The sequence below is a fragment of the Beta vulgaris genome, chromosome 5 (assembly GCF_026745355.1).
Source record: "Beta vulgaris subsp. vulgaris cultivar EL10 chromosome 5, EL10.2, whole genome shotgun sequence".
In the NCBI taxonomy this organism is placed as follows: domain Eukaryota; kingdom Viridiplantae; phylum Streptophyta; class Magnoliopsida; order Caryophyllales; family Amaranthaceae; genus Beta; species Beta vulgaris.
In genome coordinates, this window is record NC_079206.1 from 36182400 (window position 1) to 36254488 (window position 72089).

At 40.7% G+C, this 72089-nt stretch overlaps 2 protein-coding genes across 7 annotated transcripts; both read right to left on the reverse strand.

Annotated features, from left to right (window-relative positions):
* Nucleotides 1-3084: 3084 nt before the first annotated feature.
* LOC109134918 (uncharacterized) lies at nucleotides 3085-3795 on the reverse strand. The gene is made up of 3 exons (XM_019249332.2): nucleotides 3609-3795; nucleotides 3412-3494; nucleotides 3085-3330 (listed from the first exon to the last, which is right to left on the reverse strand). Exons 1-3 carry the CDS (start codon nucleotides 3793-3795, stop codon nucleotides 3085-3087), a joined length of 516 nt encoding a protein of 171 aa, XP_019104877.2.
* A 34848-nt stretch (nucleotides 3796-38643) lies between these two features.
* Nucleotides 38644-58741, reverse strand: LOC104893820 (serine/threonine-protein kinase ATG1c). Of its 6 annotated transcripts, none has more exons than XM_010679958.4 (13): nucleotides 58380-58741; nucleotides 55502-55619; nucleotides 55372-55430; nucleotides 54506-54570; nucleotides 47767-47860; nucleotides 47593-47673; nucleotides 47358-47466; nucleotides 41915-41987; nucleotides 41437-41810; nucleotides 40973-41337; nucleotides 40588-40879; nucleotides 39850-39920; nucleotides 38644-38948 (listed from the first exon to the last, which is right to left on the reverse strand). In XM_010679958.4, exons 1-13 carry the CDS (start codon nucleotides 58641-58643, stop codon nucleotides 38709-38711), a joined length of 2205 nt encoding a protein of 734 aa, XP_010678260.1. In that variant the 5' UTR covers nucleotides 58644-58741; the 3' UTR covers nucleotides 38644-38708. The 6 variants fall into 6 exon arrangements, with proteins under 6 accessions (XP_010678260.1, XP_010678262.1, XP_048500515.1 ...); XM_010679960.3 differs by having other exon boundaries at nucleotides 55502-55581; nucleotides 58069-58523; XM_048644558.1 differs by having other exon boundaries at nucleotides 58069-58523.
* Between the last annotated feature and the right edge of the window lie 13348 nt (nucleotides 58742-72089).

The following is a 72089-nucleotide window of genomic DNA, read 5'->3' on the forward strand; positions in this document are numbered from 1 at the left end:
AAAGTCAAGTATTCACATGCATATTGAGAGTAACCTCACAAAATCATCATCTAAGCAAAAAGGTGAGAGTATTTCGTTTTCCTCTGCTCTTCTACTTCCCAAGTGGCTTCTAATGACGAATGGTTAGCCCATAGGACTTTTACCATAGGGATTACTTTATTCATAAGTTGCTTTTCTCGTCGATTGAGAATTTTGATCCGTCTTTCTTCATTAGGTCGTTTCTAAGCTCTACGGGCTCGTGTCTAATCACATGATTAGAATATGGTATGTATTTCTCAGCATTGACACATGAAAGACATTGTGAGCCCTATCCAAACTTGTCGGTAGTGCTAAGCGGTAGGCTACTTCGTTGACTCGCTCCAAAATCTCATATGGGCCGATATATCTCGGACTTAGATTTCTAGACTTCCCAAATCTCATGACACCTTTAGTAGATGAGATTTTCAGAAAGACATGATCACCCACCATGAATTCTAGTGGTCTCCTTCGCCGATCTGCATAGCTCTTATGTCGGCTCTGAGCAGCCTTGATCCTGGCTTGAATCAATCATACTTTTTCTGTCGTTTCTTGTATCAAGTCAGACCTAATTATTCTAGCTTCGTCTATATCACTCCAGCAGAGGGGAGTTCTACACCGTCTTCCATAAAGTGCTTCATAGGGTGCCATCCCAATGCTAGCTTGACGGTTGTTGTTATAAGAAAATTCCACCAGTGGCAAATATTTTCCTTAGAAATCTAGTATACATGCTCTCAACATATCTTCGAGAGTCTGAATTGTTCGTTATGTCTGACCATCGATTGCTGGGTGAAAAGCGGTACTGAAATTAAGTCTGGTGCCAAGAGCTTTTTGCAATTCTTTCCAAAACTTCGCCTGGAATCGCGAGTCTCGATCAGATACAATTGAACTCGGAACTCCATGTAGTCTGACAATTGTGTTCATATACAACTCCGCTAGCTTATCCAAACTCCAATTATTCCTTTAAGCTAAGAAATGCGCAAATTTATTCAATCATCCACAATTACCCAAATAAAATTCATGCCTCTAGATGATGGTGGTAATCCCATAATAAAATCCATTGAAATCGAATCCCATTTCCAAGTGGGAACATCTGATGGTTGTAGCAATCCTGCAGGCCTCTGGTGCTCTATCTTTATTCTTTGACAAGTCAAACATCTTGAAACGAATTTTGCAACTTCTTGCTTCATGTTACTCCACTAGAATGTTTGCTTCAAATCCTTATATAACTTGTTTCCTCCAGGGTGTACCGAGAAAGGACTATTATGAGCCTCTTCTAGAATTTTTCTTTTTAACGACTCTTCCTTGGGAACACATAGCCTTCCTTGGAATCTCAAAGTACCATCTTCTTGAATCAAAAATCCTGGTGACTTTCCTTTCTTCATATCATCCTTTGTTTTTTCTAACTCCATATCTTCACTTTGTGCCTCCTTTATTTCTTCCAATAGTGCCAGCCTTAATTCCAATGCATTCAATCATGCATCTGTCTTTTTTTGAATGATCTCAACTTCCATCTTCCATAGATCCTTTTCGATAGCTTTGGGTAGGGTTAGGATAGCGTTTAAGTGAGGTTTTCGGCTTAAGGCGTCAGCTACAACATTAGCCTTTCCAGGGTGATATTGAATGTCGAGATCGTAATTTTGAGGAGTTCTAGCCACCTACATTGCCTCAAGTTTAGCTCTTTTTTTGTGAAAATATATTTGAGACTCTTTTGGTCGGTGAAGATCTTGCATGGAATACCATAGAGATACTGTCGCCATATTTTGATAGCAAACACCACAGCTGATAATTCAAGATCATGGGTTGGGTAGTTTTGTTCATGTAGTTTTAGTTGTCGGGAAGCATAGGCTATAAATTTATCATTTTGCATTAGGACGCACCCTAATCCATGCTTGGAGGCATCACTATACACCACAAATCCGTCTTTATCGGATGGGAGGGTGAGAACAGAGGCAGAGGTAAGACGTTTCTTCTATTCCTGAAAAGCTGCTTCACTTTCATCTTGTTGGTTTTTGGATTCGAATTTCAGTGAATTTTGTTGGAAGTTTTTGGATTCGAATTTCGTGGATTATGTATTCAATTTTCGGTGGTTTTTGGCTTTTGACGGTAGTTATTGGTGGTTGTGGTGGCGTTTCGGTGGTGGGGGTGTTTCGGTGGTGGCGGCAGTGTGTGGTGGTGGTGGCGGCAGTGTGTGGTGGTGGCGGCAATATGTGGTGGTGGTGGGGGCATTTCGGTGGTGGCGGCAGTGTGGTGGTGGTACTTGGTGGTGGTTAATTACACTAAACATTTGCCCTTACCCTAGTTAATCTTACCTTAAGAAATTTTGTCTAGGAGTCCGTGTCCATGGATTCGTTGCAAGCAATTTGATATGGAGGAAGTAGAATTTTTATGATTTGGGTAAAGCAATTTCGGAGAAGTCCTAGACAAATCTACGCTAGTAACCAGCTAAACCCATAAAACTTCGGATTTCTGTGACATTAGTGGGTCTAGGACACTTCATTATAGCCTTTATGTTTTGTGGGTCAACAGAGATTCCATTCTCTAAAATAATGTGCCCTAAGAAGGCAACTTCTTTCAACCGGAATTCACATTTCTTCAACTTCGCATAAACTTGTTCTCCCTTAATACCTCCAATACTTTTCTCAAGTGTTCTTCATGTTCACTCGAATTTCTTGAAAACACCAATATGTCATCAATGAACACTACTACGAACTTGTGGAGGTAGGGTTTGAGAACTCGATTCATCAGGTCCATAGAAACAGCAGGGGAATTGGTCAGCTCGAATGGCATTACTGTGAACTCATAATGACCATGTCAAGTTCTGAAGGCAATTTTTGGGATATCTTCGGGTTTGATTTGGAGTTGGTGGTATCTAGATCTCAAATCAATCTTCGAGAAAGTATTGGCACCTCAAAGCTGATCTAAAAGGTCAATAATGCGGGGTAGTGGATATTTATTTTTGATGGTGATCTTGCTTAACTCCCGATAATCCATGCATAATCTCAAGCTTCCATCTTTCTTTTTCACAAGTAACACTGGTGCACCGCAAGGTGATACGCTAGGTTGAATCTACCCTTTCTCAAGTAATTCATTTAGTTGCTTCTTTAATTCTTGCAACTCAGCTGGTGCCATTCTGTAAGGTGCCTTGGATATGGGAGCGGATCCTGGAATCAAGGCAATGCTAAAATCTATTTCTCTTTGTGGGGGAATGCCGACTACCTCTTCTAGGAATACGTTAGGATATTCGCAAGCTATGGGAATTTCAGACAAAGAAGGTTCAGGGGTCGTTAGGTCTACCATGTTGCAAAGGTATCCCTGACAACCAGTCATGAGAAGTTTGAAGGCTTTTAAGGTTAAGAAGATTTTGGGTTTGGTTTTTATTTTTCGAAAAGATACCTTACTTCCGTCTGGTTTACTAAGGGTTATTTCATGGTTAAGATAATTTATGTCGGCTTTGTGTTTGGATAACCAATTCATACCTAATATAACATATAAGTCGGTCAACTCGAACCGGACTAGGTCAACAAGAAATTAACATTTGTCGATGAGGATAGAACAATGCTTATATAGGACATTGCATAAAATTGATTCACCGTTTGGAAGAGCAACAGACATAGCAGAGAATTGAGAACATGGTCTAACTTTTAAACTTTTAGCAAATGATGCGAAGACAAATGAATGTGAAGCTCCAGAGTCAAAAAGAACATAAGCAGGTATAGAATTGACAGGAAAAGTACCAATTATGACGGTATCATCGGCTTCTGCTTCTTCTGTTCGCATCATGAATACTCGTGCAGCTTGGGGACCACAGGGAGGTTACGGTTTGTAGTGCCACCATTTCCACGGTCTTGACTTACTGGTTCGTTTCTCCCATTGGCTTGTCCTTGACGCCATTGAGGGCAATCTCGAACTATGTGATCTTTACTACCGCACTTGTAGCATTCCTTTGTACCGGCTCGACATTCCTTCTCCGTATGGTTCCACTATCCACACTTAAAGCATCTTCGAGTTTGATTCTGTTTCCGAAATTTCCACCTCGATTTCCAGTTTCTTGCCTCTTGAATGACCCATTGTTGGGTTGGTTTTGAAAATTCTTCTTTCTTTTCCCGTTCTAAAAGATCTCTTTCCGAAGTTTCCTTTTTCTTTCAACATTGGTAGCCCTATCATAGAGCTCTGGGAAGGATGTACTCATGTGTGCTGCAAGTTTCTCCTGAAGGTCAAGATTAGGGCCTTCTTCAAAGCGCTTCATCCTTTGTCGATCCGTTGACACTAATTCAGGAGCAAATCGAGCAAGCTCATTGAATTTCACAGCATACTCTAACACGGACATATTCTTTTGCTTGATATGGATGAACTCATATTCCATTTTGAGTTGCAGGCTTTGAGGGTAAAATTGATTTCTCATTGCTCCCTTCAGATTTTCCCATCCAAAAGCCGGGTGGGATTTGCATTCCCTTTGCAGTCTTCCACCAAAGGTCTGCTTGCCCTTTGAGATAGAACACCACGAAATTCACCTTCCATTTTTCAGGGCATTGAGTGGCGTCAATTAGTTTCTCCATATGATTAATCCGTTCTTCGAACTCGGTAGGATCCGACTTGCCATCATAGGTTGGATGTTTGTGAGCAGAAAATCGCTTAAACATGTTAGAGCATTTTTCTTGCTCTGATTTGGGCTTTTGTTGATTTCCTTGCAAGAGTTCCATCATTACAAGTCTGAATAAGTCCATTATGTTATCGTTAGCAACGTCTCCGGTGGCTTCTCCGAAAATGGGGTCACTTCGCAAAGCATCGAGACGTGACCTCATTTCTTCTAATGACACATCCGACACGTGATTTCCATTTCCTCCTTCAGCGTGATCACTCTCACTTGTTGCCCTTTTCTATCACATTTAACATTTCACATTCATATTACTTTTATCGCAATTAAGGCATAGGGCATTCAAAAGCAAAGAAAATTTTTCCTATTCTCGTTCCCAACGCTCATGCTCATGGTTATTCCAGTTTTTCTATTCATTCATCAACTTATGGAACTTAAATTATCTTACATAGCTCAACTATTTCTTTCCTATATTTAATAATATTATTGTCGTTATTATTTATTACGCCATTTCACCTAAACCATTTTAAAATCAAAGTTAATTTATGTAAAATCATTATGGTTCTACTTAAGGTTTCAGAAACCTTCGGCACTAATACCACTCTGTAACTCCCCGACCCTTAATATCAGTTTTAAGTTAATTGAGCCATCATTAGCAGCGGAACTTAGATGGTCAGTGCGCTACTACCGTATTTTCCATTCTAGAAAATACAAGGCAAACATTCGTTCATGACGCTAAACATATTATAATCATTAAAACACATAAGCATCTCAATTATACAAATATAAATAGCTAAGCATATATAATTACGTAGTTATAGTTAAACTAAGTTCATGTTCTAGTGATCATAAGTTTAGATTACATAACCAAAATAGTTTTTTCATAAATGTGAAGTAGTTGAGCATCTCACTTCTATGTCATCCCGTCACCTTCATTAGTACCTAAAATCAAAAGCAACATCGTGAGCCGAAGCTCAGTAACATACTACCCTAAAAACGTAAATTCATTTTAATTCGTTTTATTTGCAAATAGGGAGAATAGAATATAGTAAAACACATTAGAAATCATTAATGAAATAATAACAAGGTGAGCAATTTTAAGAAGCGTCTTGAAACTTCATAAGTTCCCATTATCTTTTCATCTTTTAGCTTGATAACTGGCGAGTATAGTCATGAAGGGACATCTCCCACCATGCGATGATCCTCAAGGAGCCCCGCTCCCTTCTTGGATACACCGCTCGCGAGTAGTAACATAACATGCGATACCGCTCAAGGAGCCCGACTCCCTTTTCGGGTGTACGTCGGGTGTGAAGGTAAGCGTAATATTATACTGCTAGAACCTCTTTCACTTTTATTTATCATGTTTTGTTTGTTTAGCATTCATCGGCATAAGCCATAGATCTTTCATGAATCATACTTGAGCATCAATAACTCATAAGATCGTCATTTACGAAACTCATTCGAAAACAATTTAAGTATCCCACAATCCATGTAAGAATCACATCGCAAAATCCTTAACATAATTATAAACATCATTTCACAAACACATTTCGAAGGGGATCGTGGGTGTTAGCAATAGATGTTACCTCGATTCCTGCTTAATAACCTTGAAAGCCGGGGGAGGCTGTAATATCCTTTCCGTTTAATCTAACCATAAAATGACGCAACAAAAGTATAAATATTTGGTTTATTTTAACAACTGGCCTTTAGTTATTAGTAATACTTTTATTATTGAATATCGTTGTTGACGCTATATGTATTCATTATTTAAGCTTACGTTACTTTAATTAATAGAATTTACTTGTCATATATTTATCCTATAGGTACTTTATTCAATTTAATGACTAAATTAGCTTCAACAAGTTCTAAAAATAAATAAAAATTTAAGTTCACTCTCACCACCGAAACACCCCCTACCACCACCGAAACGCCACCACCACCACCGAAACGCCGCCACAACCACCAATAACCAATGTCAAAAGCCAAAAACCACCGAAAATTGAATACATAATCCACGAAATTCAAATCCAAAAACCACCAACAAAATCCACTGAAATTCGAATCCAAAAACCAACAACAAAATCCGCCAAAATTCGAATCCAAAACCCATAGAAATTTGAATCCAAAACCCACCCAAATTCGAAGAGAGAGAAGAACGAATATGGAGAAAGAACGCCCTTGACCCAAAAATTGTTCTTATTTTACCTTGTAAGAGCGAAGGTGGAGAAAGAACGCCCTTGACCCAAAACCCACCCAAATTTGAAGAGAGAGAAGAACGAAGCTCTTACAATGAAGGTGCATTATTTTTGGGTGGAGAAACAACGAAGGAAGATGGGGGTTGATTTCGGATTTGAGGTGGATTTCGAGTGGATTTTGGTGGATTTTGGTTGCTTGTGGTGGATTTCGGTTGGTGGTGGAGGAGATCGAAGATAGGAGGTGATGATGGTGGTGGTGGGTGGAGGAGATCGAAGGTTATGATGATGCTGGTGGGGGACGCTAGCGAGATTTGTGATGGTGATGGTGGTTGTGGTGGTGGTGGTGGCGGCAGGAGGATGGAAATGGGAGAGGAGACATAAATGGTGGTGGGTGGTGGAGTGAAGGTGGTACTGAAAGGAGGGAGAGGTTATATTTAGGTTGATTAATTGTGATTATGTTTGTAATTAATTTGATTTGGGTAGTATAATATGTGTTTTAATTTTTTTTAATAAGGATATTTTGGTAATTTAAGGGGTAAAAATCATACCAAAAATGGAAAGAAAAAAATTATTGCAACTAATTTGAAACAACCATATCAGGAAACTGTTGCAAATAATTTAATACGGAGGAAGTATTATTTATTTACAATTTTCATATTACAAGAGTAATTTGACAATTTACTATCACCATACATAACCAAATTTTAGTTTCTTTTATTAATAGATCAGTCAGCAACTAAAAGTAAGGATTAATATGGTTTAAGTATATACTAAGAAAATTCATAGGGTTTTTCTATGTTATGCCCTCGTGTTTTTTCATTTTCTACATTGTACCCCATGTTTCTGGGATTTCTACACTGTGCCCATGTGTTATATATTTTTAATACACAATGCCATTGCCGTTAAGTGGCTGCTAATTGTCCCGTTAGTAAAAATAATAATGATTAATTAATTAAATTAAGTTGAGTAACTGTTAGGAAAAACGTGAGAGGGAAAGTTTCCCACCAAAAGAAACTAGGGTAAGTCTCCTTTTTATTAACTTCTATCCACTGCCCCATATGTTCATCTTCTTCCTCTTCTCTTTAAAGCTTCTCTCCATCATCAACAATGTCAACTACAAATTCTTCCTCAATTGCGGCCATGGAGCAAAAATTCGTCACTCCTAAGTGTAATTGCAACCCCCCAAAAAACGCGAGAATGCACATCTCTGGATCGCAACGCAATCCTGGTAGGGCATATTTCAAGTGCGATTTTTGCAATTTTTTTTGTGTGGTTGCACAGTGGACATAGGAATAGAAGAGGAGATGTTGCAGATGTGATGCATGGTGAAGATGGGAGTGGGGTGCATTCCAATGACATCACTTTGATCCAACTTAGGGAAGACATGGCTGCAGTGAAACAAAAATTGGGTGATTTAGGGCTTTATTTGAGGGATTTGGTGAAGATTGGATTATTTATGTATATCTTATTGGTAATTATCATCAAATTATGTTAAATTGTAGCTGATGGAAAGTAATATGGTTTGGTTTGGTTTTTTTTTTTTTTTTACTTTGTATGCAACTGATGCAATTTATGAATGAAAAAAGAAGAATTCTTGTGCTACTAATCTGTGTAATTCTTGTTTGCAAATTTAGTAATAGTCATTAATTGATGGCAACAACAATTGTTTGCACTTTTCATTACAACAAAAAATCCCTTCAGATAGAAGACAAAAATTTCAGTTTGTTTTTACAAACAACATGAACAAAACATCAGCATATGTTTGGCCTTGAAATAACATAAACACAAGAACAGCAGCACTACATATTCATTTGTGCATTCTATTACTTCAACATAGAAAACTTATCCATGATCTTCCTCCTTTTTGGACTCAAACTCTGAGTGAAATCAGTAGCATCACTTGTTGAAGGTTGAGAGCTGTTCTGGGGTTGAGATCTGATCTGAGGTTGAGAGCTTGACCCAGCAGCCTTGTGTTTTCTTGTGTTAGGTTGACTCATGGAATGTTGTCTTGTGTTAGGTTGACTCATTGACTGTTGACTCATGGACTGTTGTCTAGTGTTAGCAGCCCTATTTTGAGAACCATTAATCATCAGTTCAATCAAATTGGAGTCATGCTCCACAGGAATTCTCATTTGCCTTTTACCCTTATTTGCAGCCCTGGTTGGTTCCTCTCTTCCTTGTTGCTGAGCTAATTCCCTTGCAGTTGCACCACCTTTGCAGGTTTTGGAATTATGTCCAAATGCCTTGCATTTTTTGCACTGCACTGTTGCACTTCTCTTACCCTTTTTCTGCTCACCTTCTTCCCTTCTTCTATTTCTAGAAGGCCTACCTACTGATTTTTTCATGGTTGGTGGGATCAAGGTGGGCACATCCATAGCAGGCCACTGTTCAGGATCAGGAATTGGTGATATATTCCCATGATATGCTTATTTGTACCTAGCAACTGAAAACCACTCACTCACAAAGTCAATTGGGTCTTTTTGTGCATGTATTATGGCCTTAACTCCATGCTTACATGGGATTCCACTTAGCTGCCACTTACCACAAGCACACACTTTATTGGTGAGGGATACAGGTAACACTGCCCTACCCTGATGTATCTCATACTCCCCCCTCCCAGATGGATAAGCTTGACATGTTCTTGATTCCTTAGTCATCACTCTTAACCTCTCTCTAATATTAGGGCAGATTCCATCATCTTGCCACTGCTCACAAAGCTGTTGTCTTGTTGCATGCCTCACCATAGCTATCCTCCTCACACCTGTGCAAAGAACCAAAATGAGTATGTTTGCAATATAAAGCACTAGAATAAGATAAATCAAACTAATGTATACCTTCTAGTAGAGTTAGAACTGGATATGACCTATCAACTCCAATTGTGCTGTTGAAACTCTCAACAAAGTTGTTTGTATTTTCATCATTGCATAGTGACTCATCAAACTTGAATCTAGCCCATCTATCCAATGGTCCTATGTCTTTAAACCACTTCACAGCTCCAAGTCCTGCATATGCTTGCACTTTATTGATGGCATGCCTAAATGAGTAAGCTGAATATGCATTTGTCACTCCCCAAAACAGCTTATGCATGAGGATGCCTGGGTATTCAATCTTAAAATTCTTGCATAAATGCCTAGCACAGTACCTTCTTGGTTCCTTAGGCCACACAGAGTCCAATGATGGATCAATACCCTGGCAATACATACATAAAAAACAAACTTAAATGAATTTGTCTACATTAACACATCTGCTTATTACAAAGCATTGAAAAAAGGTAATGAAGTGCAAACCTTTTGCCTATCAGACATTATAGTCTAGTCAGTTCTTCCAGTTGCAGTAAGTATACCCTTGAGTTGTGCAAAGAACCATGACCAACTTGTCTTATTCTCTGAATCAACAACAGCAACAGCTACTGGAAATATTTCACAATTTCCATCTAAGCTGACTGCTGACAACAAAATACCTCCATAGTTGCCCTTCAGATAGCAACCATCAACTCCTACTAACCCTCTGCAGCCATTAATCAATCCCTTAAACTGTGCAGCAAAGCTTACAAAGATAGATTTGAATTGCAGTGGCCTCTCTGGTTGTTGTAGCCTAGCCCATGTGCAAAAGGCAACTGATTCAGGGTTCCTTTGTTTCAATATCTCACAATATTTGGGCAAATCTTTGTATGAATCATCATGGCCCCCTAGGATGAGTCTCATGGCTATATCCTTCATCTTGTACAGGGTTGAAGTAGCCATTCTTAACCCAAACCTATCCCATAGCAAGTCATTCATTGCCTTCCCTTTTATATCTGGGGTTGCCCTGATATCTTCTAGTAGTTTGTTTGTTGCCCATGCACAGTTACACATAGGGTTGTGCACAAGGTTAAGATCACATTGATGTTCCTTAGACACTTTTTTAATGGCCCAAGTGTAACCATCAGCAAGGCTACTAGCATGTATTCTCCATGAACATCTCTCATCAGCACACTCAGCTGTGTATCTATGAGAATCTGCCTTCCTAACAACTAATGCAAATCCCTCTTGTATGCAGTAGTCTCTAAGTACATCCTTGAAGTGGTTTTTATCCACAAATATAACCCATGGCCTGAGTTTAATGTTCCCTAATTCAGCATCATCAAACACTTCTCCATTCATATATAATCTAGTCATATACCCACCCTCCTGAGGACACCAATCATTGGACTTGAAGGGTTCCCAACCACCATCCACATAATTCTGATTTAGGAGACCAAGTACATCTTCCTCCTCACACTCAACAGAATTATCAGAATCACCACTCTCCTCCCCCTCAGGTTCATACTCACCCTCACTATTATTAGCACTCTCACTCAGACCATCACCTCCCTGAAAACCCCCTTCAGTGACACCTCTGCTCCTAAGTTGGGGAACCCTCACAATCACTTCTGACCCCCCTGTATTATGTATTATCCTTTGACTCTTTGGAACCCAAAGACCCTTGAGTGTTGCAGTTGATTTGGGCATCTTCTTACCATGGGGGAAGGAATTTGCCTTATTGGTTTTCCTGGGTGGTCTGGGCTCCCTAAAGGTCCCTATATGTGGGAGAGGTCCCTGGGTATTTTGAGTGCTTTGTGTAGTGTCCAAGGTTTCATCAGCATGTTGGGAAATACCAGGGGGGCTTTGATTGGTGAGGTCTGTTTCAAAGTCATGTTGGGAAATACCAGGGGGGCTTTCAGTGGTGGGTTGTGTTTGGTTATTTTGAGAGCTTTGAGTGGTGGGTTGTGAATTATCAAAGGGGGAATCAGTTGCACATCTAGAAACCTTGGGCTCCTCCTACAACCTTCTTGTGAGTTTCTTGATGAGATATGGGGTGGAGAATTAGGAATTTCTTCTAATAGTTTGGGAAGCCTTTTGGAAATGGTTTTTTTGGGTTCCATTTGAGGGGTGGGCTGTGCATTTGGTGGGGCAGTGGGTTTAGTTAATGGTCTCTTGAATGGTATCTTAGGCCTAGGAGCAGTAAAGGGCTTGAAGGGAGGCTTCAATGGTTTGGGTTCATTACTTGGGCCACCTATTGTGCTAGTCATTACATTGGGCTGGGTTGGTTTAATGATTTCTAATGAGACAATACTGGGCTGGGCTGGTTTTTTAGACTGTGATGTCAAACAGCTGGTGTCCCCAGTTTTCACACTCTATGCTAAGGTCCAAATGTAGTTGGCCTTGTCAGCAGCACCAATCCAAACATCAATTTCATCACTTTCAACATCAGCAAACGTATTCATCATTGTTTTGTCATCTACCAATTCACGACTATTCATCCTATGTGAATAACTTAAAACAGGAAATTCTGGCAACTCTAACCCATTTTTAGCAAACTCATCACACATATCATACATCAATCAACAAACACTTATCAATATCATCTATTCTTAAAACAACATGATTTCCCATATAATGTAATTTGAGTATTTTGTCTTCCATTTTTGCATAAAATTAAAACCATAACCACTGCAACAATTCAGGATAAGCAACAATTTAGGAACATGCAAAAAAAGGCTTTTTTTCATTACACAAAAAAAATCACATTTTTAATGAACTACAGGTTGTAAGTTTTAGAACCATACCTAAGGAGAAGGATTTCACTTCAATTTCCGCAACCTAGTTCAAGAATTTTGCTCTCTCTCAAAATACTCCACCTTTAGCTAGGGTTCTTCAAAATTCAACCGCGCCATTATCTTCGTTGTTCAATTGCGCAAAATAGGGAAAAAAATTTGCTGTGGGATTTTGTTTTTGGGACAGAGAGTACGAAGAAGATGGAGTAGAAGTTGAATGATCAAAACAGGAGAGAGAGAAGAGGGGATGTTTTATTTCCTTTTTTTTCGAAAAAGTTATCAAATTAACGGTAGGTAACACATTAAATGCCTTACCTAACGTCCGTCATTCATAAGCCCTCATTATTGGCATTGTGTATTAAAAATAGATAACACATGGGCACAGTGTAGAAATCCCAGAAACATGGGGTACAATGTAGAAAATGAAAAAACACGAGGGCATAACGTAGAAAAACCCAAATTCATATTTCATCCCATTTAGAGTTCTATTTATTGTTTGGATATACGGCCTAGATTAATATTAACCCATCTAAAAACTTGAAGCATGAAGAGGTATTTTTCATACCTCCTGCTCAACTTAGTAGGCATGAAAATAGGAGAGGAAGAAAGTTGGGTTGCGGCTTGGAGCTCCAACAACAGCGGCGGGAGGCACGGGGGTGGTTAGGGCGGCGTAAGCAGCGGCGTTGCAATACGATGATGGTTCGGCAACAGTGGTTGCGGTGCGACAGGGAAAGATGAGGCGCGAGAGAGAAGAAGAGGAAGGGGTGAGCGAGGGTGGAGACCTCGGCTGGGTTGCGATGTGGGTTTAGCAGATGATGGTTGCGTCACGGGTCTAGGAAGGCGACAGTGGGTAGGTGTGTGTGGTGGCAGAAGTACGGCGGTGTGGTGGTTGACGAAGGGTGGCTAATTCGAAACAGAGGAGAGGGAAAGGAAGTGGTGTGGTTGCGAAAAAAACAAAGGTTTAGGGGTGATTTTGGTGGCGTTTTCCGGCGAGGGTGGTAAATTTCCGGCGAGTGGTGGAGTTGTGAAGGTGAGTGGGTAGTAATGGTGGAGCAACCATGGCTAGTTATTGCCATTGTTGGGGGGTTAAATTTTGTGAATTAGATTTGATTGATTTTGATGAAAAATTGGATTATTGGGTGGCTTTGATTTGAATTGGAGTTTTTAATTGGAGTTGGGTTTTTTGGGTGTATAAATATCATGAGTTGAATTAAAACTCCATTGTTGAGTTTTTTTTTTTGTGAAGAAAACTCCATTGGTGTATAGAAACAATATTTCTGTTTTGATTTTTCTCACTTTTTTTTTCTTTTTCTTTTTCTTTTTTTTTCTCCTTTTCTTTTCCTTTTTATTCTTAATACTATCAATTTTGTGCCAACATTGAATTAGAAGTACTTGCAAAGTTTTAGTAGTTAATTTGTTTATTATTTCTTTTCTTACTTTAATTAATGTAACTATTTAATCTAACATAATTTGTTATTATTTGCAACTCTTGCCAAACATAATATATATATTTAACGAACTAATCATCCATTACTTATGATTAAAGGAAAATATTAACCATTAATTATTTAATTTAAGCAAGTTTATATTTTCTGGATAATACAGTTACAGAGTTAAAATTGAAATATCATACTCATTATAGGCTTATGACAATTGCTAGATCTGATTATGTTAGTTGTTGTAGCCTAAAAATCAACGGCTATTACGCTGACACGTGGCCTCATCAGAGCCCTACATGTGGCATGTATGCAGAGGACTAAAGTACAAAGGGCCTGAAGGTGACAGGCCTAAAAGTACGTTTCTCTGAAGAAAGCGTACTAAAGGTCCTTCTCCTGGCCCCAAAAATTGTACTTAGGCCCAGTAAAAATGATCTACACCTTTATATGAAAATGAGGTGTGCTGACCAATTAATTGCTGCCACGTGTCCCACTACATTGATTAGCCAATCAGATGTTCCCAAATTAGGGTGACATCAAGGCACAGCAGTCATTTCAAACAGTATAAATAGTCCTTGATTTCAGGGTGAAAGGTACGTTTTTCAGAGCATAGTACTGTTACTCTGTCATAAATTCTTCTCTCTCTCTCTCTACTTTCTCTCTCTAAAATTCCTTTACATCCCTGACATCTGACTTAAGCATCGGAGGGGAAATACCACCCAAACCTCCAGGGTGGGTCCCTTTTTTGCAGGTTGCTGGTCAGGAGTTAGCATCGGGATTTGAACCAATCATTGTTGCACAAGTCTCCAGTTTTAAGAACCCATCTTTGGGAGTGTGATATAAGTTTGCTAGTTTTACACTACATAACATTTGGCGCCGTCTGTGGGGAGACGCAGCAATGACGGATTGTCATTCATCGAATGTCGCGAGAACAGAAGTTTTAGAGTTCAGGTTGATGATACCGTTGATGACGAGAGACCACCTCGTGGACGGGATCAGGGCCATGCTGCCGTTCATCTAGAGGGTAGGACTGTGACTCCAGTCATCCAAGAGAATCTTGACCGTCCAGTGACAGCTGGTCATTTGGAAAATGTGTTGAATGACTTCCAGGCAAGAATGGCCGCTGTTATGGAAGAGCAGATTAAGAACAATATGTTGTATGTTCTTTCAGATGAGTCCGGGAGGAGAGGCAGCTGCGCCGCTCAAAGGGCGATCCCAGGAGGGTCGTCCAGGACCTAGTCGGCCACCTCGGCCAGAGTTGACTAGGCCACCTTCCAAAGGAAAGCAGCCAGCGGTTAGTGATTCTAGGAGGAAGATGGACTGGAAGCTGGTAGTCCGTCCAGCTGATAATATCCCTCCTACTGGTCACATGATGGAGACTGATGCCAGGGAGTACTTGGAGGCCAAGAGGGCGGCAGCGCAGCAGCGTTCGGCCTCTGGCTCCACTCCATATATGAAGGACCCGTCCTTAAGGCTCCCGTCCAGAACAGTGGCACGAAGCCGTGGCCCATCAGCTTTCCAGCCAAGGCAGGAGAAGACAGTTTTGCAGCCTATGGTGTACAGGCGTCAAGCCTTAGCTAACACCTCATCTAATCCGGTATTGAAAGAGTACCGTCAGGAGCACATACCCATTGAGGGGCAGGTGGCGGCACTCCAGATCAATTGGCCCACTCCTTTCTCAGTCAGGATCATGGAGTCCCCTCCTTTCCCAAAGGTTAAGCTCCCGACCATCGAACCTTTTGACGGAACTACTGATCCGGACGATCACCTATCAGCTTACAAGCATCAGATGTATGTCCAAGGGGTGGACGATGCTACTTGGTGTAAGAATTTTCCAGCTACTTTGAAGGGTAGCGCAAAAATGGTTTAACAACTTGCCGCCTAACTCAGTGAATAATTTTCTGAACTTAGCATTCTATTCACCAGTCACTTTGTGGTAATCGTCAGGAACAAAAAACAAGCATGCACCTGGGAAAGGTCATCCAAGGTCCTAAGGAAGGCCTTGAGAGGTTATGTGAAGAGATTTAATCTAGAGGCATTGCAGATCCAAGATCGGAATGCAGGTGTGGCGTTTGACGCCTTCATCAGAGGCCTAAGGCCAGGAAGTTTTAAGTTTGATTTAGTGAAGAAGAAAATCACTACTTTAATGGAAGCATTAAGGGAGGCTGAAGCATTCATTCATGCCACAGAAGTTTGTGCTGAAGCAAAACAGCCAGAGTGAAGAAAGTTGAAGAAGCTGTTCAGCCAAAAAAGAATCCGCCCAAGAAGGCTGAGACTTGGGCAATGACTTCTATGACCACCTCGTCCAAGAGAAGTAGGCGGTCAGAGCCGGCGGCCTCAGCTGAACCAATAGAGTTCAACAAAGATCAATATTCCATTTTGATGGAAATAAAAGATCAGCATGAGCTAAAGGCGCCGGCCGAAATGAAGACGCCTTATCGTAACAGAGACAAGAGCAAGTATTGTCACTTTCACAAAGATTGTGGGCATGAAACCAATGAATGCAAGCATTTGAAGCGAGCGCTAGAAGAGTTGGCTCGAAAAGGAAAGATGAACAATTACCTACCCTCGTCAGGAAGGAAGTTTCAGAAAAGGGATAACCGTCAAGGAAGAAAGATGGACGGAGATAGCACGATGATGATGTAGTAATGGTCATCTCAGGAGGATTTGCAGCTGGAGGTCCGACAAATCGTGGCCACAAAAACTATTTGAGGGAACTCAGCCAGGTTATGCTCACCAACCAGGCCGAGTCTGATCCTTTTCCAAAAATAGTGGTCAGCGAGCTGGACCGAGGGAATATCAGGACGCCCCATGATGATCCGCTGGTTTGGAAATGAAGATTGCCAACCTTAGGGTTAGGCGAATTTTGATAGATACTGGAAGCTCCACTGATATAATCAGTGCTGATTGTTTGTCTCGGTTGAAATTTGACAAAAACGATTTGATGCCAGTAAATCATCCCATAATTGGTTTCGGCGGAGGGGTCATTCACCCTATGGGAACTGTCACATTGTTGAGCTCAGGCAAGAAGCTGAGAAGGTTCAAGAAATGCCTCTTCCTGAGAGCAATCTGTCCATGCTTTTGCCTAGCAAGAAGAGAAAGTGTTTGGCAATTAAAGAAGAAAAGCATTCATCTGAGATAATGGCTATAATGTGGTCTGGGACTAGAACGTCCAGAACCGGGAAAGTCCAGTAGAGATTTGCTTAAATCCAGAACGTCCGGAAAGGACATTGAAAATTGGGTCAGTTTTGAGATCAGAGATTCAGGACGCCTTAGTTGCGTTGCTGCGAGAATTCGAGGATGTGTTTGCCTATGCTGTAGAAGAGATGCCTGGGATAGACCCTGAATTGGTCGTCCATAAGCTCAATATTGAGCCGGGGCAAAAGCCTATTCGGCAGAAGAAGAGACACCTAGGGCCGGCCAGAAATAAGGCCGTTGATGAAGAAGTCCAAAAGCTGCTCAAGTCTAAGTTCATCCGGGAAACATATTACCCAACGATTGGGTAGCAAATGTTGTGATGGTTCCAAAGCCGAATGGCACTTGGAGAATGTGCGTCGATTATACGGATCTGAACAAGGCTTGTCCTATAGGACAGCCGTTGCCAAAATTGACCGTCTGGTGGATTCAACGGCCGGCCATGCCCAGCTGAGCTTTATGGACGCCTATTCTGGCTTCCACCAGATTCCTATGTGGCCGGATGATCAAGATAAGACTTCCTTCATTACTGAAAAAGGATTGTATGGATGGCTCAGGATGCCCTTCGGCTAAGAAAGCGCCAGCCACATTTCAGAGGCTCATTAATACGGTGTTTCAGCCGCAACTTGGGCGAAATATGGAAGCCTATATCGACGACATGATCGTCAAGAGTAAAGAAGAGAAAGATCATCTGGATGATCTGAGGGAAACCTTCCTCACTTTGAGAAAATTCAAGTTGAAGCTTAATCCGCAAAAATGTGTGTTCGGCGTAGTTGCTGGGAAATTTCTGGGATTTTTGGTTGATCAGAGAGGGATTGAGGCAAATCCCGACAAAATTCAAGCTATTATGAATATGTCTTCGCCGTCCAAGGTCAAAGAAGTTCAGAGGTTGACGGGCTGTTTGGCTGCTCTTGGACGGTTTTCTCAAAATCAGGAGACAAATGTCACCATTTCTTTGCTACTATCAAGAAGAATGCCAAGTTTGAGTGGTCGGAAGAAGCTGAGGTGGCGCTTCAGCAAGTCAAAGATCATCTTCGGCAGCTGCCTAGGTTGATCAGTCCGGCCGAAGGTGAAAAGTTGTATGTATACCTGGCTGTATCACCCTTCGCAGTAAGCGCAGTCCTCTTGGCTGAAAGAGAGCGGTACAGATACCCGTCTATTTTGTGAGCCATGTGCTGAAAGATGCAGAGAATCGATATTCGTCCATTGAAAAATTCGGCTTGGCTTTGTTGATGGCTAGCCGGAAGTTAAGGCCTTACTTCTTGGCCCACACATTCTTGTTTATACTGATCAGCCGCTTGAGGCAAGTATTGCATAAATGGATGCATCTGGCCGGATGTTAAAATGGGCTGTTGAGCTTAATATGTTTGATTTAACATTTGAGCCTAGAAAGGCAATCAAGGCCAAGCTTTGGCTGATTTCATTGTAGAGCTTACTCGGCCTACAGTAGAAAGCGTCCAAGACCGCGGCGAAGGAAAGCGTCATTGGACCCTTATGGTGGATGGATCCTCAACTGCTAACGGATGTGGGGCAGGAATCATTTTTCAATCTCCAGAAGGGGACAAGTTTGAATATGCTATGAAGTTCAAATTCCAGGCGTCCAATAATGAAGCAGAGTATGAAGCTCTCTTGAGCCGGCATAAAAATGTGCAAAGCGGCTGGGCGCTTGGAAATTGAAGCTAAAACTGACTCTCTGCTGTCGTTGCAGGCAGTAATGGTGAGTTTGAATGCAAGGAAGCGTCCATGAGCAAGTATATGAATTGGTCAAAGAAGAGATCAAGTCTTTAAAAGGTTCGCTCTAGATAGGCCAGATCAAGAACCATCAGGCTGATGCCCTCTCTAAACTGGCCAGCTCGGCTGAAGGAGACGTTCCTAGAACAGTCTTCTGGGAAGTAAAGGCGGCCAAGAGCATTGAGGCCGGAGAAGTGCTGTTTCTCAGCCGAGAAGATGAGTGGATGAGTCCAATCATTGAATTTAAGAAAACTGGCCGTCTGCCTCTTGACCCAATTGAAGCCAAGTATGTGAAAGCAAGGGACAAGTGGTTTGAGTTGTGGAATGAGACTCTATACAAGAAATACTACATCGGCCTCTCTCAATGTATCAGCCGAAAGGAAGGTCTGGACGTTTTAAAGGAATTGCATGAGGGAGCTTGTGCTTCCCACATTGGAGGAAGAGCTTTGGCAGAAAAGGCTCTCAGGACGGGCTACTTTTGGCCGTCCTTAAAAGAAGATGCATTGTTGTACGCTAAGAAATGTGATAGTTGCCAAAGGCATGGTAACATTCATCAAAAGCCGTCCAATTACTTGACTCCCATTCTCTTTCCTCTTCCTTTTGCTAAATGGGGGATGGACATCCTTGGGCCTTTTCCTACTGCTGCCGGCCAGAAGAAATTTGTAATAGTAGCTGTGGACTACTTTACAAAATGGGTTGAAGCTGAAGCATTAAGGGATCACCACTAATGACGTCAAAGGGTTCATCTGGAAGAACTTGATTACAAGGTTTGGCATGCCCCAGTCGATCGTCTTTGATAATGGGCCACAATTTGAACACCAAGCTCGTCAATGGTTGGCTGACCAAGGAATCAAGCTCACTTTGCCGCAGTAGCTCATCCACAGGCTAATGGGCAAGTGAGGCTTTAACAAGATTCTTTCGGCCGGGATAAAAAAGAAGTTGGACAATGCCAAGGGGCTTTGGGTAGAAGAATTGCAGCTGGTCTTATGGTCAATAAGGACAACGGCCAAGAATTCCACAGGAGAGACTCCTTTTATGATGGTCATGGCTCTGAGGCCGTCCTTCCTATTGAGGTTGAAGAACCCACTTTAAGAGTAATGATGTACTCAGAAAACGCTAACTGGGCAGCTCTTAGGACGGCTCTGGACTTAGTTCCTGAAGTCAGGGGCAACGCTTTGCTGAGGATGCAACTATATAAGTTGAGAATGGCAAGAGACTTCAACAAAAGAGTTGCAAGACGTCCGTTAAAGCTGGGGACCTCGTCTAAGAAAAATGGAAGCGGTCGGCCGAGCCAAAGAGTTAGGCAAGCTTACTCCTAACTGGGAAGGACCCTATAAGATAATCGAAGTAGTTCAGAATGGCACCTTTCGTCTAGAAGGATTGGACGGCGTCCATTCCTAGGACGTGGAATTCTGACACTTTGAAGAAATACTTTGTTTAGGGCATCCAGCTAAATTGTAATCTTTTATTAATGCATTACAAAGAAAAAGTAGAATGTATACATGTATCTTGACTATTCGTCAAGCAAACTTCATATAATACAGCTCTACTTCTCTATGACTTTGTTTGATTTATTTGCTTAAAGTTATTACAATCGTCCAAAGTCATTAATTTAACAAAGCAAAAGACAATGCACCTTTCATTAGGAGGTCGGCCGAACATGTTATCGTCCTTAAATGGATAAATATGCAAGATTTGGCCGGTGGTTTACTTAAAGAGTTGAACACCTCCTGAACAAGGTCGGCTAGGATTAGGACGCCTTAGTAAAGGTGTCCTACTTTCCGTCAAACAGCCACAAAACTTCGAAATAACAACCTTAGTAAAGGAACAAGTTATTTCATAATTTAACAAAGATGGACGAGTTACATCACTCTTAGAAAAACGTCCAAGTTATTTAAAAATTATCTTTAACTCCTTCTTGAACACGAAAAAGTTATAAAACTCTTCGTCCAAGAAGGGGGGCATATAGGGGCATAATTTATAAATTGACTAAGTCTTTGTCCAATGACGAATGATACCCAGGTTCTGGCCGAGCAAACTTCTATACTTGGCAGTTTTTGAAACCCAAAAATTAAAAACAAGTCTTTGCTTGAGCATCTGGTGATGAACGTCCAGAAAAGAGCTATGGGTCAGATAAAAAATGATTGACGAATTACTTTTATACTTGGACTTTAATGAAGTTGTAGATGAATCGGCCAAAAAGTTGATTAGATCGTCGAAGAATATTATGACGAGTTACTTTTGTACTTAGAATAGATAAAGGGATAATGTAAGACGTCCAGAACAGTAAAGCATAGAGCAAGAGAGATTGAAAAAGATAGCTTTTTATAAATGTAAAAGAGATGATTACAACCTAATTCATCTAAGTACAAAAAAGAAAGAAAAAAGGTACAAGTGGCCCACGGCCAAGGTACAACAAAAGACTAGGCGGCAGGAGGATCATTGTCTTCTTCGTCCTGAGCCTCCATATCGTCTTCTCCCTCTTCGTCCTCAGAGGATTCTTCAAAGAGCGGGAGGGTCTGCTCCGATATGGTGGCTTTGTGCAAGGCTTCTTGGAACTCCAGCCGACGAGCATATCTTGGGATATCCTCCTCCTCGGCCATCATACCAAAAGGCTGCACCGCCCATTCTTTTGTGGTATCTATGACGGTGTTCATAGCCTCCTTAGCAGCAGCAACTGTGTCTGCAACCTCAGCACGAAGGGCTTGGTTCTTGACCTTCAGGACGAGGTTCTCTTTATAGAAATCAGCAGCCATCGTCATGACCTAATTCCTCTCGTCCGTCAGGGCACGTTCCAGAGATGCCCGTTCGTCCAGCATCTCCGTCAACCGAAGGAGGTAGACTTTGATCTGAGATTCCAGCTCGGCTGACCGTTTTTCCAAGGCAATTTTGGTTTGCTGATGCAACACCTCTTGCTGAGCCTAACGAACTGAGCATGGTCAGCGGCCCGGTCACGTCCTGGAGGCTTCTTATCTCTTTTCGAAGCGCTTTCGCCCAGTCCTCAGTTGCATGCTGCGAGCAAAAAGCTGAAAATATGAAAGGAGAAGGTATGTCAGGACGGTTGAAAAGGAAGTAAATAAATGCCAAGTAGAAAACATAAGCGTCTGAAGAGAGAAGGATGTACCTCGGCAGCAAGCTGAGACATGTATCCTACATGCCCAGAAGATGCTCCCCTCAACCCCTTAATATAGGGTTCAGGGAAGCACTTGAAAAGCTCCAGCTTGAGCTTCTCACGATCGGCTGATGACATCTTTCCGAAAGCCGGAGAAGATTCGTCATCGGAAAGAATAGGAGAGCCGTCAGCAGCTGGACCCTTCCCTTTATCTGAAAGGTTAAACTCGTCAGTACACCTGATGGGAATAACCACGGTCTGTTTGTTGGACGGACTCATCGGACGCCCGCCAACCCGTAGTGTTCTAACTACGTTTGAATAGTAAGACTCACCAGAAGAACGGGACGCCGTCCTATAAGCAGTAGGCATCTGGCCTACCAGTTTGGCCACTGGTCCAGAGAAAGCGGACCCGTCTACAGCCGCGTCCGGCTGAGAAGATTGTCCTACATCGTCCAAGACAACAACCTCGTCAGGTTGCGTAGAGGTAGGCTGCTCGGCAGGACCGGTGTAGGTCACGAGGGCCCGTGAGCCAACCTCGGTCGGTTCTTCTTTGGCCTCCTCCTTGGCTGGTATGTCGATCACGACCTTAGGGACCGGCCGTGTTGTCTTCTTCTTCTTGGCAGTGAATCCCTTTGCCTTTTTAGAAGGAGGGGCTTCACTGGTACCGGCCGCCGCTTCTTCGCCGCTGCCTTCGGCCAAAGCTTTGGAGGTTGGGGCATTTTTCTGAGAAAGATAAAAAAAAAATTAGAGGCTTTTCAAGAGGACATCGTCTGGATACGTCTGGACGACCTGCTCATCATGAAGGCAGACCGTCCAGTCATCATCTGGACGAGTGGCTCTTTTAAGAGGCAGCTCGGCCAGCACTCATCTGGACGTACTACTCATTGACGAGGCAGACCGTCAAAGAGTCAACCTGGACGGGTTGCTCCTCAAATGAACAGCTCGTCTAGCACTAATCTGGACGGACTGCTCCTCGAAGATGCAAACCGTCAAGGAATCAACCTAGACGAGTTGCTCCTCGAATAGATGACCCGTCCAACACTCATCTGGACGTACTGCTCCTCGAAGAGGCAACCCGTCATGCAAACACACTAGACGAATTGCCCCTCTGAGAGACGATTCGTCCAGGCTTCATCTAGACGGCCTACCTTCCAAAGAAGCAGATCGTCCAGCTTTTGCTTGGACGCCAAAAAAAAAAAAAAAAAAAAAAAAAAAAAAAAGAAAGAAAGGGAAAAGGAGAAGTTATCTTACCAGAGTGTCGGCCCTCTTTTCGGCGCCTGATTTGCTGTATTCCTTCCATAGAGTATCGGCAAATCTGGACGAGCTCATATCTCCTATCCAAGATTTCCTTAGTTTGCTCCTGGCCGAATCTGCAAAAAGAAAAGAAACGGGTGTTGGACGAATGATAATCAAGTCGGGAATTTTACTTAAGAGAATTTTTAGTAGATATACCTCTGTCCTCGTCCTGCCGCAAGCCGGCAGCGACTAGGAAGTTATCATGATAAAACATCTCTTTAAAGGGAATCCAATTGGACGGACCCTTGAAAGAGACGTTTTCCATAGTATACTCCGAAATCCGGAAGTACTCCACCATCTCCTCGGCAGAGTTACTCTCCAGTTCCAGATATGAGGCCATCCGTCCAGTGTTTGTGTTAGATCGGCTAAAGTACCGAAGTCGGTTTGCCACCGCTTTACTGGGTGCCTGGACGAAGAGGAACTCACCCTTCCATGAGTGCATCTTGGATGTCTTATCCCAAGACGTCAAGAATCCTTGACGATTGCATACACTCAGCCAGCTTCCTTCAACGGTCCTAGGGACCTTGGCAACGTAATGAATATGGGTAAAGGCGGCCAGAGAAGGGTCCTTTCCTTTTAAATTACAAACGGCCAGAAAGGTAAGGATGTTTTGCCAAGAGTTAGGGGGAAGTTGATTATGCCCTATGCCATAGTAATGAAGAAGCTGGCTGATGAAAGGGTGAAGGGGAAAGCGCAGGCCGGCATCTAATGCCAGGCGATAAACTGCAAAATGGCCTGGGGGGGCACTGAAAATGGTGTCCTCTCGGCCGGGAAGGACAAAGTGGTAGCCGGGCATGGGCATAGCCACTGAAAAAGGTCTAAGGTCCGAACCTAATCGTCCCAGCCAAGTGTTATCGGCCAGGATAAACCTAGGGTCAGAAAGAGGACCTAGCCGCCGTCTTATTTCAGACGAAGTGGTCGACGGCTCCTCTGAATCACTAGCGGGGTTAGAAGAGCTGGCCGTCCTTGGCTCATCTGAAACCGTCCTACGCATGGACGGGCTGGGATCTGGAGAGCCCCTGATTTCTGGTTCCTCCTGGCATGCTCAGGAGAAGGAGTTTGGTTAGCAGGACGAGCACTTTGGGTCTCTCGTTCTCCTTCGGCAGGAATTCGGCCAGTGGATTCCTCTCTTTCTGAGCTAGAGGCCGGCATGGTAACCCCTCTTCTGATACGAGCCGTTTGCTTGACGCGCGCCAGATTACCCTGCACAGGTAAAGACTGGGTCGTCTGACTTTGCCGTCCATGGCTAAAGAAAAAGAATGCATGTCCGGCCGAGATAGGACCAACTCTAGAAGATGCCGAGGAAGTTAGGCCTTCTGTTCTAGGGTTAGCACCAACCCTTGAGCGGCCGGAATTGTTCGAGGAAAGGACGAATCCATTTTCTTAAAATATGTGTGAAAACAAGAAAAAGAGTTGAGAATATACCTGTAGAGAAAAGTTCGGACGAACGTCAAAGATGACTTGAGGACTCGGACGAGCAAAGTAACAATTGCAAAAGCTTGGACGAGAGTAGTTCTTCTCTCTAAAAGTTCAGTAAAAATTCGCAGAGTTTCTCTCTCTAGAAAATCTCTCAGCAATGTTAAAATGATTCCAGGAGCGACTAAGGCACATATTTATAGAGGGGTGAAAATAACCCCCTCATCCGGTAAAAAGTAACCGTTATGCATGGGGGTTGACCTGTGGAGACCGGCAAAATCGCGCCTCTTTTTTGAAAAAGAGAAGGGCAGTTCCAGGTCGGTTAAAAGAGGAAGATTAACCGTCTTGGCGCCTAGAAGATAATAACTCCCTCTTTTAAGGGGCAAAGTTGTAGCCTAAAAATCAACGGCTATTACGCTGACACGTGGCCTCATCAGAGCCCTACATGTGGCATGTATGCAGGGGAGTAAAGTACAAAGGGCCTGAAGGTGACAGGCCTAAAAGTACGTTTCTCTGAAGAAAGCGTACTAAAGGTCCTTCTCCTGGCCCCAAAAATTGTACTTAGGCCAGTAAAAATGATCTACACCTTTATATGAAAATGAGGTGTGCTGACCAATTAATTGCTGCACGTGTCCCACTACATTGATTAGCCAATCAGATGCTCCCAAATTAGGGTGACATCAAGGCACAGCAGTCATTTCAAATAGTATAAATAGTCCTTGATTTCAGGGTGAAAGGTACGTTTTTCAGAGCATAGTACTGTTACTCTGTCATAAATTCTTCTCTCTCTCTCTACTTTCTCTCTCTAAAAAGTTCCTTTACATCCCTGACATCTGACTTAAGCATCGGAGGGGGAAATACCACCAAACCTCCAGGGTGGTCCCTTTTTTGCAGGTTGCTGGTCAGGAGTTAGCATCGGGATTTGAACCAATCATTGTTGCACAAGTCTCCAGTTTTAAGAACCCATCTTTGGGAGTGTGATATAAGTTTGCTAGTTTTACACTACATAACATTTGGCGCCGTCTGTGGGGAGACGCAGCAATGACGGATTGTCATTCATCGAATGTCGCGAGAAACAGAAGTTTTAGAGTTCAGGTTGATGATACCGTTGATGACGAGAGACCACCTCGTGGACGGGATCAGGCCATGCTGCCGTTCATCTAGAGGGTAGGACTGTGACTCCAGTCATCCAAGAGAATCTTGACCGTCCAGTGACAGCTGGTCATTTGGAAAATGTGTTGAATGACTTCCAGGCAAGAATGGCCGCTGTTATGGAAGAGCAGATTAAGAACAATATGTTGTTCTTTCAGATGAGTCCGGGAGGAGAGGCAGCTGCGCCGCTCAAAGGGCGATCCCAGGAGGGTCGTCCAGGACCTAGTCGGCCACCTCGGCCAGAGTTGACTAGGCCACCTTCCAAAGGAAAGCAGCCAGCGGTTAGTGATTCTAGGAGGAAGATGGACTGGAAGCTGGTAGTCCGTCCAGCTGATAATATCCTTCCTACTGGTCACATGATGGAGACTGATGCCAGGGAGACTTGGAGGCCAAGAGGGCGGCAGCGCAGTGGTCCATCAGCTTTCCAGCCAAGGCAGGAGAAGACAGTCTTGCAGCCTATGGTGTACAAGCGTCAAGCCTTAGCTAACACCTCATCTAATCCGGTATTGAAAGAGTACCGTCAGGAGCACATACCCATTGAGGGGCAGGTGGCGGCACTTCAGATCAATTGGCCCACTCCTTTCTTGGTCAGGATCATGGAGTCCCCTCCTTTCCCAAAGGTTAAGCTCCCGACCATCGAACCTTTTGACGGAACTACTGATCCGGACGATCACCTATCATCTTACAAGCATCAGATGTATGTCCAAGGGGTGGACGATGCTACTTGGTGTAAGAATTTTCCAGCTACTTTGAAGGGGGTAGCGCAAAAATGGTTTAACAACTTGCCGCCTAACTCAGTGAACAATTTTACTGAACTTAGCATTCTATTAACCAGTCACTTTGTGGCTAATCGTCAGGAACAAAAAAAAAGCACCTGGGAAAGGTCATCCAAGGTCCTAAAGAGGCCTTGAGAGGTTATCTGAAGAGATTTAATCTAGAGGCATTGCAGATCCAAGATCTGAATGCAGGTGTGGCGTTTGACGCCTTCATCAGAGGCCTAAGGCCAGGAAGTTTTAAGTTTGATTTAGTGAAGAAGAAATCACTACTTTAACGAAGCATTGAGGGAGGCTGAAGCATTCATTCATGCGCACAGAGGTTTGTGCTGAAGCAAAACAGCCAGAGGTGAAGAAAGTTGAAGAAGCTGTTCAGCCAAAAAAGAATCCGCCCAAGAAGGCTGAGACTTGGGCAATGACTTCTATGAGCACCTCGTCCAAGAGAAGTAGGCGGTCAGAGCCGGCGGCCTCAGCTGAACCAATAGAGTTCAATAATGATCAATATTCCATTTTGATGGAAATAAAAGATCAGCATGAGCTAAAGGCGCCGGCCGAAATGAAGACGCCTTATCGTAACAGAGATAAAAGCAAGTATTGCCACTTCCACAAAGATTGTGGGCATGAAACCAATGAATGCAAGCATTTGAAGCGAGCGCTAGAAGAGTTGGCTCGAAAAGGAAATGAACAATTACCTACCCTCGTCAGGAAGGAAGTTTCAGAAAAAGGGATAACCGTCAAGGAAGAAAAGATGGACGGAGATAGCACGGATGATGATGTAGTAATGGTCATATCTCAGGGAGGATTTGCAGCTGGAGGTCCGACAAATCGTGGCCACAAAAACATTTGAGGAACTCAGCCAGGTTATGCTCACCAACCAGGCCGAGTCTGATCCTTTTCCAAAAATAGTGGTCAGCGAGTGGACCGAGGGAATATAGGACGCCCATGATGATCCGCTGGTTGTGGAAATGAAGATTGCCAACCTTAGGGTTAGGCGAATTTTGATTGATACTGGAAGCTCCACTGTATAATCAGTGCTGATTGTTTGTCTCGTTAAATTTGACAAAAACGATTTGATGCCAGTAAATCATCCTAAATTGGTTTTGGCGGAGGGGTCATCACCCTATGGGAACCGTCACATTGCCCGACAGAGTTGGAGAAAAAGATGTGGCCAGGACGCTTTTTGTGAAATTTTTGGTAGTACGAGACTTGACCACGTATAATGTCATTCTCAGACGACCTACCTTAAATCACATCAAGGCCGTCATTGTGACCCATTTAATGCTGATGAAGTTTTGAATGTGACGGTGGGAAGATTGGATCCCTTTATGGAGATCAGCAAGCTGCCAGAGAATGCTATCTCACCACACTCAAACCATCATCTTGGAAAGAGAAGGCAGAGTGTCCAAAGGCTCAAGAAGATGATTCGGCCAAGAAGGTTAAAGGCCAGATTGTTGAGCTCAGGCAGAAGCTGAGAAGGTTCAAGAGATGCCTCCTCCTGAGAGCAATCCGTCCATGCTTTTGCCTAGCAAGAAGAGAAAGTGTTTGGCAATTAAAGAAGAAAAGCATTCATCTGAGATAATGGCTATAATGGGTCTGGGACTAGAACGTCCAGAACCGGTGGAAAGTCCAGTAGAGATTTGCTTAAATCCAGAACGTCCGGAAAGGACATTGAAAATTGGGTCAGTTTTGAGATCAGAGATTCAGGACGCCTTAGTTGCGTTGCTGCGAGAATTCGAGGATGTGTTTGCCTATGCTGTAGATGAGATGCCTGGGATAGACCCTGAAGTGGCCGTCCATAAGCTCAATATTGAGCCGGGGCAAAAGCCTATTCGGCAGAAGAAGAGACACCTTGGGCCGGCCAGAAATAAGGCCGTTGATGAAGAAGTCCAAAAGCTGCTCAAGTCTAAGTTCATCCGGGAAACATATTACCCAGATTGGGTAGCAAATGTTGTGATGGTTCCAAAGCCGAATGGCACTTGGAGAATGTGCGTTGATTATACGGATCTGAACAAGGCTTGTCCTAAGGACAGCTTTCCCGTTGCCTAAAATTGATCGTCTGGTGGATTCACGGCCGGCCATGCCCTGCTGAGCTTTATGGACGCCTATTCTGGCTTCCACAGATTCCTATGTGGCCGGATGATCAAGATAAGACTTCCTTCATTACTGAGAAAGGATTGTATGGATGGCTCAGGATGCCCTTCGGCCTAAGAAAGCGCCAGCCACATTTCAGAGGCTCATTAATACGGTGTTTCAGCCGCAACTTGGGCGAAATATGGAAGCCTATATCGACGACATGATCGTCAAGAGTAAAGAAGAGAAAGATCATCTGGACGATCTGAGGGAAACCTTCCTCACTTTGAGAAAATTCAAGTTGAAGCTTAATCCGCAAAAATGTGTGTTCGGCGTAGTTGCTGGAAAATTTCTGGGATTTTTGGTTGATCAGAGAGGGATTGAGGAAATCCCGACAAAATTCAAGCTATTATGAATATGTCTTCGCCGTCCAAGGTCAAAGAAGTTCAGAGGTTGACGGGCTGTTTGGCTGCTCTTGGACGGTTTCTCTCAAAATCAGGAGACAAATGTCACCATTTCTTTGCTACTATCAAGAAGAATGCCAAGTTTGAGTGGTCGGAAGAAGCTGAGGTGGCGCTTCAGCAAGTAAAGATCATCTTCGGCAGCTGCCTAGGTTGATCAGTCCGGCCGAAGGTGAAAAGTTGTATGTATACCTGGCTGTATCACCCTTCGCAGTAAGCGCAGTCCTCTTGGCTGAAAGAGATGCGGTACAGATACCCGTCTATTTTGTGAGCCATGTGCTGAAAGATGCAGAGAATCGATATTCGTCCATTGAAAAATTCGGCTTGGCTTTGTTGATGGCTGCCGGAAGTTAAGGCCTTACTTCTTGCCCACAGCATTCTTGTTTATACTGATCAGCCGCTGAGGCAAGTTATTGCATAAAATGGATGCATCTGGCCGGATGTTAAAATGGGCTGTTGAGCTTAATATGTTTGATTTAACATTTGAGCCTAGAAAGGCAATCAAAGGCCAAGCTTTGGCTGATTTCATTGTAGAGCTTACTCGGCCTACAGTAGAAAGCGTCCAAGACCCGGCGGAGGGAAAGCGTCATTGGACCCTTATGGTGGATGGATCCTCAACTGCTAACGGATGTGGGGCAGGAATCATTTTTCAATCTCCAGAAGGGGACAAGTTTGAATATGCTATGAAGTTCAAATTCCAGGCGTCCAATAATGAAGCAGAGTATGAAGCTCTCTTGGCCGGCATAAAAATGTGCAAAGCGGCTGGGCCCTTGGAAATTGAAGCTAAAACTGACTCTCTGCTGGTCGTCAGTCAAGTCAATGGTGAGTTTGAATGCAAGGAAGCGTCCATGAGCAAGTATATGAATTGGTCAAAAGAAGAATCAAGTCTTTAAAGAGGTTCGTCCTAGATCAGTGCCCAGATCAGAGAACCATCAGGCTGATGCCCCTCTAAACTGGCCAGCTCGGCTGAGGGAGAGTTCCTAGAACAGTCTTCTGGGAAGTAAAGGCGGCCAAGAGCATTGAGGCCGGAGAAGTGCTGTTTCTCAGCCGAGAAGATGAGTGGATGAGTCCAATCATTGAATTTAAGAAAACTGGCCGTCTGCCTCTTGACCCAATTGAAGCCAAGTATGTGAAAGCAAGGGACAAGTGGTTTGAGTTGTGGAATGAGACTCTATACAAGAAATCTTACAATCGGCCTCTTCTCAAAGTTCAGCCGAAAGGAAGGTCTGGACGTTTTAAAGGAATTGCATGAGGGAGCTTGTGCTTCCCACATTGGAGGAAGAGCTTTGGCAGAAAAGGCTCTCAGGACGGGCTACTTTTGGCCGTCCTTAAAAGAAGATGCATTGCTATACGCTAAGAAATGTGATAGTTGCCAAAGGCATGGTAACATTCATCAAAAGCCGTCCAATTACTTGACTCCCATTCTCTTTCCTCTTCCCTTTGCTAAATGGGGGATGGACATCCTTGGGCCTTTTCCTATTGCTGCCGGCCAGAAGAAATTTGTAATAGTAGCTGTGGACTACTTTACAAAATGGGTTGAAGCTGAGGCATTAAGGGGATCACCACTAATGACGTCAAGGGTTCATCTGGAAGAACTTGATTACAAGGTTTGGATGCCCCAGTCGATCGTCTTTGATAATGGGCCACAATTTGAGACACCGAAGCTCGTCAATGGTTGGCTGACCAAGGAATCAAGGCTCACTTTGCCGCAGTAGCTCATCCACAGGCTAATGGGCAAGTTGAGGCTTTCAACAAGATTCTTTCGGCCGGGATAAAAAAGAAGTTGGACAATGCAAAGGGGCTTTGGGTAGAAGAATTGCAGCTGGTCTTATGGTCAATAAGGACAACGGCCAAGAATTCCACAGGAGAGACTCCTTTTATGATGGTCTATGGCTCTGAGGCCGTCCTTCCTATTGAGGTTGAAGAACCCACTTTAAGAGTAATGATGTACTCGAAACGCTAACTGGGCAGCTCTTAGGACGGCTCTGGACTTAGTTCCTGAAGTCAGGGGCAACGCTTTGCTGAGGATGCAACTATATAAGTTGAGAATGGCAAGAGACTTCAACAAAAGAGTTGCAAGACGTCCGTTAAAGCTGGGAGACCTCGTTCTAAGAAAAATGGAAGCGGTCGGCCGAGCCAAAGAGTTAGGCAAGCTTACTCCTAACTGGGAAGGACCCTATAAGATAATCGAAGTAGTTCAGAATGGCACCTTTCGTCTAGAAGGATTGGACGGCGTCCATTCCTAGGACGTGGAATTCTGACACTTTGAAGAAATACTTTGTTTAGGGCATCCAGCTAAATTGTAATCTTTTATTAATGCATTACAAAGAAAAAGTAGAATGTATACATGTATCTTGACTATTCGTCAAGCAAACTTCATATAATACAGCTCTACTTCTCTATGACTTTGTTTGATTTATTTGCTTAAAGTTATGTACAATCGTCCAAAGTCATTAATTTAACAAAGCAAAAAGACAATGCACCTTTCATTAGGAGGTCGGCCGAACATGTTATCGTCCTTAAATGGATAAATATGCAAGATTTGGCCGGTGGTTTACTTAAAGAGTTGAACACCTCCTGAACAAGGTCGGCTAGGATTAGGACGCCTTAGTAAAGGTGTCCTACTTTCCGTCAAACAGCCACAAAACTTCGAAATAACAACCTTAGTAAAGGAACAAGTTATTTCATAATTTAACAAAGATGGACGAGTTACCATACTCTTAGAAAAACGTCCAAGTTATTTAAAAATTATCTCTTAACTCCTTCTTGAACAGAGGAAAAGTTATAAAACTCTTCGTCCAAGAAGGGGGGCATATAGGGGCATAATTTATAAATTGACTAAGTCTTTGTCCAATGACGAACGATACCCAGGTTCTGGCCGAGCAAACTTTTATACTTGCAGTTTTTTGAAACCCAAAAATTAAAACAAGTCTTTGCTTGAGCATCTGGTGATGAACGTCCAGAAAAGAGCTACTGGGTCAGATAAAAAAATGATTGACGAATTACTTTTATACTTGGACTTTAATGTAAGTTGTAGATGAAATCGGCCAAAATAGTTGATTAGATCGTCCGAAGAATATTATGACGAGTTACATTTGTACTTAGAATAGATAAAGGGATAGTGGTAAGACGTCCAGAACAATAAACCATAGAGCAAGAGAGATTGAAAAAGATAGCTTTTTATAAATGTAAAAGAGATGATTACAACCTAATTCATCTAAGTACAAAAAAGAAAGAAAAAAGGTACAAGTGGCCCACGGCCAAGGTACAACAAAAGACTAGGCGGCAGGAGGATCATTGTCTTCTTCGTCCCGAGCCTCCATATCGTCTTCTCCTTCTTCGTCCTCAGAGGATTCTTCAAAGACGGGAGGGTCTGCTCCTGATATGGTGGCTTTGTGCAAGGCTTCTTGGAACTCCAGCCGACGAGCATATCTGGGGATATCCTCCTCCTCGGCCATCATACCAAAAGCCTGCACCGCCCATTCTTTTGAGGTATCTATGACGGTGTTCATAGCCTCCCTAGCAGCAGCAACTGTGTCTGCAACCTCAGCACGAAGGGCTTGGTTCTTGACCTTCAGGACGAGGTTCTCTTTATAGAAATCAGCAGCCATTGTCATGACTGAATTCCTCTCGTCCGTCAGGGCACGTTCCAGAGATGCCCGTTCGTCCAGCATCTCCGTCAACCGAAGGAGGTAGACTTTGATCTGAGATTCCAGCTCGGCTGACCGTTTTTCCAAGGCAATTTTGGTTTGCTGATGCAACACCTCTTGCTGAGCCATAACGAACTGAGCATGGTCAGCGGCCCCGGTCACGTCCTGGACGAGCTTCTTATTCTCTTTTCGAAGCGCTTTCGCCCAGTCCTCAGTTAGCATGCTGCGAGCAAAAAGCTGAAAATATGAAAGGAGAAGGTATGTCAGGACGGTTGAAAAGGAAGTAAATAAATGCCAAGTAGAAAACATAAGCGTCTGAAGAGAGAAGGATGTACCTCGGCAGCAAGCTGAGACATGTATCCTACATGCCCAGATGATGCTCCCCTCAACCCCTTAATATAGGGTTCAGGGAAGCACTTGAAAAGCTCCAGCTTGAGCTTCTCACGATCGACTGATGACATCTTTCTGAAAGCCGGAGAAGATTCGTCATCAGAAAGAATAGGAGAGCCGTCAGCAGCTGGACCCTTCCCTTTATCTGAAAGGTTAGACTCGTCAGTACACCTGATGGGAATAACCACGGTCTGTTTGTTGGACGGACTCATCGGACGCCCGCCAACCCGTAGTGTTCTAACTACGTTTGAATAGTAAGACTCACCAGAAGAACGGGACGCCGTCCTATAAGCAGTAGGCATCTGGCCTACCAGTTGGGCCACTGGTCCAGAGAAAGCGGACCCGTCTACAGCCGCGTCCGGCTGAGAAGATTGTCCTACATCGTCCGAGACAACAACCTCGTCAGGTTGCATAGAGGTAGGCTGCTCGGCAGGACCGGTGTAGGTCACGAGGGCCCGTGAGCCAACCTCGGTCGGTTCTTCTTTGGCCTCCTCCTTGGCCGGTATGTCGATCACGACCTTAGGGACCGGCCTTGTTGTCTTCTTCTTCTTGGCAGTGAATCCCTTTGCCTTTTTAGAAGGAGGGGCTTCACTGGTACCGGCCGGCCGCTTCTTCGCCGCTGCCTTCGGCCAAAGCTTTGGAGGTTGGGGCATTTTTCTGAGAAAGATAAAAAAAAAATTAGAGGCTTTTCAAAGGAGGACATCGTCTGGATACGTCTGGACGACCTGCTCATCATGAAGGCAGACCGTCCAGTCATCATCTGGACGAGTGGCTCTTTTAAGAGGCAGCTCGGCCAGCACTCATCTGGACGTACTACTCATTGACGAGGCAGACCGTCAAAGAGTCAACCTGGACGGGTTGCTCCTCAAATGAACAGCTCGTCCAGCACTAGTCTAGACGGACTGCTCCTCGAAGAGGCAAACCGTCAAGGAATCAACCTAGACGAGTTGCTCCTCGAATAGATGACCCGTCCAGCACTCATCTGGACGTACTGCTCCTCGAAGAGGCAACCGGTCATGCAAACACACTAGACGAATTACCCCTCAGAGAGACGATTCGTCCAGCCTTCATCTAGACGGCCTACCTTCCAAAGAAGCAGATCGTCCAGCTTTTGCTTGGACGCCAAAAAAAAAAAAAAAAAAAAAAAAAAAAAAAAAAAAGAAGGGAAAAGGAGAAGTTATCTTACCAGAGTGTCGGCCCTCTTTTTAGCGCCTGATTTGCTGTATTCCTTCCATAGAGTATCGGCAAATCTGGACGAGCTCATATCTCCTATCCAAGATTTCCTTAGTTTGCTCCTGGCCGAATCTGCAAAAAGAAAAGAAACGGGTGTTGGACGAATGATAATCAAGTCGGGAATTTTACTTAAGAGAATTTTTAGTAGATATACCTCTGTCCTCGTCCTGCCGCAAGCCGGCAGCGACTAGGAAGTTATCATGATAAAACATCTCTTTAAAGGGAATCCAATTGGACGGACCCTTGAAAGAGACGTTTTCCATAGTATACTCCGAAATCCGGAAGTACTCCACCATCTCCTCGGCAGAGTTACTCTCCAGTTCCAGATATGAGGCCATCCGTCCAGTGTTTGTGTTAGATCGGCTAAAGTACCGAAGTCGGTTTGCCACCGCTTTACTGGGTGCCTGGACGAAGAGGAACTCACCCTTCCATGAGTGCATCTTGGATGTCTTATCCCAAGACGTCAAGAATCCTTGACGATTGCATACACTCAGCCAGCTTCCTTCAACGGTCCTAGGGACCTTGGCAACGTAATGAATATGGTAAAGGCGGCCAGAGAAGGGTCCTTTCCTTTTAAATTACAAACGGCCAAAAGGTAAGGATGTTTTGCCAAGAGTTAGGGGGAAGTTGATTATGCCCTATGCCATAGTAATGAAGAAGCTGGCTGATGAAAGGGTGAAGGGGAAAGCGCAGGCCGGCATCTAATGCCAGGCGATAAACTGCAAAATGGCCTGGGGGGGGCACTGAAAATGGTGTCCTCTCGGCCGGGAAGGACAAAGTGGTAGCCGGGCATGGGCATAGCCACTGAAAAAGGTCTAAGGTCCGAACCTAATCGTCCCAGCCAAGTGTTATCGGCCAGGATGAACCTAGGGTCAGAAAGAGGACCTAGCCGCCGTCTTATTTCAGACGAAGTGGTCGACGGCTCCTCTGAATCACTAGCGGGGTTAGAAGAGCTGGCCGTCCTTGGCTCATCTGAAACCGTCCTACGCATGGACGGGCTGGGATCTGGAGAGCCCTGATTTCTGGTTCCTCCTGGGCATGCTCAGGAGAAGGAGTTTGGTTAGCAGGATAGCACTTTGGGTCTCTCGTTCTCCTTCGGCAGGAATTCGGCCAGTGGATTCCTCTCTTTCTGAGCTAGAGGCCGGCATGGTAACCCCTCTTCTGATACGAGCCGTTTGCTTGACGCGCGTCAGATTACTCTGCACAGGTAAAGACTGGGTCGTCTGACTTTGTCGTCCATGGCTAAAGAAAAAGAATGCATGTCCGGCCGAGATAGGACCAACTCTAGAAGATGCCGAGGAAGTTAGGCCTTCTGTTCTAGGGTTAGCACCAACCCTTGAGTGGCCGGAATTGTTCGAGGAAGGGGACGAATCCATTTTCTTAAAATATGTGTGAAAACAAGAAAAAGAGTTGAGAATATACCTGTAGAGAAAAGTTCGGACAAACGTCAAAGATGACTTGAGGCCTCGGACGAGCAAAGTAACAATTGCAAAAGCTTGGACGGGAGTAGTTCTTCTCTCTAAAAGTTCAGTAAAAATTCGCAGAGTTTCTCTCTCTAGAAAATCTCTCAGCAATGTTAAAATGATTCCAGGAGCGACTAAGGCACATATTTATAGAGGGGTGAAAATAACCCCCTCATCCGGTAAAAAGTAACCGTTATGCATGGGGGTTGACCTGTGGAGACCGGCAAAATCGCGCCTCTTTTTTGAAAAAGAGAAGGGCAGTTCCAGGTCGGTTAAAAGAGGAAGATTAACCGTCTTGGCGCCTAGAAGATAATAACTCCCTCTTTTAAGGGGCAAATGTTGTAGCCTAAAAATCAACGGCTATTACGCTGACACGTGGCCTCATCAGAGCCCTACATGTGGCATGTATGCAGGGGAGTAAAGTACAAAGGGCCTGAAGGTGACAGGCCTAAAAGTACGTTTCTCTGAAGAAAGCGTACTAAAGGTCCTTCTCCTGGCCCCAAAAATTGTACTTAGGCCCAGTAAAAATGATCTACACCTTTATATGAAAATGAGGTGTGCTGACCAATTAATTGCTGCCACGTGTCCCACTACATTGATTAGCCAATTAGATGCTCCCAAATTAGGGTGACATCAAGGCACAGCAGTCATTTCAAACAGTATAAATAGTCCTTGATTTCAGGGTGAAAGGTACGTTTTTCAGAGCATAGTACTGTTACTCTGTCATAAATTCTTCTCTCTCTCTCTACTTTCTCTCTCTAAAAAGTTCCTTTACATCCCTGACATCTGACTTAAGCATCGGAGGGGGAAATACCACCCAAACCTCCAGGGTGGGTCCCTTTTTTGCAGGTTGCTGGTCAGGAGTTAGCATCGGGATTTGAACCAATCATTGTTGCACAAGTCTCCAGTTTTAAGAACCCATCTTTGGGAGTGTGATATAAGTTTGCTAGTTTTGCACTACATAACATTAGTGATCCTGCCGCATATGTTGATATGAGAGTTTTAAGACTCGGCCGTAGGATTAACAAAAGACTCCAATTACTAATCCATTGGTACAAGAATTATTGAACAATTTTGTATTATTGGATTGGTATAAACATGGTGGACCGAATGGTTGCCCTAGACTTTCATTAGTTAGTTTACATCCATATTTGATATACTTTATTTTAGCTTAGTTAGCATTCATTTAACAATCTCTTTCCTAGAAAAGTTAATTAATTGAACAATAATCTGTAGAAATCATCTCCATGTCGATCGACCCATATTAGTTAAGTCTTTACTAACAACAGACACCGTGCACTTACTTATAAAACTCGTCACCCATATAAAAATTTAAAGATTTTGGATAGGAAAAAGAATATATATGATGGAGTATAGAAAAAGTAAGAGAGGAAAACATAAAGACCAATTAATACTAGCTACTAACCCACCCATTATGAGAAAAAAATATTAGTTGGCGGCAAATTAGTGGAGTGTGAGGAGTAAGTGGAAGGAAAGCCTAAAGAAGGAGAAAAATGATAAAAACGAACGAGTTAGTCTTACCATTGTTCATGCTCTAAATGTATGCATAGTCAACCAAGTATCAAAACCAAAACATTTCAGCAATACTTCGTTTTCTTTCAATGAATAGATTAGTGGAGTGTGAGGAGTAAGTGGAAGGAAAGCCTAAAGAAGGAGAAAAATGATAAAAACGAACGAGTTAGTCTAACCATTGTTCATGCTCTAAATGTATGCATAGTCAACCAAGTATCAAAACCAAAACATTTCAGCCATACTTCCTTTTCTTTCAATGAATAACAAAGTTAAGCAAAGGAGATCTACAAATCATCAAGTCAATCATGGTCTTTTCAAAAAAAAAAAAAAGCCAACCATGGTCAATGGCAAATATCGCAAATAGTCGAATCTACTAAGGGTCTATTCTCCCTAGCTTATTTTCAGTTCAGTTCAGTTGCAATCAGTTCACTTGCAAGCAGTTCAGTTCAGTCCAGTCATTTAATTCTCTGATAATGAAACAATGATAATAATAATTATTATTATCATTATTATCATTATTATAATTACTACTATTACTATTACTATTACAAATATTAATATCATGATTACAATTATTATTATTATCGAGGTAAAATAAATATGATTAGCCCAATTTAATTAATTTAGCCCGCTCTCGATTGGTTAAAAAAACCCCAATTCTTGGTGGATTTTGAGTGTTATCATTATTTAATAATTTATTAAAATAATTTATTATTATTTTATTTAATAACTTATTATTATTAATAAATCATTATTATGAATTTATTATTAATTAAATTATATTATATTATTATCACTACTACTACCTCCGTTTTCTAAAGATCTTCCTTGTTACTGTTCTTATAGATACCAAGGAAGATCCATTTATGTGGGGTATGTTGAAGAGAACAAGCCCTAAAACCCTTCCTTAGGTTGTTGATAGAAACTGAAATCAAGTGCATAAATAGCCCAAAAATTCGAAAGATTGAACTGCTAATGTTTGGGAGTCTCATTACTGATGTATTTTTGATGATTATGATTGTACAGCTCATGTCGTTGGTTTTCCAGAAACTCGTTAGTTGTTCACCTCATATGACATATACAACGTTTATTAATGTCTTTCTTAACAGAAAATAATAATAATCCTACAATAGCCAACATGAAATGACGTTTCATGTTCAAATGAGTTGCGTTTTTTAAAAAATGAACTTCATTATATAACCTTATTTATAAATCTTAAATTCAAAAAAATAAAGATGAACACATTAGCTATTTGCGATTAGTTGTAATGATAAACAGAATACAACCAACTTGGTCTATTTCAGTCAACAGTCAACACCACCACCCAATAATCGCCCAAAAGAATGTAACTGTACAGAGAAACAAAATTATATACATCATAAATAGGGCGATGGACATCAGAAACGACATCCTGTTTAAGGTGGACTTTTTGGACCCTCAGGCTTAAGAAGGGCCATCCTCTGAGACCTTGATATGCTTTGCCTGTCATTCAAAATGTTAATGTAATTGCGAAGTCTAAACCGGTCCAAGTTAGTCAGAGAGAATGGAGGATTCAGTATTAAGGATGGTGCTTCCACAAGAAGAAAGATCAACAAGCGCACAGCTTTCGAATATGAGGACGCCGCATTTTCCATATCTCCCATCAGCTCATCAACCTGCCAACCAATAATTTGAGATTCCTATATACTTCAACCATTTGATATAAGCAAATGTAAATACCATAGATTCCCGAAACAGAAACTACACCCCCCTTCAAGGATTTGGAAGCAAAAGAGAGAAAGTGGAAGAAACGTTGTTAGTTTTTAATGTTTGGTTCAAAAAAATCAATTTAAATGAAAGGAAACGGAAGAATTTGAAACAAAAGACTCATTAATAAATTTCCACTTTTCTTTCCTCTCAAAAGGAATTTGGGAGAAAATATAAAATTTAAACCAAACATGAAAAATTAAGATGTTTTTTCTCCTTACCTTTACTAAAAATGAACCAAACAAGTTAGATAACTCTCACAATGTTGTCCAAGTACAACTAGTCCTACATTCATTATCTCACAATGTTGTCCAAGCCAAAGTTACTTTTTACTAATGAAGTTTGTTGAGTAGATTTCTTACTTCCCCTCCTAATTTAAGTTTTCCAGATAGCAATTAGCAAGCATATTGGAGGTGTCAGAAAGACTCAGAGGATGGGACACTTCAGAAGACATATTTCACAATTTGAAAGATTTTAGTACGGTTCAATAGCTGGGAAAGTGACATTTTAAAGTTCTTTGATGTCTATAGATAGAGATGAATGTGAAAATATGGAGCTCAGTCTTCTACTCTCCAGCCAGCTTCCTAAGTCGTAAGCCACATAATCACTTTATTAGCCTCAGTGAAACACTTACAAAAGGTTTCAGGCGGATCATGGGGGCTACTACAATACTACACCTATTTCATTACTTCATAAAAAAATCTTTTTTATTTTACTCCGATTTATAGATTCTATGATCATTTATCTTTTCCGTTTTTGCTATTCATGTTACGGTGGTTGGTTGAGTAGCAACAGGGGGAGGTGACTTACTGCACCATGTCTTCCCAGCGCAAGAGCAGATTGATAAATTGTTTCCATAGCATCAGGCAATTCAACACTTCCTGCAAGCAAAAGTCCAAACTTCATTGAATAAAAAGAACCAGCTATGTCAAAGTTCATGACTCAGCAAAGAGAACAATCTAACTCTAATTGTCTGTAATTAGTACTCATCCACAATAGGAAAATGCCTATATTTGCAGGAAATATCTCCTTAGACCGAATCTCTCTTAATATGACTGACAAATTGACAATAACCGGAACTCAAATTAAGACGTCGACAATGATTTTAAGTTCCTAGTTGCATGTTTTTTTGTTTGTTCTTAGTGCCATTTGCTAGACTGCTAAGTGTAACATACATGGCTAAAAACAGCAGTCTGTGTTTGGCAAGATCAAATTTTGATGATTGAATTAAATCGCCAGCACAAATTTGATTTTTTAACAACTTCAAATGAACAATGATGTAGTAGCCAGCTGACCTACATCCACACCGGACTTTTCCATGTTGCTTAAGGTAAGTTTCTGCCGTCCTGGTTTATACAGTGTAAACCATAGTACAGGGCTTATTACTCCTTAGTCGCCCATAATTACTTATTATCCTGTCTAGGTACTGACAGCATGAAAGCAATCAAACCAACATATAATGCACACATCACATTCTTCTCCAAAAGACAAAGGACTGTGAAAAATGAGTAAGTAATTCTTCATATGGGCATTAAAATTGGCAAATACCTGGCTCTACAAACTTTGAAAGTTCTTCAGCATGCTCTACTTCGCTAAAAAACTCCCTCTTGATTACAGTAGAGACGTCCTCAAGCACTTCAGAACAGACAGAATCAAGAGGTTCACCAAAGTCTGGACTATTTTCAATCTTGTTAATGCTACCCCTAGCCTTTGCAATGTCTGGAGGACTGCCATCGGTGGAGGAGACAGCCTGTGTATGGCAAATATGCAGTGCTTGCTTCCAAACTGCTAAAATTACAAGCTGAATAGAAAATGCTTCAAGAAGTCTACCAGCCTCAACCTATACAGCAACAGAAAGAGCATGCACAGCATCATAAGTGAAGAAAAAAATTGCTGAGACATCAGTGACTTTGTTGGGGACTTGAAAATATACCATCTCATTAAGCAGTTCCTTGACACTAACTGCACACTCCTGCAGCGACTTAAGCCTTGTGATGGAGTCTCTAGAGGGCAGCTCCAAGGCATCTGCCGTATCCATGGACCCCTGTGAGTATCCATGAGGGACAGAAGACTGGCTATCTAAGGTTCCAATGCAGCATGAATATCTGCTTGATGGACCGGCAATTGGCACTGGGGCACTAGATCTTGATCTAACACCACAATATGCAGGAGGAGGGATATCAGACTTCGTCGGGGATAGGCTTGGTTTTGAGATACTGGCAGAGGAGGCTGAAACATCCATAGGGGGTCCAGATACAAGTACATAATCTTGATCACTGAACTCTGGAGGGTCCAAAGCTGCAAAATCGTAGAGAAAACTCAAGAGAGTAAGCTAATACGTGGGTTTTAATAATTTAATAGAAAGAGTATTTTTATGATGAAGAAAATTCTTAGTACCTCTTGAATTAGAGCTCAGCTGTCTTTGCTCCATGCAAATAGGAGAATGTTCAATGTGTATATTCTCAGGTCCATGGCTGTTTATTTTAAAACCATTAGTTTGTACCTTTTGTGTTGCATGGCCTTGTGTAGAAATATGGTCCATATCTCTCATAGTACTAGACACTGCTTCCGTTTTGGAATCAAGAGAGAAACCATAAGTAGATTTAACAGATGATCTCCTCCTAAGAAAAGACGGACTCCCATCAGTACCACTGCTTTCATCATCCAAAAGAAACGGCAAACAATCATCTGGAGAATTTTCCTCCCTGTGCTTCAAGAGATTGCACCCAGATAAAGAATAACTATCTGCTCTTCTGAATGATTTCTCACTCCTATAAGTAATAAAATATGGTATAATTTAGTGACAAGCATGACAGACTGATGACAGAATGCAAGGGGGAAATACAATCTCCTTTTTTATTAATTTTTATTTTACCCAGATGTTTCCATAAGCTGCTTCTGACAAAGAAAGGGGTGGTTGAAGAACTCATCAAATGTTAGTCGTTCAACTGCAAATACAAGGACAATAAGAGATCAGATAAAGCGTATATTCAGTATGTTCACTTTTGCTTTAGTTCGAGATTAATTTGAACCTTAATAACAGCGTATATCAGTAAAATGTCTGAAAAGTAAGATCAGTATAATGCAAGACAATAGAGTAGCAACATCATAAACATGTTGAATCTGTAAAACTGCTTTGTGTATATTATTAATTCCATAATCTAAGACCACCATACGGCCTTCACTACTATGCTGGGTGGATTAGGATAGGGGTATCAGTCTCAAACAAATCATTTGATTTGAACATTTAGGGACACGATTAATGATGCGTATGAGAACTGAGAAGTGTTAATTATGTAGTATTCTAAATCTGTTAGAATTCTACGTAATTTAGGTGTTTTACTTTTTAGTTTGTTAAGAGTTTGTTTGTATCCTAATTCTAGTAGGAATAGGAATCTTGAAATCCTAATCCTAGTAGGATTGGAACTCCTAGTTTTGTTAGGAATTATATTAGTTTATCAATTCTAGTTAAGTTAGAAATTCAAATCCTAGTTGGATTAGGATTCCTAATTGGATTAGAATTATAGTTTAGTTAGAATTCTAGTAGTAGTAGAAGTCTTTTGCTTACAGGGTTTTACTATCCTAATTGGGATAGGTTTAACATGTTTTAAGCTAGTTAGGAGTCTTAGTTAGTTAGTTTATCTTTTAGCTTATTAGTTATCTTTTATGTTTTCTGGTCCTACTATAATTAGATCTTTGTGACGCCTATTTAAAGGCTATTTTCGATCATTAAAATACAGATTAATAGATTGACGTTTTGTTTAAACAAAGAATTTTTTATTATTGTTTTGCTTGTGAACTAAACTAATCAAGCCATTAAAGACTTTTCAGGAGTGATAAGTGTTTAGTGTTAAACATCTTAATTTCAAGAGTGATTTTAAGAGTGTTTAGATTCTTGTTCTCAAGTTCAGGAGTGATCTTGATTCAATAAATATCCCCTGTGTTCGAATTGATTCATTGTTTTCGATTCTTGGATTCATAAAGTTCAAGATTCACATTCATACTTGATTATTAAGATTTCTTGGTTTAGTAATCACTTCAAGTGGTATCAAAGCAAAGGCATCTAAGTCCTTTTGATGCTTAGAGGTTCTTGGAGAAGAAGAAGGAAGAAGAAAATCGTCCATAACAGCCAATTTTTTGAGGTAACTTTGAAGGACTCGTTTTCCCACCTCCAGTCGAATTTTTGGGTGATTCTTGATCATAAATTGGACTACTATTTGTCTACTTTGGTTTCCTAAAAGTTTGTAAGATTTGGAGTTGTTTTGATATATATTCGAGAATCATCTTTCGAATTGGTCTAAAACAAGGTAAATTTGGCACAGTGTTGGGAGAATTAAAACTGCAAACTTCATCTGGAAAACACGGCACCAAGTCGGCAAAAGTTAAAGTAGCACATATTCCATTCCTACTTGAATGTCTTGTACCCAAGCTTCTCTATGATCTCAAAGGGTTTATTATCCAATGGCTCATCATACTTATGATTAACGTGAAGCTTTTGAGCAGCAAGGGACAACCAAACTCAATCACCCTTAGCTAGGTGTGTACCTTGATGAATTTGCAAAGCATGACTGCACAAGCACATCTCTCCTTCTTGTTGCACGCGGACTCTAGCACTCCTTGTTGGCATGAACTTAAGCAAATGTGCTAAGAAGTCTCGGCATTGTTATGTGTGGGTTGTGCCTTAGGCCCTTGTGTGGCAGCAGGTAGATGTGAGATGGCTCGGCAAGTATGCATTGGTCTTACCACTATGAAGCACTTGACGATCACTTTGCCATGGTCTACCTCGCAGCAACGGAACAGGCATTTCATAGGAATCGCATCGCACCATAACTTATCCATATATTCACCCACACGAAAACCAACTAAGGCTTGCTTCTTGACCCATATTCCATCATCATTAGACCAAATTAGTATGTAGGGTAGCGGATGTGCACGCGTAGGACGCTTCAATCGACTAAAGATAACGCACACACGTTGTTACACGAGCCATTGTCAATAATGAAAAGAACAAACTTTTACCATTGATTAAGCAATTGGAATGGGAAAGATTGGACCTTTGCTCATCCTCTTTTTTAACATCTACAGTAGAAAGCAAGCTACGCCTCAAGATCAATGTGTGTGGCTCATTCTCCAGTTTACAAACTAGTTGTTGCTCCGAAAAAGAAGAATTCTCAATATGTTCATCACGAGCATATGATGACTCCTGGTTGGCGCGAGTTTCTTGAGCAAAGAAAGCATTGTATTCATCTCGAGAAATCAAGACCTTGTTGGGAAAACTCCTAGCCACATGACCAATCCCTTGGCAACGAAAAAACACTATTTTCCGTGCTTTATTAGCAGCATCTAGAGCAGTAGGTTGAGATGACTCACCCCCTTCCCTCCCCTTGGCCGAATCTTGCATAATTGGGTTTGATAAATCTGGAGAAAAAGCTTCGACTTTTTGCCAAGATTTCTTGTTCCTCGAATCCTTTTTGTTGACGTTCCACCTTACTTGCTAGAGAGCATAACTCATCAAAGGAGTTATAAGCTTGATTTGGGACAACTCCTAGCCACATGACCAATCCCTTGGCAACCAAAAAACACTTTGTTTCGTGCTTTATTAGCGGAATCTAGAGCAGTAGGTTAAGAAGACTCACCCCCTTCCTTACCCTTGCCGAATCTTGCATAAGAGGTGTGATAAATATGGAGAAAAAGCTTCGAAATTTTGCTCTTGTTCCTCGAATTCTTTTGTTGACGTTCCACCTTACTTGCTTGAAGTTATAAGCTTGAAGTTCCACTTGATTTGCAGTAGGTGTATTGAGTCCAATCAAAAACTTTACACTCTTTTGTTCATCCTCATCCTTACAATCACAAGCCATGGAAAGTCTTTCGAATGCTTGCATATATTACGCCACACTCAATTGTTTTTGTTGCAAAGTATTAAACTTTAAAAACAAACCTTGCTTATAAGTTCGTGGAACAACCTCTTCTTTAGTTTCACCTTTAATTCGGTCCATGTAGAGATGGGTTCCTATCCTTCCCTTTCCGTTCTCACTTGCATATTCTCGAACCATAGTGAAGCGTACCTTGTAAATTTGAGAGCAGCATAGGAAAGACAAGCCTCACTACCAACCTTCATGTGATCAAAGATCCGTTGCATACGCCTCTCCCAATCCAAGTAAACATCAAGTTCCAAAGTGCCATCAAATTCTAAAAGTTCACTTAGTTTGATCTCCTCCTCCTTGCGTGGTGGTCGTTCACATGAGTTGTAGGAACGTTCACCAGTTTTGTTTCTGAACTCCAATAGCTCCGCTTGCATCACCTTAATAGCACTAACCACTGCATCTAGACTAGCCCCAAACTGCACCATCTTATTCCCCAAAAGATCCACATCGTCCTCCACTTCTTTCAAGAGTCATTCATCATCCTCGCGCAAAAGACATGATCTTTCGCCGAAAGTTTTGCCTCGTTGGGATTCGTTATTGATCGGATTAGGTTGAAATTTGGACACAAGGTAGTACTGTATGTTAGCTTGCCAGCGAACCAAAAAAAATCACACCCCTCACGTGCCGTTGCAATGAACCTGCTCTGATACCACTTGATGTGAATTTTCTTTAGTTCGACTTGATATTTTGTAGGTTTATAAACTCGGACTTGTTTATGGTGTTTTATGGTGCTATAGTGGACGAAAATTATAATAAAGGATATGAAAAATTCAACTATCTCGGTTAAATTGAACTAGATTTGAAGAATAAAGCTATCTCGGCTAAATTCAACGATGTTATATTTCTATCTCGGCAAAAACAACAATAAATTACAAGGAATGAATTCAACTCAAAAAAACAACAATTGATTTGATGAAAACCGAAATATAAATACATAAAAGAATTCTAATTCTAATGCAACTAGGAAAGCTTTAAAAGATAACAAGGAATAACTAACTAGCTAGGATGTACAAGGAAATGAAGCATTCTTCACACGCCTAACTACATAGAAGCACACATAAATGCAACTAACTCCTAAAATAATGAAATGAAATAAAAGTGTTATAAAACAAATATTACATGGTTTCCTAACAAAATCAGGGAACTACATAAAGCATCCTAACAAAACTAGGACTTGCTTTAAGGAAGCCATCCATGCCCACAATCACAGACCATCTCACATATTGGTACAAGGCTTTGTATCTTGAAAGACAAGAGGAGCAAAAACCCACTATCATCGCAATTTTGAGAGAAACTCCCTAATATAATGTTATGGATTCAAATCCTAGGCAAGGCATTTGAATTTGGGGTGGTGCTTTACTGAGCTACCACCTCTTCCTCATTTTACACCTCTTATGACACATGTTTATGAGATTAGTTGTTAAGTGGTTATCAATTGCTAATCAATTAAAAAGTTAGATGGGATAGAAGTTGGTGGGAAATTTTATATTGAATGAGAGAAAGTGAGATATTTTATATTGAAAAAGAAAGTGTAGTAGGTCAAAATTTGAAGGAGATAAGTATTAAGATATTAGTTAGACCATTCCTATAATAGAAGTGTTCAAACTATTATAAGGCAGATGAAAAGGGAAGTGATTCAACTAATCTCGGATAGAAGGTGTACTAAAAGATTTTAAAAAAGAAAGAATTAAGTAATTGCCCTTCCCCGTTTCATTTGAAGTATTCACTTGTCCTCCCTGGGGATTCTTTGTTTGTAGTAACTTAGTTGTACTTGTATGTCTATGTACTACTGTGCCTTGTTTCCTTCTGTTTGAAAACACCCAGCTCTTCTCTTTGTGACTGACAACGAACCATGAGCCTGATCTCACTGTTGGGATGGGAAGCCCTAAATTCTCTCGCATACTTTTGGTCCTCCAATAGTGGAATTTGTTATTCAGGGTTTTCCATTATAAATCCTAAATCGAGAAAGAACATGTCTTTTTATGTATTTTCAATTGATGATTGTTACTTTAGTTTTGTAGAAAGGAGATTTCACTAGTTGAATAACTGCCCATGGCTGTTTTCTTTTCCTCAAGTCCAACCTGTACCTCATGGTTGTGCCTGGGTTGGGTCATACTCAACTCCCACAAGGCAAGTCCATAGGGCGAGTACAAGCATCAAAAGTTTACTGCCATCGGAAATCGTTGCTCGAACATCAACCTTTATCTCACAGTTGTGTTGTGTCTGGTTTATATCATATTTGTGTTGTGTCTGGTTTATATCATATTTATACAACCGAGACAGGCTATAAGGCGAGTCCAGCATCAAATTCATTTCAGTTTCAAAATATATTAGGATATTCGAGGTACTTTGACATTTGAGAGAACGACAAATTTTGCGCTGCTTTAGTCTTACCAGGATTACGTCGAAGCAATTTCTGACACAAATCTACAAATTCTGAACTCAAATCTTTCATATCTGGGGGGAAACGCAGTTCTGTGGCTCTGATTATGTTCTGGAGCAGCTGGAGAAATCAAAAAAGCAATAATTAGAGATTGGGCACCATAAGCTCTCGAGATCTGGACACAAATATACTCAAAACCCATAAAACCACAACAATTGCATAACCTAGACAAGTAACAACCACCACCTGCATTTGGTTGCTTCCTGTAAAAGGAGTCTTCCCAGTCACAAGTTGATACACAATTGCACCCACACTCCAGAGATCTGCCTGTGCCATCAACTCTGAATTAAGAATCGTTGGATATGGCAATAATGATATGTAGAAGATATGCAAGAAATCAAGCACAAAAGACGCAATCACCTTTGCATCATATTTCTGCAGTTGCATTATTTCGGGCGCCATGTAAAGAGGGGAGCCACACAATGTCTCTGCTAGCCCTCTAGGTTGAAGAGATCTGACAAGAAAGGACAGTCATGCTCACACCAGAAACGAGTGAAAAAAAAAAAAACATGCATTTGAAAGAGTCTTTGTTAATACAATAGCCCTTGGATTTAAGCTGCTTAGCTCTTAAATAAGGTAAGATAATTATGTGATTAGGAAAGTATAGTATGTGTAATGAATCCATACCCTCCACCAATGCTCAAATACACACGCCGCAAGAAGAAGGGTATATCAGTCCAGAACCAAGGATGACAGGGGCCAATCAGCAAATCATCAAATCAGTCTTACTTAACAGAAATTCAGTGCATGTAATACACTGACAGGTAGTGTCATAAGTTGTTAGAGAAAACGGAATTTTGGGTAGAGGGTATTCAAAGGGAAGGGGTGAGGATATGGATGCGACAAGGACATTTTAGTTGATCTATTTAATTATTGGGTTTAGATCATCTTACAATTCAAGGTCATAAGTAGTGTTTTAGTGTTAGTTTTTATTGTTAAGGGCCGAAATTCTCTAACTTAAATTCGGTTCCTAAGTTGTTTATATTGCTTAATTAGAAGTATTATTAGAAATCCTAATTTTGTTAGGATTTGTGTAATCGTAGTTCTAATATGATTAGATTTCCTATTTGTTTTAGGAGTAAGTTTTGTAATCCTAGTCCTGTTAGGATTGGTGGTCCTAGTTTTCTTAGGATTATAGTTGAGTTAGAATTCTACTTTTAATCGGATTCCTAATAAAAGTAGGAAGATTTTGAATTCCTTTTCCTAGTTTATTTAGTATTTTTGAAACCTAGTAGAGGTAGGAATCAGTTAAACTTATGTATATGGCTCGTTTTTCATTAATAAAGAATAGATTTATGAGATTAAATCAAAGTTTAATTTTCTTTGTGAAAATCTTCGGACTTCTTTGTGATTCCGAAATCTTGAATCAATCACCTTGTGTTTGAGATTTGAAATTGATTGCTCAATTACTTTGTGTTTACAAGTGAATCAAGACCCAATTCGTGAATTACTTTGTGTTTGACCGAATTGTTCTATCCATTATACTTAAAGAAAACATTAAAGATCCAATCTTTCTTTCAAGATTCTTGGATTTCCATAAAACTCAACTAAAGTATAGACACATCCACACCAGTCAACTAAAGTATAGACACATCCACACCAGTGAGTAGAAAAAGGGTATCCAGAAATATAATTGCCATTTAGTTATTTTGTTATTGCGAGACTGAGCTTCTCAGTGGTGGTTATCTTAATACAACTTATCCTTCTAGCTAGATTTGGCTTGCTTGTATCTTGCTTGTATCTTGCTGCTGTGGTTGATTGCTTGAGCATGTCATCACACTTGGTTCAGCACATTCTGGCATGAGCAATGGCACCCCCAACATCAACACAGATGCTCGAAAACTTGGAAGGGTAGGTGGCAAACCTGCAAAACCACATCGCTGCGGCAAATCACATCATCAGTGAGTTTGGCTATGGAAGCTATCAAGCTTTCCATTGCTGGGCAGATCTATGAGAAGATGGAGGAAGCAATGCGTAGGAGTAAGGAAAAGTTGGAGGTTGCAAATTAACAATTGGAGGGGAGGATTGATCGGATCGCTCTAACCTACCAGACGGCATTAGTGGCGGAGTATCACTGGAATTTATCGAGATGCCAGCTCCTCTTGATGGGATCCCAGAAATGATACTCATGGGGAAATTTGTTGATGGGATGAATGAGGATTTGAAGGCGGGATCGAGGGTTTGGAGATGGCGGGCCGGTTTGTGGAATGTATTAGGGAATGTGGATCCAAAAGGCCCAATGTGACCTATACTAAATTTGGGTCATACTAACAGCTATCGGGTCTAGCACCCCAGCAACCTAACAATTGGAAACTGGACTTCCACTCCCATCGAGTCACATGGATCGCTTTCCTCACCCATATCCGTTGGTGGCACCACCGGAAATTTTAGGGGGAAATTCACCCGTTATCGGAGAATGAATTGCAGGAGCGACGCGCAGAAGGTTTGTGTTTCACATGTGGTGAAAAGTGGGCGGCGAGGACTGTTGCCGGAGAAAAGAGTTAAGGGTTCTTTTAGTGGATGGAAAGAAGACTTCGAACCCGATCGGGAGTTCAATGGCAACGAGCCTCCAATCTCACCCACCGAGAGACTTCAACTTTGGTATCCCTAAATTATGTTATCGGTTTATTTAGACCTAAAACTATGAAACTTATGGGTAAATTGGAGAACGTAAGGTTGTGGTGACGATTGACCCGGGGGCCGCTCATAATGTTGTGTCCTTAGAAGAGGTGCGGGAGTTGGTGAGATTGGTGACTGGTCAAGCGATTTCAGTGTTTCCTTGGGTAATGAATAATGATGAACCTATCAAGGGTATTGGTGTTTTCAGCAAGTAATGCCCGAATTGGAGGGAGGAGTCACGGTGGTCGAAGATTTTCTTCGTTTCGGTTAGGCAAGTCCGAGATTATTCAAGAATAGGGTTGGCTATGACGAATTGGAAGACTCAAGAAATGCAATTTGAAATGAATGAGAGGGTACCAAAACTGGTGGGAGATCCTACGTTGGCTCGTTCTCAAATTTCCTTAAAAGCCATATTTCAAACACTTAGGAAGGAGGGGGGTTAGAGTTAAGCCAAATGAAAGAGAAAGAGGCACATGTTGCACTTGTATTCGGAGAGAGAGAGATAGATATATATATATAGAGAGAGAGAAAGGAATCAGGTTTTCACAGAGGTGAAAGAGAGGTGGTTCCGAGAGTGGTCGTGTTTGCAAGGAGTGAGGAGTGGGGAGTGGGGAGAGGTAGTCGCCCAGGGAGGTGGTGGCAGTAGAGGAGAAGAGAGGGTGTTCGCAGGAGGGTGGGGGAGAGTATGGGAGGGGGGTGCTCGCATGGTGGGGAGAGGATGAGGAGGGGGGTATTAACGGGGGTGGGGAGGAGGGTGTTGACAGGAGTGGGGGAGAAGGTGGGGAGGGGGGTGTCTGCAATGGTGGGGAAAAGGGTGGGGAGGGAGCATTTTGCGAGGGTAGGGGAAAGGGCGGGGAGGGGTTTGGGTAGGAAATAAGTCAACGCATAACCTGTAATCAAACTCATTTAGAGTTAACTTAAAACAGGTGTAAAGTCGACTTAATCAGGAATAATCTAAAACATGACTTATTTTAGGAAGATCACGCAAAAGTTGTGACTAGTATGGCCAAAAACTAGGATAGAAAATATGATCTCCGCAGCGTTATTTTTTATGTAAATTAAATATGACCTGCGTATCGTTTGTACTTCTAAAATTATAATTTCAGTTACTTAAATTATAAATTATTTGTGTAATCAGGAATGAAGTTTCATGGAGATTCAAGGATGGAGATCTCTAGATTCAAGAATGGATTCATGAAGATTAGTTTTTCTAGGTTTAAGGGACATACTAGGATCACTTTGAAATACACTTATATTTATGAATTTATTAGGTTTCAATGTTTGCTTAAGTTTATATGTGTGGTTATTTATGCTATGTGTTCACTATTTATTAACCAACATAGTAAACTTATGTCCCAAATTATGGATTTTAATTGTTTTCCAAACGACGCCATGAAACCTTAGATAGTGAGTAATAGGTTTTGCCACATAGTGTCCGCGGGACACTGAATAGGTTATTGAAACTTAAATGTTAGATGTTTAGTTTAACTCAACAAGACTATCAGAAGATTCAATTTTGGGTTTTGAAGCTAAAAGATAGGAAATAAACAAGGAGCTGGTATTCTGCCTACCAAGAGTTATAAAAAGTTATAATTAGTAAATTGTTTACTTACCTCAACCGCTATAAATTAAAGGCACGCCTACAACACGTTTCATTGTAGTGAGAGGGGATTTGAGTTACTACTTTTATTAATGAGGGCATTAGTTTAAATAACGTTTTACTAGGTTATTAAAGTGTTTAATTTCTACCACTGATAAACAATTGGTTAAATTCTTGTTTTATTATGTGTTGTAGCAATCATGACTAATAACAACAACAACAACATAAACTCTGTCTTTAACTTGCGTAGTTGTGAGAACCATTCTCGGTGTTCGTGACACTCCTCTTCCTGAACTCCCACCGCTGTTCGCCAGTCTGAAAGGACTACAAGACACACTCGTAAAAAATTATGTGTCTGTCACATTTCTTATGCTTGCTTGTATGGATTCTGATTTTCAAAAACCTTTGATGGGATGATGCCTACACAATAATCCAACAACTGAAATCCACGTTTCACAAACATGCGAAGTTGAGAGTGTAAGTTGGTGAAAAGGCAAGTCACTTCGGCCACATGTGTTCAATTTAATTGGACATGAGCTTCCTTTGTCCTTAAGAGCTAGCAAATAATATAATTATCAATACATTGACTAACTATTGCATACAAGAACTTTCGTCTGAATTTCTATATCTGGATGGAGAAGTGGCTCTACAAGAGTTGCACGGTAATGGGTATGTTAGTTGAGGCTAAGGGGAGCATGCCAAATGAACTAGAAGAGCATAGGGATGATCTAATGGTTCAAAAGGGCAATGGATTCAAGAAGCAAGGGGTTCCGAAAAAGAAGTACAATGGAAAGGTGGCTAACCATACCGTCAAAAATCAGTGACTAACAAATGATTTGAGAAGTTGGCGCACGTTTTTGGACCTTTCTCAGTCACAGGCAAGGTGAGCAAGGTGGCTCGGAGTTACCCCCATCTAGTCGAATTCACCCAACTTTTCATGTCTCATATTAAAACGAGCGGTGGGTGCCAATCCAATGTCACCTACCATCCGTGGAGAGTTGGCCCCTTGGAATTAGTAGTAGAGCCAGAAACATTGTTGGATCTGAAGCACGTGCAGATGGGTGATGAAAGAAGGAATGAAGTGTTAAAGTGTAAAAATCTGCCTCCAGGCTACCTGGGAAGATATGGACGCCATTAATGCTAGGTATCCATCGTTCCACCTTTGAGGACAAGGTGAGTCTTTGGGAGCAGGGTAATGTAATGAATCCAGACCCTCCACCTATGCTCACATATACACGCCGCCAAGAAGAAGGAAAAATCAGTCCAGAACCAAGGATGACTCATGACAGGCACAAATCAGTAAATCAGTCTTGCTTAGCAGAAATTCAGTGCATGTAATAAATTACTAATTACTGACAGGTAGTGTCATAAGTTGTTGGATAAAAAGGGAATTTTGGCCTTTTGGGTAGTGGGAAAAAAATCAGCAGTTGTATATAAAGGGAAGAGGTGAGTAGAAGAAGGGTATCCCAGAAATATAATTGTCATTTAGTTAATTTGTTCTTGGGGGAGTCTGAGACTCCCGAATGCTCAATGGTGACTATCTTAATACAACTTATCCTTCTGGCTAGATTTGACTTGCTTGTATTTTGGTGCTGTGGTTTATTACTTGGGCAGGATCATCACAGTATGTATTTCCTTGTTTTGATGTAGAGGAGATGAAAAGTCTAAGAAGAAAGTTAAGAGTATTAGCAATACTGGTTTGTGAGAGTCTTGAGTATGAGAAGGCAGAATTGATATTCCATCCAAGGAAATAGGTGGTGGAAGTGTGGAACCCACTATAAGTTATTATATCTTGTATTAGTGCTGAGTACATGAGTAGTAAAAAGTTCATGTAAGGCCTAAAACCTAATAAAAGAATCATTTTGGATAAGCTTTAATCACATTTATCGATTGGTTTGCAGTGGTATTAAGGAGCCTTACATTAATAGTTTTGCCATGTTATTTGAAGGGAATTACTTGGATGTATTATAACTGATCAAGGGTTTAAGTTGTACTTCCTCCATTCTTTTTCGATTGCAACGCTTTTATTTTCACATTTGCCGAGACAAAGCCTGATCATTACTAACTTTAGTTATGTATTTACAAAAATTATGCAAATGAGATTAAAAAACTACACATTGAGATGAATCAAATAACATCTTATATGACTATATTTATACTTGTGTATAGATTATCATACAAAGTCAAAGTGTGAACTGTGAATAGTAGAAAAGTCAAGATGTTAGAAATTAAAAAGGAATGGAGGAAGTATTAAGTAGTTATTATTATGGATCAAATGGGGAAAACACCAGAACTGGTGATATTTCAAACTAGCAGAAGCAAACAGCTCTAAATATTTACCTAACGTGGGAACATGGCAGGTTCAAGGTACAAGGTGGAGGGTGCTTAAGTCAAACACCACAAATAACCCAAAACATTCACCCTCTGTTCATATAAACTTGTTTTGGTTCAACCAAGCTCCTAAAAATACTATTAGGTTAGTAGAACCTGCGTGTTTGGTACCATTTGATCCAAACTTGTTTAGTACAAAGTATACTAGTCCAAACTCACTTCACGTTAGGGGAGAACCAAGGAAGAAGTCCTACTTGTTTAGTACAACCTCCTTGGTACCCAACGATTGCAAAACGACATTCAGAAAATAAACTAGGTGCCTAAACAAAAGGAGACATTTGAAATTCCACTGCATACTTCATAGACATGCATGTAACAATAAGTTGCCTGCACGGGAGGAGGCTTCTTTAGGAAGACCTTATGAGCAAGTTAACACTGAACTATGCAAAGAGGAACGAATAAAAAGACAAATCACACAGTTTGTAAGATCAAAGTGGAGCAGAACAAGAACATAACCGGAAGCACATAGCTTATATACATATACTTTACCTAGCAAAGCCAAAATCTGCAATCTTTAAAACTGAGTTATTGTCATTTGTGGAGAGAAGCAGATTCTGCAAAACAAAGAGTACATATAGAAGTGTTGCATTATCTTTTCCATTCAAAGAAAAGAGTCTTGCATGATACTATAGATCATTGACTAAATTATGTTGGAACATCATAAACAGCACAGGGAGAGCACTAATCCTGCTCCAATCCAGAACAGCACTATGAGCATGACTTACAATGTATTAAATGTCCATTACCAATCTAGAACTGTCTAAAACTAAGATCAGAATCATATACTGTGAGTTCAATGCTCAAATTTCTTATTGTATGACCATCCAAATGAAACCGACTGATCGTACATAAACTTAGTTCAAAAGTGTTTCGAAAAGTTTCATGTTTCTCCTACCAAGAGACATATCCGAGTCCGAATTCCAGAGGATAATTGGAGGAAAACCAAATCACGCAAGTTCTTTGTCTAAAAGGTTACATCGACAACAAGCCATACCCTAATAGCGAAAATCTGATGGCGGAAATCAGTGAGGAGAATAATTAAGCCAAACTCGATCAAATCCAAATGTCACATTACAGTACAATAATTCACGTAACCAATAAAAACTGAAAGCCACATCAGCAGTTGCATCAACTACCATCTAACATATTAAGGCCCAAAAAAATTCTTCAACTTGCAACTTCAATCTTTCACAGTTCAAACTTAAAGGCATTTTGCTCAATACTCATAAATGCAATAAAATCAATTAGAGACAAGCCACAGCAACAGACCTCAAAGAAACAAGCAGCACAAGCATGCATCTAATCAAGTCACAATATATATCAGAAGATATTGTACATGCCAAACAAACACACACCTGCGGCTTCAAGTCCCGGTGTATAATATTATTCTCTCGGAGAACTTTCAAACCAGCCGCTGCAATATACACAATTTAGAATAAATTTTTTTAAGTTTTAGATAGATGAATGGTCAAAGTCAGAATATACCAAGCTGGCGCATGAACAGCTTTGCTGTGGCTACTGGTACTCTTCCGTGGCGCTGTATATGCATGAAAAGGTCGCCACCACTGCAATATTCCAATACAATATGTATCTTTCCAGGAACCTACTAGAAATGTTTAGCAATACAACTAAATGATTCTAACTGACTAGTGAAAATATGCAAACAAGACGTATCATAGTCAATCGGAAATGGTGATGAGGAAAGGATAAAACATCACCAAATTGACCATCATTACAGCATTTCACTGAACTAAGAAGATGCGACGTGACAAAAAAATTGCAAAACATTAAGCTTCCAATGTGTTTCCTGAGTAGGATCTACCTAGACCTGGCAATCAGATCGTTCGGATGGGTTTGGTTCGGGATATTTCATGTATTTTTACTTGGGTCAGTTTGGGTCCATTCAGGTTTCAATTTTAATTCGATTCTTTGGTGGTTTGTAAACAGTTCGGGTCAAGACTTTGGGTCATCTCGGACGAGGTACGATCAGGACAAGTCCATTCAAGTTTCAGTTTTGATTCGATTCATTGGTGGACCAATGCACGATTGTATCACATATTTGTTTTAGAGACAAGTACGCTAACATAAAGACCAACATTTATTATATACCTCTGTTTATTTTAGTTGCAACATCTGATTATTTTAGTACATTCACCAAAAAGTCAAAAGTTGCAACTAAAAGAAAACAGAGGAAGTATAACTAAAGCATATGATAGAAAGTTCATAGAAGCCGATAGTTAAATCCCAAGCAATTTGTTGTTGGCCTTATGTACCAAAAACTAATAAGATTTAAGTTTGTACAATAGACATGTCGAGTCATTAGGGTCAAATATGGCTGGTTCAGTTCATGTGGGCCAGGGTGATTTAAATTCCAGTTGATTTAGTTCAGATGAAATGGGTTTGGGTCACTTTGAGTATCAGGTCAAGTGAATTTCAGTAATCATGTTGAGTGTCGGGTCATTGTTGGTCACGATTCGGATTACTCGGTTCGCATAATTGCATTCGAGTGAACTAAGACCTGACCTACAGTAGAATAAAAAAAGTACCCTAAAGCCAGTCTTTTTGGATCAACAACCAAAATCTTTTCAAATACTTCCCAGTGAGCTTGATCTTCTCTTCTACACCTATTATTTCACTGATACTATAATTTCAATTTAAACTATAGTAGGGAAAACGAAGTGAAATGGAATTGATTCCACAATTGGGAATAAGTATCAGTGTACGTCGTACAGATTATTCATTTGGATTTATAGGAAAGTAAAGAAGAGGAAACGAGGATGATGCGGTTGTCGTACCGCCAAATATCGGCTCAGGCCATGAGATATCCCTAGAACTCGCCTAAAACACGGTTTTTTATTACGATGCGGGTAGTATCGGTTCGGTAAATTTGAAAACCTTTACGACACGGGCGATAGGATATGATGCGGCGGCCTTGTTTTGACACCATGGTCAAAGGGTCAACTGCAATGTCTCTGAATGATTCAATGGCATTGGACTACATTCCACTATTGAGCAGATCAATTAAGTCAAAAAGAAGTCCCTTTATGTTATTTGCCCCCCCCCCCCTTTCCTTGTGGTTGTTCCTTGGATAATTATCGTCATTTTTCCCTGGACCCATATATGTCACAACCAAGTCTAAATGGCCTCTTTTTCTAATATAAACATCACTGTCTTATAATGAACAAGCCGTGACCTTTGATGCACTACTAGAATTTACTTCTCAATATTTCTGGAAGTACTCTCATAAAAAAGATGATGCATTCCATAGCACATACCCCACCACAGTTGTTACTTATTTTCATCCATTTCACCCAGCTTCTTCTAGCCAAGTCTAACAGGATTACAATAACAGCTACAGCATGTAATTGAGCAAGCATTCAGCATCCTAATCACAAGAGGTGTTTCTCATTCAAATAATACTACTCCTATTTGTTTAGAGATAACTCCATTTCCATCTTCCACATATAGGAAAGCTGGCACAAAAATTATTGACACAAGTAAGAGCCAAAATCCTCTAAGGCAGGTTAAGCTATGGAAATATCAATTTGAAAAGTTGTTGTTCCTAATCTGAAAACCATGTGAGACCACTTAAGTAGCAAAGAATTTCTAGTCTAGAACTCTAGCTTTTCACTTCCTTCAAAGGAACACAACTGTTGCAGCAGCTGTTCAAGAACCACCACTTAATGAGTAGCTCTGGAGAAGTAACGAGGTACGTTAGTCATCTAAAATGAAGATGATTTTTCAATTCAATACTTCTCAGAAAAGTCACATATAAAAAGGACGAATGAGCTTATAACCTACCTAATGTCCTGTAAAGAGTACTAGCAAAGGTCCGAAATTCAGAAAGCCAAAAACAATTGCCATATAGGCCTAACATAACTGATAATAGTAACCAAGTTGAGCCATATATGTGCTAAACGTGAATACGAACTAGGAAGGACGCTAAGTTTACGAGAGTGGGTAAACACAAAAACAAAAACATTGAAGCGTTTCCTAGACTCGAGTTACAGCATTTTTCATTCCGTCCGTTAAAGGTTAATATAAGCAGTTACCATGAACATATAAGCCGGAAACTGCCTCAACCCTGTTCAACATCCCGAACGAGTTTCCAAACATGTAATAAGTTTCCGTTCCATCATCGCACAGTTTGTCAGCAGGTCAATTACACACCAGTAAACTCCACATGAATCACAACATTTGCAATTGAAAAAAATAATAGTCGTCCAATTAGCCAATCAATCAGAGTTAAGAACCTCCAAAACTCGACGCCGTAAACAACCAGATCGATTCGAAACAACTATCTTCAAAAATAAGTTACTGAGATTTTCGATGATACAAATCAAATAAGAGTTAGTGGACTTACCTCAATAATATCGTGTAAGCGAATTATATTAGGATGATTAATATGCTTGAGGATGAAAATTTCAGACATGAGAGACTCCTGCAACTTCTTGTTCAATCGAGACATGGAAATCTCTTTGATCGCAACTTCGGTGCCATGAATTCTGTGACGAGCATGCCAAACTACAGAAAAAGAACCTGATCCAATTTGTTTACCAACCAAATATTCCCCTATCATTCTCGCTCCTCCTCCTCTCTCTCCTGCTTTTCCCGATGAATGCGCCATTTTTGCTGTTCTCCGAAACCCTAGAAATCAGAGTTTAACTTTTACTGTCTTTTATCACAAATAAGAACATGAATGAGGATGATGATGATGGTCAATTGGTCATGGAGTCATGGTGGTAGTTAAATTTTCATATCATGATCATACAAACTTTTGAAAGTACCTATATTAATACAAACTTTTGATTATTTTTATATAATATAAAATTTTATCTACAAATCCTTCAGTAGGAAAATATGACTTTTAATATGTCTTACAGGTGAAAAAAATTGGAAAAATTGTCAACAATAAGTCAACCTTTGCGTTGACCGCTTTTAACAAGTCAACCTTCATTTATTCCAGTAGCAAGTAAAGCTTGTACATGAATTAGCTTTTAACAAGTTTTTTTACTTATGACCTGAACAACTCCTACAATTTTGTTCAGTTTTAACAGGTGTGTATTCTAGAACTCATTAAATTGTTCTCTAGAGCATATTTGCACTGCTTGAATTTTATAAAAGTTTCGTGAGAAACTTAAAACTGAACAAAATTGTAGGGGTTGTTCAGGTCATAAGTAAAAAAAACTCGTTTAAAGTTAATTCATGTACAAGCTTTACTTGCTACTAGAATAAATGAAGGTTGACTTGGCAAAAGCGGTCAACGCAAAGGTTGACTTATTCTTGACAATTTTTCCAAAAAAATTTGAGGAGATTACTATTTACCGTCTATAATACTAAAAATCGCCCGTATTTGACTCACTACATTCCTAAACTACCCTTACTTATACCACCCCTTCACTCTCACTCTCACTCCCACTCACACTCATTATTTTCTCTCACCTCACTCCAACCTCCCAACCAACCACCACACCACCGCACCACCGCCGCCATCGCTACCACCACCAACAGAATCATCGGAACACAGCCACCTCCACCACCACCATTGCAAGGAGATCCGGTTAAGCACGAACACCACCTCAACTACCATCTCCGGCGGGACGCTAGCGAGGAGCATAGATCCAAGAAAGAAGGTGAAAGAAGTTGGAGAATCTTCAAATCAGGTAATGAATCTTTCCCATTATTGTTTTTGATTTTTTGTCGGAAAATGAGGCCACCACCGCCGGCCATTTCTTTGTAATTTTTCATTTCCTTGGCTGCCGCCGAGGGAACGAAATCTTTTTTTCGTTTCCTCCACCGAAGAAACGAAACGTTTTTTCGTTTCCTCCATGGAGGAAACGAAGATTCGGTAGAGGAAACGAAAAAGAGCCTCGTTTCCATGGAAATGAAACACTTCTTCGTTTCCTCCATGGAGGAAACGAAGATTCGGTGGAGGAAACGAAAAAGAGCCTCGTTTCCATGGAAATGAAACACATTTTCGTTTCCTCCATGGAGGAAACGAAGATTCGGTGGAGGAAACGAAAAAGAGCCTCGTTTCCATGGAAATGAAACACTTTTTCGTTTCCTCCACCGAATCTTCGTTTCCTCCATGGAGGAAACGAAAAAACATTTCGTCCTCAGTGGAGGAACCGAAAAAAAAATTCGTTTCCCAGCATTTGAATTTCGAATTGTTCTGCGTTTGCTGCATGCGTTTTGTTTTAAATTTTTTTTGTTGTTACATGTTTCATTTAATTTCGAATATTTAGTAATTATTATTTGTTTTTTTTTGTAATATTTTGTTACATGTTTTTTTAAATTTCGAATATTTAGTAATATTAACATGTTAATTACTATGTTAGAATTTTAATATAATATAATTAGATGTAGTATGTTAAATGTAATTAGTTAAATTATTAGTATGGTAATAATTTTATAATTAGTTAAATTTTATATATGTTAATGTATATGTTAATAATTTAAGATGTATTAATTAAATGTAATATATTAATAATTTTATAATTATATTAATTAAATGTAATATGTTAATAATTTTATAATTATATTAATTAAAAATAGTATGTTAATAATGGATAATTATATTAATTAGATGAAGTATGTTACTATCAAATAGTGTAAATTAATTAAGAAATAACTAATTCAAAAAATTAGAAATTATGCTCAGTCGAGGGCTTTAGGCGACGAGAATGTGGGTCTTGAGGGATCTGGGCCCCGACACACGATCTCGTGGTATCAATGCTTCGAGTAGGAGGGCGAGGGCAGAAGAGCGCGTTAGGCCGGAACCTATTCCAGAGGATGCACCTCATAGTCCGGGTTAGGATACCCAGGATGAGGAGGAGTTGGAGAACGCCCTGAGTGGTGGTGTAGAGGAAGCCACTTCCCGTGTGACTGTGAGGAAGGGCAAAGGAAGGAGGTTTGTTTCGGAATCGTCAGGTTCCGCATGTAGTCGGACTTCGAGTAGGGCCAGAGCTGCTAGATATACTTCCTGGTGAGCTGCTAGATATACTTCCTGGTTAGTTACCGAGTCTATGCCTGGCGGACCTCTAGACGGCAGCGTGATTCCGAGTTTTCTGGCTCACCTCAGTGCACGTATCTACGATGATCCGTATGCTGCTACAGTGATGATGTGCCCTAACCGTGCTAGTGTGGTTGATACTTCGATCCCCAGTCGCAGCATCGTATACATGTGTCTTGTATTGTCCATCTTCCGTTCATCATGTATTCGCACCTGGACTTCCCATTGATTTCAGTGTTTATAGAACGTTGGCAGCCTGACACGAACACGTTCCACTTGCCTTTCGGGGAGATGACGATCATGTTGCATGATGTTTGACAGATTATACGAGTGGTTGTTGATGGTCGGACAATGAGTGGTGGTTTGTCGTGTGATGAGTTGTATGTTTGCTATGAGGAACTACTCCAGGTTACTCGTGATGAGCTACTTCAGGACCCGTCACTGATTTGGAAAAACGTTGGTGTTACTGTTAGCGAGATATTTGACAGATGCGGTCCTGCTGATCGTCTCGCTAATGTGAAGATCCGCGCTTTTCTGCTCATTACACTTGGTTGTACGCTCTTCACTGATAAGAGTGGTATCAGGCTCGCTCCCAAGAACATTATAGAGTTGGATGACCTTGATTCAGTGCATACTTATTCGCGGGGATCAGTGACTTTGGCCTTTCTATATCGTCAGCTAGGAGTGGCGAGTAGGCAGTCGGCCAAACAGATTGTTGGGTGTCTCACACTTTTGTAGGCTTGGATATACGAGTACTTCCCATGTTTTCGGCCTCAGAGAGATAGTCTAGTGGTTTCTGATCACGATCCCCCGGTGAAGGAAGTGGGATTATTACATCATCAGCAAGGATCATGTTCGACTCCACTCGATACGCAGACGGTTGGACACCCTTCAGGCTTCAGAGGTACGATATTTATTCATTTATTAATGTAGTCTAATATTAGTAGTACATTAAAACTAATCTAATTAATTCATGGTTTCAATTTCAGGTCATTTGGATGCCATACGACGATGATCCTGTTAGGACGGTGCCAAGGACGTTGTTTGTCGGTTGCATATGCTACCGAGACATTATTGAGTCGTACAACCCAGACCAGGTAGTTGACAGTTGGGTTATGTCCAGGGTATTCCTGATGCGATTCTTCACCCCACCTTTGCATACAGACCAGCAAACACGAAGCGGTATGAGGTTGAGTGGCCCGCAGCAGGAGCTGAGAAGGAGTGGCAGCGTTTCTCATTATCTTTACACAGGCTCGGTGTTTCGGAGTTGAGACGTGCTGGTCGTCCACAAGATTGTACTACGGATTACATGGACTGGTATTCTACATATTCTCATCCGATCCTTCTGGCTCTGGACATTCTTGATCTGGGCCGACCCAACACTAAAAACACACACTATGTATGCATTTCGATTCTATATAACGTTCTAAATTCGTTAATTATTATTATTATCCAACATAGCTAACTTATTATTTCTGAGTTTTGCAGTGGATGGCCCGACATTTTGACTGTATGAGGCCTTTGTTGGAGGATTGACATAACGGCCAACGGCCCAAGACTTCGATGTGCTATGAGATGATGGACCAGATGGCTCAGGATTGGGTTCGGGCTTTGCAGTTAGACCGTGCTTGGGACAATCGTGATGATGGTGGTCATGATCAGTAGTTTTCATGAGTTGTACTGATGATGTAGTTTAGCACTTTAGATAACTTTGTTTGGTTGATGTATTCTTATAACATTGAGACTTTATGGTGGTTTTTATGATATGGTTTGATGTTATGATATGGTTTAATGTTATGATATGATTTGGTGATATGTAGTTTTTATGATATGATTTGATGTTATGATTACCATGCGAATCATTTCTCCAACTAAATCTCAACTTCTGAATGCTATAGAACAAAATGTTAATCCCTATCATTATAATATACGATAAAAATATGAATATGAATATCATTACAATATAATAATCATTACAACAAATAAGTTACAAAGTTACAATCTATAATATACGACAAAAATAAAATACACTAGGTAGTAGTGAGCAAATGGTCCTACAAATCGCGTCTCGCATCATATAACTTATCCCATCCATCAACACTATGATCATGCATGGTATGCCATAAGTTGTGAATTGGTGGTATGGGTGATCCGGGTGCCAACTCCAATCTGATATAATGCTTGTAACTGCCAAGATGTGCAATCACTAGTTCCCATGTCGGACCAGTTGCAGCTGATCGAGATTCCCATGGAAGTACAATGATACACGGATAAAGGCTTCCCCTTTCCCCCAATGTGCGTCTGTACACGCTCCTCCTTTCCAAGTAATGCTCTTGATTGCTGCTTTGATCTGATCATAGTATACACCTCTGTAAACTTTCGGATGAGCATCAATCTCATTTGCCATACTTGTGCGGACAAAACCCCAATGTTTTTCCCCACTCAAGAAAGCATCTGCAACAGATCTAAATCCACAATTACCGTCTGCCTTGACATTCGTCCATCTAACGATGTACAGACTAATAATCCCCGGAACACACTTGTGAAATGGAAATGCACTAGACCCATCATCATTATCCACGCTTTGCTGACCTACAACAATCAAATAATGTTGTTAATATTATAATTATATAAAGATCAATATTATAATAATAAATACATATAATAAATAAACATATTACTTGTAGAAGTTGACATGCTCATAACTGAACCTACTGATCTGCTACCTCTCGTTGACGACCCATGAGATGTGTACTCAAAACCACTCTTGCTGCGCTTCGTACTTGGATGGTTATTTTGTGGTCTTCCTTTGGGGTTCTCAACGACATCAGGCTCAAAAGCTGAACTACCTGGATTACGCAGATGATCCTCTAAAACTCGTGTAGCACTCCGCGAGATGGCAAGATCACTACTTTGAACTTGGTCGACTAACTCCATGAAGTACTGAGAATCTTGTGCTGCCTCAGATATGAAATCGGGGTTGTTCACCCCATCACCAAGGATCAAAGTAGTCCAATAAGGATGTAAGTCTGTAAGGTACAGACCTTGCTTCGCCTCCAAGCGTCTCCATATCATGCATGCACAAGGAATGACATGTGTGGTTCTCAACAAGTAACCACAACGCTGATGCACCTCATCGGCCAACTCCCGCATACGTGTTTCCTCATGTTGTAAAAGCTCTAAACAGTAATGCAAAACTCGACCATTTAACATATATGCAAAGTCGCATTCCTATACAAGATCCCATGCCGACGCCGACTCTCCTCCAGGTCATTCTCTACTTTTTTCACCTGATTTTCTATCTCGCTATGAGCAATAGAAAATATGGTGTCCAATGCAACTGTACTACTGAAAACCCAAGATTTCAGAGCTTAGTGTGCACTTTCGAGTCGGCTAGTGCATGTATTCCCAAGATGAAAAACATTGTCCGTCCATGCCCGAACGAACTTCTCTTTGTACACAAGCCAAGTGTTTTCAACATATTCGATGATTCTAGTCCACTGCGTGTACACATCTCTCATGTTTTCAATGGCCGCTAAATAACCCATCTCGGAGGTGGAGTTCATTATCGGATACCAACTTCTCTTTAAGAATCTCGGGCGAGCATCGGGGTTGCCCATAATGACATTCACTCTACTCTGCACATCTTTGCAAATATGCCATCTACATAACAAATGTGCAGAGTTAGGGAACACTTCCCGTACCGCTTTCTTAAGTCCCAAATCACGGTCGGTTATGAGTGTAACAGGGACAATATTCTCCCCGATAAGCAACTTAAATATATCCAACACCCAATTGTAACTATCAGATGTTTCGTTGGCCATCAGAGCATAACTACAATAAAGTTCTTGTTACAAGGTGTCATCCCAATGAGCTCCAAAAAAGGCATGTTACATTTGTTGGTTTTGTACGTTGCATCCATACCAACAACACGCGGATAAGTACGGAGGATATCTGCTGATCGAGGGTGCACCATGAACGCTTGTGTCATCACATTTGTCTGCTCGTCTTGACGTATACAAACAAATGTAGTTGTGCTCTCGAGCAAGGTGTAGGAATTGTTGCATCACGTCTCTACCATCCATTGCTTCCCTTCTATCTTTTTCTTTCAGGTTGTACAAGTGTCTCATATTAGGATGATCATCGGGAAATTTCTCATTAACGACTTTCATGATACTAGCAGGCCTAACATGCGACTTTATCATATCGCGAGCGAAAACCTTCACCGCAGGACTAAGACCGCTAACGGGTCGGTGTCCCTCACGGTAATGAATAAACTCGTGGTTATGCATGCCACTTAGCCCTAAATCTGCTTTGATCACCCATTCCGTTCAATTAGGGTAAGACAAAAACATAAGCTTAATTTTCGCTCTACACCCACATGCTTTTGTTTTCGTAGCTATACGTTTTGCTACATCTCATATACAACATACTCATTCCCATTGGATTCGAGTCTATGATTTGACGAAATAACCATCACAAACCCAATTTCAAGTGCCCTAGATTTCACCACAGCTTGTACTTCCTTTTTCTCACCTCGTCGTTTCATTATAAAATATGTGCTTATAATCTACATAATCACCCCCAAAATCTGGCAAATAAGCCTATAACATTTAAACATATAATGATCATGAGCGAAATTTTCGCACGACGATTATAATTAATTCCAATACTACGAAAACATAGATTTCAACTTATAATTACACAACATTAATTAATGTATTTTCACAAAAATAATCAGAAACACTCACTTTTAACATATTACATTAATTGATTATAATTACTAATTATACTAATTTCCATGTTAAAATCACTAAACATTACAATAAAAAAAAACATAATATTCGAAAAAAGGTGTTTTTCTTTCGAATATTATGTTTTTTTTCGAAAATCTATAAAATAAACACATATATTAAAAAATAAACACATATTATTCGTGATTTTATATAAACACATATTATTCGAAATTAAACAAAATATTCAAAATAAATACATAATATTTGAAAATATATAAAAATGACGGAAATATGCACATAATTCGAAACATAGGAAACGAAAAAGCATTTCGTTACCATGGTAACAAATGCCTTTTTCGTTTCCTCCATGGAGGAAACGAAGATCTGGTTCGTTTCCTCCATGGAGGTTCGTTTCCTCCATGGAGGAAACGAAAAAGGACGAAATTTTGAAATGTTACCAAGCGTGGTGGCCGAAAAAAAAAATCGCAAACTAACCACATTACGTCCGGATGATGATAGCGGTGTTGACGGTTCTTCGTCGGACATTGTCACGGTGGTGGTTGGCCGCGGTGGTGGTGGCTCCGGTGATGGTGAAGTTGGCTCCCGGTGGTGGTGCTCAAGTTGGCCCCCGGTGGTGGAGCTCAAGTACGCCCAGAAAATGGTGGTGGTGCTCCGGTGGTGGTGGTGTTCAAGTACGCCCAGGAATTGGTGGTGGGGTGGTGCTCAAGTTCGTGGTGGTTGTGGTCGGCCAAGTGACAAGCGAAGGGAAGTGAGTGAGTGGATGAGAAGTGAGAGAGGAAGAGTGCATAAGTGGAGTGAAGTGGGAGGGGCAAGGGGGGAATAAAGGCAAAAATACGGGCCATTTTTAGTAAAGACGGGTGGTAAATAGCGATAGGGAAATTTTAAAACACCAAAAATCTTTTTCTCTCTCCTCTCCTCCCTACCAACTGAAACCCCAACACCCTTCCCCCTACAGACCAAACCAACAGTCCACCCTCCACTCCCAACCTCGAAAACCCAGCCACCAAGCAACCCCACCCCACCCCACTCCCTCACCCCGAAACTCAACGATCTTGCTCCATTCTCTTCGCCCCCATCAAAATTCTCAATTTTTCACCTCAACAATGGCATCCGATCTCGAGTTCTCAACCCACCACTCCCACACGAGGAAGACGACCTTCCAAATTACAAAACAACACTCCTCTCCTTCAACCCAAATTCACCCTCCACCCAGAAACCCACCTTTTAAAACCAACAACACCATCTTTTTCTCTCTCCTCTTCACCACCTTCACCTTCGTCATTGTCGTCATCTCCTTCGCCGTCCTCTTCTTCTCCTCCGCCCTTAAACCTGAACCTGAACCCGTCATCCGCACTACCCGAACTCTAACCAAACTCCCCCACCTAATTGTGCTTTAATTTCATCTAACGGGTTTCGATTTGGGTACCAATGCAAAGCTCCGACACCTAACATTCATCGTCTTATCAATAATGTTACTAAAGCTGAAATATTTTTATTCTATGTTTTCCCAACCTTAACTTTCCCCAATCATTATTAATGAAATTGAAATTGGGGAAGGCGACGCAATGACTTACAAGAGAGGTGAAATCATAGGAGAAAAGAAGAAAATGAAGGTTTTAGAGGGAGTGAAGAAGCTGCCATTGTTGAAGGTCAGAGATCGGAGTGCTTGTTGTTGTTGTCTTGAAAAAACAGAGAGAGAAAAGAATGAATATAGAGAGAAAAACAGTGGTGGTAGTTATTTTTGGGATGGGGGAGGGGCGTCTTTCCAATGGGTAGGGTGAGGGTGGGGGAGGGGAAAGGTAGGGCAGGGGCCATGGGGGAAGGGGGGAAAGAGATCAGTGGAGGGGGAAGGAGGAAAAAAGGAAAAAGTCTTTTTTTGTTGTTTAATTTTTTTTTAAAACAACCAATAAAATAATAATACGTGGCTTGATCAGTGTCATGCTGGCTAGTGACCTTCTACAACAAGTTAAGAACCGGTCATGTCCTACTGGAGGAATTATGGGCGAAAGTTTGTAAAGTTGTCTAATTGCGAGAGAACAGGCAAAAGTTTGTATTATTCTAGTTAAAAAATCTAATTAATAATATTGTTTGGTTAATCTTTTTAGTTTACATCTCCATCCTATATATCGACTCCTGACCTTTTGGTATCTACACTTAATTACTTGAATATCCCAACCAGTAACAAATATTACAAATCCACCAAAAAAATAGATCAATAAAGAAAGCTACCTTCTCAAAATTCTGCTAGTCGTTAACCAAAAATGTAAAAATAAAAATCACACAGATAGAAGCATTACACGACAGTTTATTTTCTCCATCTTCTTCTTTCAGATCTTCTATTCCACCACATACTCTGTTCATCCTCTTCCATTACATCAACACAATTTATAACTGAAAATCAACATTAGGTAATTATAAAGCATAAATAATTTTTTTCCCCAAATTCTCCGACAAATATAACGTATAATTTCTTTTTTGTATCTTCAATGGTGGAACCAGGGATAAGTGAATAGTAGCAAGCAAAGCAAAGCAATCTATGTTTTAACTAGGATAAAAAAGGTATGTTCTTACAACAAGGAATAAACCATAAATCATAATGTAAACTCAATGTTACTATTTGCGTCATGACATTGTTAATTATTCGTTACCTTAAAAGATGAAGAGATGTAAACTCAATGTATTCTCCACTTACTAAATGTCATTTAGTTCATTTTAATGTAAACTCAACAAAACTTGGCAAGTTATTGTTCACTTTCGAATATTTTAGTAAGTATTGCCCAACCTTTCTTGCATTGAAGTGGCAATTGTTATTTCAAAAATAAGATTGATCAAGTGTAACCTGCCCAATAAAAATGTCAGTTTATAAGAAAAATATATATATATAAATTGATTCTCCAAAAAATCTTCACACTCTAAGAAAAAAATAAAAAAACGTCATTCCATTTACCTGTAAAACATCTCAAATCAATTTTGCTATGATTTTTCGGAGCAACCTTAAAAGATGATTTTTCGGATCTCTTTTCTTTAATTATTTTTCGGATCTCTTCAAATTCTTCAAATAAATCTTAAAACTCTAATATATATACGGACCTCAATTATTTGAATTTCATTTTTCTGACAAATCTATTCTACTAATGGTGTTTGAGAGTTTCACATGTTTTGGATTTTGGAAGGATGGGAAATAGGGTTTTTGTGGTGGGCATTTTAGGCATCGGAAATATGAATTATAAAAGTTTTTTCTGACGAGGCGATATGAGGTGCTAATGGTGGTGGAAGGTGGTTGTCGTGGTGGATGAATGTGGTAATCGAAGATGAGTGACACGAACAGGATGAAAGGTAGATGCGAATGAAGGTTAGAGATGTGAATGGAGGTTAGAGATGCGAAGGGAGGAGGAGAGATGGGATTTTGTAAGTTTTTTTTCGGAGAAATTCAAGAGTGGTGGAAAGATGGATGGCTGGCGGTGGAAGGAAGGAGATGGGTGGTTGATGCGTATGATGATTTTGGGATGAGGGATAGGTTTGTTGAATGCTTAAGATATAGGGGAGAATAGGTATATAACCTAATAACTAGCCTTATATCTAACAATGTGGGGCGCAAGTTGTGCACACCGATGAGAAGAATAAAATCGTCCCAAACTGGAAATAAATGACAATAGAAGCAACAACAATTGTGATACGTGAAGAGTATAATGACATTGCAATTCCTAAATTCTTCTACAATTTTGTTACTCTTAACGGGTTCCATGCATGTTCATGCCAATCGTAGTGATATGGTGTTCGGTACTTTATGAACCATCTATCTAAATTAAGTGCTTAGCTTAAAGGAAGCTAATTTTAATTATACAATTTTGATTTTGTTAAGCTATCATGGGATTAGTTTTATATGCTTCACCAATTAAGTCAGCTGGAGGAAACTCGATTAAAAGAGATTTGACGATAATGGATGAAACGTAAGTATATTCTAATAAATTAATTCTTATTTGTATACCATCTCTACATTCATTTAACATAAAATTCTTAATACTAATCCCATTGCATACTCACGGTTGGACAATTACTGACTGGTTTCTTAGGACCATCTATAGGAAATCTGTTAGGTTATTTAACTAGTTTCTTAATTTATGAAACTGTATATTTACTAACTGGTTTCCTAAGTTTAAAATACTGACTTGTTAAAAGAGTTGTTGGAAGATAAGGAATCTGTTAATAGGAAAATCGGTCTCCTTTCTTTATTTTTTTAATTTTTCTAAAATTCAATTTGAATTACTTGAAATTATTTTCTTGTGCAGTTGATGGCTCAACCGTACATGTATTGTTTTTTTCTTTCCTTTCCTTTCCTTTCATACTCCACGCACACTGCACGCATATCCCCAATTCTCTACCCTCTTCTTCAATTCTCATGGAAAATTTGTGCATAATCACAAATCCACCCAAATTGAATTAGCAAAACTAAAGATACGATCAATTAGCAAATTTGATTGATGTGCAGATCCAAATCTCTACACAAATTGCTCGACGCATTAATTAACTATAACACCCCGATAATTCTCTCTTTTTAGAAATACCTTTATACTATAAAACTTAGAGAATTACCCAGGCATTATCGCCCGTGTGATAACGTATCGGCTTATTCAGAATTTTGCAGCGGAAAACAATTTACTAAAAACCAACTTTATTAAAACTTTACTAGATAAATAACAAGTGTTTGAAACTTAACAAACCAACTTAAATAACAACTATTTGAAATAAATATATTCCTACGAAAACAAAAATTAAACTACGCTAGATATATATAGTCTCACCACTCCAGATTCCCAATGTGATGCACATCTGTGAACCTGTAATGTCAATGCAATATCGACTCTGCTCACCAGAAGGATCATCACAGGATCAATAAGCAAAGCCATGATCACACACACAAGTAAAGCACGTAATCAGCAAAGCTGAGTACTATTCCTTCCGTTTCCTAAAGATCTTCCCTCTTTCCGTTTAAGTGTGTTTCCAAAAGATCTTCCCTCTTTTACTTTATTCCTTATTTGGATATTTTTTCTCTTTTTAACCTCTCATGTCTCTATCATAGGGTCCACCATTACATTATTAATTCAATTTTACTCCCTTTCTCTCTCCTACTTTAACCCCTTTTTATTTGTTTATTTATCTTAACCCCTCTCTCTCTCCTACTTTACCTACCCACACCCCACACAAATTGATTCTCATTGGTATCTGTAATAACAGTAACAAGGAAGATCTTTAGGAAACGGAGGGAGTACATATCAAACATAAATATTCCTAAACATGATACTAAACAATAACGTATAGGAATAAATAAGACATAATCATATAATAATCTGCAGACAACTTTTACTGAACTAAACTCAAAACATCATTTTAATTACTTTAATGGAATAGTTATTGGACGAGTTGACTTAACTACTAATGTGAAATGCGGGCGTGACTCCGCATTTCAGAGTGACCTGCGATATCGAGGAACCTTTAAAATAAAAGAGGGATGGTGATCAATCCATTCCAAGAAAAGCCATGGGCTACCACCATGTACTCCAACCCTTAGTGTCCAACTCTAGACGTGCACGAGTCTAAAGTCTATAACTTATTCTCGTTACACTTTACGTTATTTACATGTTATTACTTATATTGACACGCACATATAAGTGACACATACATAAATAACACTAGTGGAAAAAAATGCTTTTGCTACTTATCAAGTGCTTCGGTTAGTTTAAAAACGGAGCACTTGGTCCAGCTTTTTTTTTTATCTTTGGATTTAATACGTGATCACAACTCACAATCCAAGACTACTTTAATTCCTTTTTACTCTTAACTTTCTATACTTGTTGAACCTAGCCAACAACAATCTTACCTTTATTTAGGTATAACTTGTAACTTACCAAATAAGGTCCACGACCCTCATAAGATAATAAAATGATACTTCTCAAAGAATACATGCATTACATGATTCACCTTAGCATATACTAATTCTTATGAATTAATAAATAAACTAACTTAACATGCTTGCATCACTTATTCCATACAAACATTATAATTCAATATTCATAAACAATTCTAAGTCACATGTTGCAACAGGCATAAAACATGTAAAATAATTCCAGAAATCACATATACGAACCTCGTATATACTAGCCTATACATGATAATAAAAATTTAAACCTTTCTTAAACATGTTACTAAGCCACATAGCACGTAAATAATGTACGTACCTCGTATATACTAGCCTGTAGGCCACTTTTAAATCGTTAAAAGTCTCCTACAACGTATTCTCCGCCTA

Coding starts and splice junctions, on each gene's coding strand:
- LOC109134918 (XM_019249332.2), bottom strand. CDS start 3,795: ATGCGAACAGAAGAAGCAGAAGCCGATGATACCGTCATAATTGGTACT. Junction 3,495..3,608: donor GTCTGTTGCTCTTCCAAACG/GTGAATCAATTT, acceptor ATGTTATATTAG/GTATGAATTGGTTATCCAAA. Junction 3,331..3,411: donor GTAAACCAGACGGAAGTAAG/GTATCTTTTCGA, acceptor ACTGGTTGTCAG/GGATACCTTTGCAACATGGT.
- LOC104893820 (XM_010679958.4), bottom strand. CDS start 58,643: ATGGCGCATTCATCGGGAAAAGCAGGAGAGAGAGGAGGAGGAGCGAGA. Junction 54,571..55,371: donor ACCGGGACTTGAAGCCGCAG/GTGTGTGTTTGT, acceptor TTTGTTTTGCAG/AATCTGCTTCTCTCCACAAA. Junction 40,880..40,972: donor AGGAACTGCTTAATGAGATG/GTATATTTTCAA, acceptor GTTGCTGTATAG/GTTGAGGCTGGTAGACTTCT.